Here is a 72,089-nt window from a genome sequence, read left to right as displayed (position 1 = left end):
CCAGTGGTAAAATTGATGGCAGAAAGTGTCAGACATTTTTGTTTGTCCTGCGGAAACCATAGAGAAGAATCAGGATATTGATGAAGTCACTGAATAGTTATACATGTGGCTGCACCAAAAGTTCATCCAGAATTTTGTTTGATTACTGGAAATTGAAAATCTGAAGGAATACACAAAGTAGTATAAGATGAGCATGGTCAATATGACTGTTGAGATGGACAGGTAGTAAAGTTAACATGGCAAGTAACTAGGAAAAATGTCTGGATTGCCTCACTTGGGAATATATTTGTCGATAGCCAACTTATTGCAGATGTTTGTATTAAATACATGTGGCGGGCATTATTACATTTAAACTGCCAAAAGTACACAAGTTGATGTATTTATATTCTTGGTTGGAAAGTGAGATTATCCTACTTGAACATGTGATGTATACAGAGTTAAAATTGCTGCTCATGGATTCAATTTTGAGTTCTTGTCCAGTTACTTTCTGCGTTAGGTGTTGAAAGGCTGTGCATACCAGCAGTCCAAACACTTATAGAAACATGGATGAGCTCCTTTGGATTTACAAAGATGAGCAACTATGAGAGACTAAATCTCTTGGAATACACCCTTCTAAATTTTCAAGATACCATCATGTGCCAGAAACCGCTAAGAACTGCTCCAGAAGTTACAGATGAAAATAAAGGTATGTGACAATAATCAAAGCCCCCCACCCCTTCTAGTCATCTCAACCATATGAGTAAAGAAAAACCATCATTTACTCTTTTCTTTTCGTTGCAACTTTCAATCTCTGCTTTGCTGCAGGAAAATGCCACCAACACCAAGATAGTCCCAGTAAAAATCTTGATTGACTGAGAAGCTTATGGCCTTGTATCTGAGGGTATTGAGGTGGTGGAGTCCGTCGATTCATTGTCATCTCTTGATATTCAGTCTTGTTATCTTCCTGGGCAAAATGATACACCTGAGAAGATAAGTTATCAGAATCTTCATTCACATTCTCCTGCATTGAGTGGCTACACCGATCCATTTGGTATGCAGTGAAGTGTGATATGACAGAGTAAATCAGCACAGATAAATGTGGCTTGTAGTTTTTTCTTTTCTTTTCTAACGCTTGCAATTTATTTATTTATTTTTTCTAGTTCGCTGCTTGCAGCTAAAAGCTCAGTTACTGTCTTTAACCACTTAGATGACCGTCCTGATATCCAGCATCCTAAAGGGAGTTGGCGAGGAGACTTGCATTGCCAATCATTTTGGTTACTGATCCTTTTCAGTTTTACTATGTAATCATTTCTTCGGTTAGAACTGGTGACTGATCAAGTATGCCCTTTAACAGAACTAATATAAAATACATCTACAGGATAGGTACCAGCAGATAGTGTTGGGTTAAAGATACTAATTACAAATTTCAGAACTTTGAGGTGCACCATGTGGAGAACATGTCAGCCATTCAGCAACCATTTTTAGTTATTAGCATCACTCTTCATTGTTGTTATGCACCTCTTATTATATAATTAGCTTTATTAGGGCAGCTGACTTTGTACAATAAGAATTTTGCACCTTGTTGCTGCAACTGTTGAATGACAAATGCTTCATCCAATATAGGCTATGCCCTGACTAGTTCTAAATTGTAACCAATTGACAAATTTTGCTTGATCTTAACATATACGCAAGGTTTCTCCATTTCATTGGTTTCTGTGCTTTATATGACGGTAACGAGGACACTTCCCAGATAAGATTTTAGCCCTTACATTGTGCTCACATGAGATTAGTTGTTGATAAGCAAAGCTAGTGTGTTTTATGCAATATGAAATGGATTTTGAAGGACACCTGATATTTAGAGAGAACACAGACTATTTTTTTATTCCAATTAATTGAGCATATTGCTTTTACTGATATTTATTTCACCATGAATATTCGGCAGCAGGTGTAGACTTACATTCAAATTTCATCTCATCATTACTACTAATCATCTGGTTTTGCGAGGTGGTCTACAGAAATGATATATTTCTTTTCTAATACTTCATGCATTTCTACAGGATGAAAATTTTGCATTAAAATGTGTATGAACTTATAAATTTTATATTTTTTCAAATGAATGCATCAAGATATATTTGAAGCACACCTAACTGAAAATTTCATATCATTCAGCACTTGATAATACAGATATTAACTCCTTGTTCTCTTAGTCTATACATATATATACATATACATACATACATATATATATGTATATGTATATGTATTTATATATAAATATATATATGTATTTATATATATATGTATATATGTATATATATATATATGTATATATATTTATATATGTATATATATATGTATATATATATATGTATATGTATATATATATACATATATATGTATATGTACATGTACATATATACATATGTACATGTACATATACATATATACATATTTATATATATACATATATACATATATATATACATATATACATATATAAATACATATATATATATATATATACATATATATATATATATACAGTTATGTTGCTCAAGTTTTGTAGACACAAGTTTTGTAGATTGTAAATGCAGTTTTAAAGCCTTAGAACTGAAGAGAAAGAATACAGTTCAAGAACTTATCTGATTTTTTTGTTATAATTATTTTGTATTCATTTTGGAAACCTTTAATGACGTCTCACAAAGTGATGAACTGAATTAACATCTTTTTCTTGGGTGATGTTTCAGAAAAAAAAAAAATTCGGATTTTTTTCGAATAATATCCGTTTTCATCAGTTTGATACTTTAATTTTTCTCTAACATCAGAAATAGTCTTAAATGCGGTGCCCATGCCACTTAGACCTATCCTTCCTCCTGCACAGATTGATTTGAATTAGACCTCGCCCTTTTATCTCCCTCGCATTCCAATTTTGAAGTACTATGTATGCACCATTCTCTCATGCCTCTCCACTCTCCCTGTTTTGTCGTTAGTTGTTTCCGATGACTTTTGCCGATCTCTCCTCCCGTCTTTTATTTCCAGACCTCTCGCACCCTAACATACTCTCGTCGGCTATTTTCCTCTCATCCTTTTCTTTATGATGTGCTCAACTCTCACTCTCCTCAAAAAACACAGTTCTATCCAGTTTAGCGATTACCCGGAGATGGACCCCTTTCCTCTCCCGTTAGGGTTTGGTTTTCCTCCCTAGTTAGTCGTCAAATACTCGTCGATCTATCTCCCATCGATCATCTTTTCTCTCATAAATAGTCTCCTCTCTTGTCAGCTGTTTGTGTTCCTCTTCCCATGTGCTACACTGTATCAGGTATTGCTTGTCTTTTCATATTATTTTTACCTTACGATTGTTTCTTTTATTTCCATTTTGTTTATGCTCTTTCTTTTTTGACCTATGTTTTCGTAAAGGTAGTATTCAATTTTGCCCTAGCTTAATATGATTTCGTAGATATTAGAACCTAGGTGTAATAGAAATTAGGTTTTTGCCGAATAATTTTGTAACTGATTATGAGGTTATGACTTAATCTGGAATCCATGTGCTCGATTCATTATATAACGTTAGGAGTCTATCCAAGCATGTTACAATATTTTACAATATCGTTATATTGTTTTGGTTACATGATACAATAATATTTTGGTTATATATTATAGTGCTTTGGTTAGCGCTACAATATTTTGGTTAGTGTTTAAGTGTTTTAATTACATGATATATGAAACACTTGTCAAGATTCACCTTATTGATATGTATTAATTAATCCATACCAACTTATCATATGTTGGTACGATAGGACATATCAACGGTAAAAAAAAAAATACCAAACATAAAACAAAAAAAATAAAAAAAATTAGATTAAGATTTTTAAGTTAGAAATAAATATAAATTTAGTATAATTTTGAGAAAAAATAATTTAAATTAGAAAAGAATAATGATATATCTTTTTTGGGCTTTCAGAAGTAGTTTTATGGTACGTTTCATATTGTTCTTCCATTGATATTAAATTATCTACAAAGTAATGATTTGAATTATTAGATTATTATTTTTAAATAACTTAAACTTTAACATTCAAATGAATTAAGTAATCAATTGATAAATATACTTGGTTTTATCATAAAAAAGAATGATGTGATTCTGCGAATGGTAGATCAAGGTTCTCAATCCTATGTATTTATATATCAATTTGATATATTGATTGGACTCAATCTTAAAATTGATCCTATGACATAGTATATCGATGTATCATATGTCATTGGTGCATCAATATGGTGATGATTGTAGTCTGATTATCATAATCCACATATGTCCAAGATAACTCATGAGACAAGGATGATTACGACATGTATTAGTGTGGAGCACGAATAACATCAATCACCATACTATTGCTCGGAAAAAAATAATTAACTATCACCATACTACTATTGCCTATAAGATTCTTCGTAATATGATGACTATAAATATGATAAGCTTTGTTCTGTGTCTACGTCATGTAGGCTCTGTCACATTTACTCAAAATCATTCATTATCTTCCCCTTTCTCTTTTGTGTATAAACTTGACTAGTACATTATCGAGCTCCATGAATTGAATTTTGGGTGGCAGATTAAAATACTACTCCATGGTCTATGCAACTACCCTCAAGATGTGTAGACGAGATTATCGACTCCCCGATATCGTTGCCATCCTCAATCGAGGCATCGCTATCTATTGTCTTCCCCTTTGCTTTTGCCATTGCAAGTTGGGCAAATAACTATGATGGTTAGGTTTCTATTCCATGGTATATTGCTTTCTATTTCCTTAAGCAATATAACTCAATATTATTTGGCTCCTTTCACCACGATCTAACCAAGGGGGATCTTCTTCCTACTAGAGATATATTTCCTCTTCTTTTATTGTCATGGTGATAAAACACGAAGAACGTAAAGGATTTTTTTATCTCATCAAATAGAGGATCCTATTGGTTTTTCATTGTTTCAACCCACTCTAACATTGGCTTTAAATCTTTATTGTAGTATTGGAGATGGAAGAGATCATTTTTTTGTTCCTCTAGCTCCTTGTCCAACTCGGAACACCATAATCTTGGCCATATGTTATAGTGAATATATACTAGTTACTCCAATCGTCTATTATATAGTATGTTATCGACTTTTGTATAAATTAATACGAACATTGGCCAATTATATTCACAACCACTAAGTATCATCATATGTGAAAGTACATGGATGACAACCATCTCTAAATTTAGTATATCATCTTCAAATTGTAACCACTACTCGATTACATAAAGATATATATAGGACTTTATTTAGTATAACTAATAATTAAAGTAAAATATAATTTATAAGATATATATAGGACTTTATTTAGTATAACTAATAATTAAAGTAAAATATAATTTATAATCAATGTATGAATAACTTTTTCTATCCATATTATAATGACACAATACAGTTATAATGTTAAACAATAAACTAATTATTTCTTGAAATAGTCAACTTTCCATAATAGCATTGGTTATATAGGTAGTGTTCTACAAAAGTCACTATATAATATTTTTAGTATCAACAATAAATCTGATAACGTTCCAAGACAATACTAAAATTGAATGGTTAGATTTAGATAATACATTGTAAGGCAAATAATTTTATTAGTAAAATACTTTTAAATATTAAAAAATTATGAATTAAATTACATTGAATATGAATTTATTTGCATTATGGATGTCTTGGTTCATATAAACTTAAATTCTATAATCAATAATCTATAAGTATTGATCGACCTTAAAATAATCTATGAAGGCTTTCTTGACCTCATTTTGTTATAATCAGCATATATCTAAGATAAGACATTTGGGGACACTTGTCCATGTCGATCTTACGGAGGACAACAAAAATTTGTTCCACTCTTGTTATGATTTTATTTATGATATTCTAAAATCTTGAAGAAAGAATATTCTTTTTTATCTTTTTTTCATCACTTAATCTTGAAATTTTGAAATTAGATCATTCTTGTGAGGTGACTATTGCCTTAAGGCCTTACATCTAAAATCAGACCATTGTTGTAGTGACTTTAAGGTAATAAAATTTATAGTAAATCGAGTGACTCTAAATCGAAGTATCGCATCACTTGTATACTTTTGCATCAAAGAGTGGATCCAATAATGATTATATATAAACTTTATGATTGACTATACATGAGCTATATACTTGTTGTTGTTGTCTGATGGTAGGTCACCAATATTCTTCAGTATTATATCTATGTAATGAGCTACACATTGAGTCCAAAATAATTTTTTTTCATAAATTATAAATTGGCCTTCTTAAAATTGGCTCCATTGTTGATAACTATTTGAAAAATGTACTATAGTCCGATCTTCTCTACTATGGTATCCATTAGATTTTTATTATAGTTTGCATCTTGAATCTTGTCATAAGTATTAATTGACTTATGAAAAATCATTAATCTGTTGCAATGTACAAAAAAAATTGATGATACTTATTCTTATTGGTGTTGTCCAACTGTCATACATTAGTGTTATTAAATCTCAGATTTTGATGATGAAATCAATTAATGAAGTTATGGTCTATTGAGAATTTTAGTGATGCAGGATGAACTTTGATCATGAAAAGATAAATTGGTTGAAGCAGAAGAATCAAACGTTGGGCCGGAATGGATGATGTCAGAAGATTGGATGTTAGGCTGGAGGATCAATTGACATGTTGGTAGAAGGACTTTGTGCCATGAGTTCGGGCATCGAGCCAAAATGATCGGACATTATCCCAGGGAGCTTAGATTTTACAGGAGGTCAACATGTCGATCGGGCAATACGTCGAAGGAGAGGACGATGCGTCGAAGGCTCGGACAAAGCACCGGATGAACCAATGACATGTTGGACAACATAGGATTCTTGTCTTATAATCGATCATGTCTTGATCGAAGTAGTTTAGGTTGTAATTGAGTTAGTTTCAGGTATAACTATGCTAACTCAATCAGGGGCCTATTGGGCTTGAGTCGAGGTTGATTTGGGCTTATTGGGAGGCTCATTCAGTGACCCATAGTCAGGTCAAGCGGTGGGACCGCTAGGTCAGGTGATGGAACCACTCATGAGCTGGAATGTACGAAGTATATATTTTCTGAAAGACCTTATCAGGGCTGTAGGCAGTGGTACCACCCAGTACTGGTGGTGGTACTGCTAGACCCGAAAACCTAGGATGAGACCTTTTTTTAGCTCCACTTTTAAAGCTATTTAGGGTCTATATATAACCCACCAATTCTTACTTGGAATAACAAGAAATAGAGTAGAAAGGGGGAAAGAATCCTTGAGGAAAAAAATATTGTAATCTCTTTTAAAGTTTAGAGTCTCTTCCTCTTAGAGTTAGAAGTTTTCTAAGGGAGGAGTGAGGTCTCATGTAAAAGATAGGTGTGAAGGTTCTCTTCTAATCCTGTGAAAAAGAGAAAGAGTTGTAAAGAGGGTAGTTAATCTTTGCTTGTTGAAAGAAGATCAATAGTGAAAGCCGATAACCTCGAGTAAAGAGGAATCAGGAGTTGACGTAGGTCGAAACAACCGAACTACTATAAATCAGTTTGTATTTCCTTTATGCTTTTCATTACTATTATTGATTTAATTGTCTACTACTCTCACTTGCTCTCTAAGTTTAAATACTTTCTGATACAAGCTTTCTCGAACGAGTTTTCTAAATCGTTGAAATTTTACGAAAGCACTAATTCACCCCCCCCCCCCCCCCCCCCTCTTAGTGTCGTTTATGGTCGTAACAGTTGGTACCAGAGCCAAGTTTCTCTCGGTTGGTTTAATACCCAAGAGAGATTAAATGACTTTTGTCGACATTCAAAAGGGTCACTCCACACTCATCATCCTATATTCAATGGAACAGACTATACATATTGAAAAACATGAATGAGAGTTTTTTTTACTTTCTTTGGATTTCAATTTATGAAATGTCATTGAAGTTGGTTTTCAAATACCCTCTAAACCTATGAATGAATGGAATGATTTTGAGAAAAAATCGTTTTCGTTAAATGCTAAAGTTATTAATGCTTTGTTTTGTACTTCAGACAAAAATGAGTTTAATCATATTTCGACTTGCGAAACTACACATGATATTTGATACTCTTGAAATTACACATGAAGGCATAAGTAGAGTTAAAAAATCTAAGATCAATCTTTTGATGTATAGTTTTGAATTATTTTAAATGAAGCCAAGTGAAACCATTGGTAACATGTACACCCATTTTACGGATGTTATCAATTGTTTGAAAACACTTGGTAAAAGTTTTACTAATCTTGAACTTGTTAATAAAATTTTATGATCTCTTCCTAAAAATTTAGATCCAAAAGTAAATATTATTCAAGAAACAAAGGACTTGTATGACACATGATGAATATGAGAACAACCTTCCAAAGATCATGAAGAATATGATATTTAGAACAAAAAAAGACTACTTGAGTGAAAGCTCAAGCGATGATAACGACTTTGAACTCCTCATAAGAAAATTCAAAAAATCCATAAAACAAGAAACTAAGAACAAAGACGAACTTAAAAAGGACACAATAACTTGCTATGAATGCAAAAGGTCAGGACACTTCAAAAGCAAATGTCCACAACTAAAGAAGAAGATGCTTACAATTCAAAAAAAGAAGAAAACACTCAAGGCGACTTGGGACAAATTAAGTGCATCGGAAGATGAAGAACAACTAATGAAAATGAGACGACAAACTACACTTTGATGGCTTTCGACAATGAGGTATGTGACTCATCTGAAATATCTTTATCTTATAATGAATTACTTGATGCATTCAATAATTTATATGATAATTTTAAATTAGTTGGTAAGAAATATAAATTGCTAAAAAAAGATCATGCATCTCTATTTAATAAATTTGATAAATTAAAAAATAAGTATGATAAATGCTTGTTAACTTTTTGCATTAAGAAGGAAAATGTATTACTACAACAAACATTAGAAAATTTTAAAATTGATAATAAATCATTAAATATGATTCTTACCAAAAAGGTCATATTTATAAAAAAGGAAGGAATCAACTTTATGAGTAACATTTAATAAAAACCAACTACCTTTTGTTAAAGGACTGACATTACATGTTCCCCATAAGGTTAAGTATAATTTTTATGGTAGACATGGTAATTTTGCTTATAAAAGTTCATTCAAAAATTATAACTCGCATAAATTAGTTTGGGTTCCTAAAGGAATCATAAATGACTTAATGCTAAAAGTTAAGATAGGTAAATCTAATCATGAAGGACCCAAAGTTAAATGGGTACATAGAACAAACCTATTTTTCTTGTAAACATGTCTACAATCGAAAGCTAGGAGCAAAAATGATATCTTAATGATGGATGCTCAAGGCACATGATCAGAGATCCAAAACACTTCACAAAGCTCACTAGCCGAAATAATAATAATAAAAGAAAGATAATTTAAATTATAATTATTGGTAATAAATCTTTTATTAAAGATATTTTAATGTGTTATACTATTGATCTTGATGATTGTCATGACGAAACTTGTTTTTCGATTTTAAATGATGATGAATGGATTTGGCATAAAAGATAAGAGCATGCTTGTATGAAATCAATCACATAAATTAAAACGAAAAGAGAAATGTATTTTTTCTTGAAAATTTTGTTATCTTTAAAGCTTATCAAGTTTTCATCGTACAGATTCTTAGTGATGAATCTATATATGTTATTTTTTTTATGAATCTCTTGAAGTATGAAAGTGATTTTAATGATTTGATGATTTGAATGAGTTTTATCCAAATCATGATCTTGATTTCTCAATATTTATAACTTAGAGATTTATTCTATATGAATTAAGATTTTTTATTTACGTATGTTTCTTTTTGCTATTTACTAAAGAGAATATTTTTTTTGATTTCTCGGAATTCTTGACTTAAGATTTTCTTTGAAGATCATTTACTATTTGATCTCCTAATATTTTTTTTCGTTATTTACTAAAGAGTATATTTGTCAAAATGAATCATATATTTTGGTATTCATGACTTGATCTTTCATGATTTTTGATATTAATACCTTTCATGTCATGATTTTCATTTGACTCTCTTGTATTCATGAATTATATACCTCATTACCAATCTGATGATTTAAACATTGATGTAAAGGGAAAAGAATTACACTTTTGTATTATTCCCTTCGTATCTTGCATATCTCAAGAGAAAAATTACCAGCTTGTATATCTCAAGAGAAGCAAAAATTGCTAAACTTGCACATCTCAAGAGAAGCAAAAATTGCTAACTTACATATCTAAAAAATTACTAGCTTACATATTTAAAAAACTTACTAGTTGTACTTTTCTCCTTTTTATTGATGACAAAGGGGGAGAAGTTATTATGATGATTTAAAATTTGAATTATGTTTGGTATGATGTACTTTAATGTTTTGAAATTAAGATGATTTGAAAGTATGCATGAAATACTCATGATTTTATGATGGATGTAATGATGTGATCAATTGGTTCATTCTATACTCATGATGCATACAATGATAAAATACTTATGATTTTCTGAATTCAAAGTCTTTTTTCAGATGTCATATGGATAGGTGGAGTTTAGTTAAAACTCCGTCATCAATTGGTTGTCATCATAAAAAAGGGAAAGATTATTGAATCTCAGATTTTGATGATGAAGTTATGATCTAATGAGCATTTGGGTGATACTGGACTAACTTCGATCATAGAAAGGTAAATCAATTGAAGTAGAAGAATCAGAAGATTAGACGTTGGGCCAAAGGATTGGTTGACGTACCGGTAGAAGGACTTCATGTCATGAGTTGGGCATTAGGCCAAAAATATTGGATATTACGTTAAGGAGATCAGATGTTGCAGGAGGTTAACATGCTAATCGGGCAATACACCGAAGGTTCGGATGAAGCACCAGATGAACCAATCACATATCGGACAATATAGTACTCTTGTCTTATAATCAGTTGTGTCTTGATTGAAGTAGTTTAGGTTGTAATTAAGTTTGTTTCGGGTGTAACTATGCTAACTCATTTAAGGGCCTATTGGACTTGAGTCAAGGTTGATTTATGCTCATTGGGCGGCCCATTCAATGACCCAGAGTTAGGTTAGGTGTGTTAGGAACGAGTCGGTACTAAGAGGGGGGGGGGGGGGGGGGGGGTGGTGAATTAGTGCAGCGGATAAAAACATCGGTTTCGGAAAATTCTTTCGTACATTGAAAATCGATCCTGAAAATATGGTTAACTTGAAAGCGTGTTCGTAAACGTATTGAAAGCAGTAAACAAGTAAGGAGGTTTGTAGTAAGGTAAATTGCACAAAAAAAATACAAATAAGATTTTTATAGTGGTTCGGTCGTCATGACCTACATCTACTCCATCGATTCCTCTTCCGTCAAGGCCATTGACATCCACTATCGGTCTCCTTTCAATATGCGAAGTCCAACCACCTTTTACAGCTCTTTCTCCTTTTACTAGGTTTAGGAGATAACCCTTACACCCCTACTTACTCCTCTCTCAAAGTATTTTAACACTTAGAACTTTGAGAGGAGTTCACACATAATTAAAAGTAGTTTGTAGTTTAACCAAGGATGAGAGGGGTATTTATAGGCTTCAAGTTGATTCAAACTTCAAGCCTAAAAATATCTCATCTTGGGTTTCCCAGGTCTTAGCGGTACCACTGCTTGTGGTGGGCGGTACCATCACCTGCAGCACTGACACTGGGCAATACCACCGCCCAGACTAGCGGTACCACCGTTTGACATAGACTCGAAGATTGTGCCACCTATTGGGTCACTGTTTGGTTATTTCATTGGGCCCAACACAGTCCATACATGGGCCCAACTAGTCCCTAATCATGTTGGCCTAATTTCAATCTCAATTATATGCTAACTACGAAATATAAGAGAATTGCTAAGTTAAAAGTCAGCAAGTCTAGGTTTCTTCCGACGATCTTCTGGCAAACTTTTGACGATCTCTCGGCAATGTTCCAATGGACTCCCGACAAGCTCCTGGACTTCATGACGATCTTCTTGGCGAGTTCCGATGAGCTTCTTTGGTAAGCTCCTGGACTTCTTGGTTAATTCTGACAGAACTTCTGATGAACGTCCGGACTTCCGACAAACTCTCGAACTCCCAACAAAATCGTGTCTTTGACTCCGAGACTTCAGTTTGCTTTATGCCTTGCTATTGTAGTTAATCCTACACACATAAAACCTACTTCGATCTAGGTAATTAACACTAAGCTAATTAGATATTATCTGGCATGTCATTGGTTCATCGACGCCTCATTCGATTGTTCAGTGAATCGTCCTCTTTTACGACCTATTACCCAATCGGTCAATTGACCTCTGTAACTCCAATTTCCTTGGCACAATATCCGCTCTTCTTAGCCTGATGCCCGAACTCATGGCCCGAAGCCTTCTGTTGATACGTCGACTGATCCTTCGGCTCGATGTCCAATCTTTTAATATGTTTTTCTCTAGCCTAACATGATTCTTCCAACTTTAATTGTCTCTCCCTGATCGAAGCATCCTACATCACTCAAAATGCATATCAAATCATAAACACTATTAATTAATCATCAAAATCCGAGATTCAACAATCTCCCCCTTTTTGATGATGACAACCAATTGATGACGGAGTTAACCTTAACTCCCCCTATCAATATGTCATATTGATAGAACTCTTGGATTCAAAAATCCAAGTAACATGTTATCATAAACTTATGCATAACATCATCATACTTCTCCCCCTTTGTCATCAACAAAAAGGAGAAGTTCAACTATCAAGTGTTTAGGACATATTACAGTTCAAATCATTGTATTATAAATATAATCTTCAGTTTTATCATCATGCAAGCTAGCAAAAATTTGAGTTTTGCAAGTTTGTAAATTTTGCTATATGTGCAAGTTTAGTAATTCTTGCTTCTCTTTTGAGTTGGGCACTCTAGCAATTTTTGGATATGCAAGCTAGTAAGATAGCAAGTTTTACATTAAGCAAGCTAACACATTTTGTACCATGCAAGCTAGCAAATTTTACATAATTTTAGAACAAGCATAGCTTGTTCTTTCTCCCCCTTTGTCATTGTCAAAAAAAAAAGGGAAGAAATACGATTTTGTAATTCTTTTCTCTTTACAATAATTTTCAAATCATGACAAAGGATAAATAACAAAGATGAAAAATCAAGTCATGAATATCAAAACAATTTTTCATCATGAATATTTCATCATTGCATGCATCATTATCATAAGTTAAAGTATTGCATTCATAATATCAAATCATCATTCATAATTACATCAATATTTCAATCATTATTTCAATCATAAAAAATGAAAGATCAAGTCTAAAATTTGAGAAATCAAGAGAAACCATGATTCATTTTAAAAAATCTCCTCTTAAATAATTAACGAAAAGAATTCTTAAGAGATCATGATATAGATAAAATACATTTAATCTTGTAGGAGAACAAGATCTCAATTCATGCATATAAAATCTCTCAATTCATTATGAATCATAAAAATTATAATTCTGAAAAATCATGATTCATTTAGATAGTAGATAGCAAAAAGAAATAAGGAGAAAATGATTTTCATTCATAGAAAGATTTCAAGTATGATTTATCGAGAAATCAAGATCATGAATTGAATTATTTTCCTCTTTAGTAAATGACAAAGAGAAACATAAGAGATCAAATAAGAGATCTTGATTCATAAAATATTTCATGTTATAAATCTCGAAAAATCAAGATAAAACTCATTCAAATTCAAATCGTCACATCAAAATTATTTTCAAGAGATTTATAAAAAAATATAGATAGATTTGTTAATCTCTCCTTTTTGAAAATCGATGAAGTAGAGAAAAAGAAAATTTTCAAGGAGAAAGCTGTCTTCTTTTTAGTGTTTCAATTCATATGATTGATTTCATATAAGCATGCCCCTTTTTCATTTATTCCAAATAAAAACATGTATCAACATTTAAAATCGAAAAAGAACTTTTATTACGACAAAGATCGATAATCCATAAATCATAAAAATCATCATGCATAATTTTGAAATATAAACTTATTAAGCATGATCATTATGCATCATTATTTTGGGCATGATATCATTAATCATAGAGCATCTTTAATGAAAGTCGAGAAACAATACGGAAATCAACATGATACATATTAATACTTCTTAAAAACATTTATAGGATTATCATTAAATGTAAATCTAACATTTTGTTTCTTTATCATAAAACATGTAATTTTCATTATCATTTTCAAAATTACTAGCATGATCCCAATTTTTTAACATTTTCATTATATTATTAAACATGTAATTTTTAAGAAAAATAATTAAACTAAATTAAAAATAACTCATAAAAAGCATCATGTAATTTCGAAATAAACTAAGGGGATTTTGATTACCTCGTCGTCGAAAGTCGTTAAGGCGAAATTTGCTACCTTGCCTTTGTTGATTTTCTCCTCGTCTTCGGATGAGCTCGATTCATCCCAAAGTACTTCCCTCTTCTTGCGTTTATAGCAAGTAGTTGCATTCTTTTTGTTCTTTAATTTTTGTTTCATGAACTTTTTAAATTTCATAGTGAGGAGTTCAAGTTCACCATCACTTAAGCTTATGCTCGAGTGGTCTTCAATTGTTCTAAGTCCGAAATCCTTCATGTTCTTTGGAAGGTTGTCCTCAAGTTCATTTTGTGTCATATTGGTCATTTCGTAGGTCATTAAAGACCCGATAAGTTCTTCGAGTAGAAACTTGTTTAAGTCTTTTGCCTCTTATATGGCAGTTACTTTTAAATCCTAATTCTTATTAAGAGAATGTAAAATTTTGTTTATAAGTTCAAAATCTGAAAAACTTTTACCAAGTGCTTTTAAACCATTAACGACATCCGTAAAATGGGTATACATGTCTTCAATGGTTTCGCTTGGTTTCATATGAAACAATTCGAAGTCATGCATTAAATGATTAATCTTCAAAACTTTTACTCTACTAGTGCCTTGGTTTTAAGAATATGTCAAATATCAAAAGTCGTTTTGCAAGTAGAAACCCGATTGAATTCAGTTTTATCCAAAGCGCAAAATAGAGCGTTCATAGCTTTAGCATTTAAGGAAAAAGTTTTCTTCTCCAAATCATTCCATTCTTTCATTAGAGTAGAAGACTTTTGAAAACCACTTTCGATAATATTCCATAAATTCAAGTCTAACGAAAGTAAGAAAACTCTCATTCAAGTTTTCCAATATGTGTAGTCCGTTCTATTGAACATGGGAGGACGAATGAGAGAGTGACCCTCTTGAAAGCCGAAAAGAGCCATTTCTCTTGGGTGTTAAACCAAATGAGAAATACGTAACTCTGATACCAACTATTAGGAACGAGTCGACGCTAAGAGGGAGGGGGGCATGAATTAGTGCAGTGGATACAAACGTTAGTTTCGAAAAATTCTTTCGTACATTGAAAATCGATCCCGAAAATATGCTTAACTTGAAAGCATGTTCGTAAATGTATTGAAAGCAGTAAGCAAGTAAGGAGGTTTGCAGTAAGGTAAATTGCATATAAGAAACGTAAACCATATTTTTATAGTGGTTCGGTCGTTATGACCTACATTCACTCCACCGATTCCTCTTCTGTCGAGGCCACCGGCATCCACTATCGGTTTTCCTTCAATAGGCGAAGACCAACCATCTTATATAACTCTTTCTCATTTTACCGGGTTTAGGAGATAACTCTTACAACCCCACTTACTCTTCTCTCAAACTATTCTAACACTTAGAACTTTGAGAGGAGTTCATACACAATTAAAACATAGTTTTCTTTCCTTTTTTGCTCTCAGTTGTGTGTAGTTTAACTAGGGACGAGAGGGGTATTTATAGGCTTCAAGCTAATTCAAACTTAAAGCCTAAAAAGGTCTCATCCCGGGTTTCCCAGGTCCTGGTGGTACCACCACCTGTGCTGGACAGTACCACCGCCTACAACACTAACACTGGGTGGTACCATCGCTTGGGAGACTGTGTTTGGGTGGTGGTGGTACCACCACCTGACACTGCTACTAGGCGGTACCACCGTCCAGACTAGTAGTACCACCGCCTGACATAGTCTCAGAGACTGTGCCATGACGGTGCCGCTTGTTGGGTCACTGTTTAGTAGTTTCATTGTGTCCAACATAGTCCATACATGGGCCCAACTGGCCCCTAATTGGGTTGGCCCAATTCCAATCTTAATTATGTGCTAACTACGAAATCTAAGACAATTACTAAGTTAAACAAGTCCGTAAGTCTAGGTTTCTTCCGGTGAGCTTCCAGTGAACTTCTGACGATCTCTCGGCAATGTTCCAGCGGACTTCCGGTAAGCTCCTGAACTTCACGACGATCTTATTGGTGAGTTTCGATGAGCTTCTTTGGCAAGCTCCTGGACTTCTTGGTTAATTCTGGCAGAACTTCCGAAGAAGATCCAGACTTCCGACATACTCTCGAACTCCCAACGAAATCACGTCTTTAACTCCGAGACTTTATTTTGCTTTATGCCTTGCTATCGTAGTTAATCTTGCACACATAAAACCTACTTCGATCTAGATAATTAATACTAAGCTAATCAGATGTTGTCCGGTATGTCATTGGTTCATCGAAGCCTCATCCGATTGTTCGGCACATCTGTGATCTATAATCTATAATCTGTGATATATATAAGATCTATAATCTCTTAATATATAAGAATATCACATATGTGTTGAGTCCCTAAAAGGTCTTGTCTATTTATAAGCAAAAGCAAAGGGCTTAGGATAAGTAATTAGAAGAATTCTTCTCATCAAAGTCATCTTCTAAAGAATCCTACTATAATTAAACTTTCCTTCTATTAATCGATAACTGTAATCAGAATCTAATCAGATCAATAATATCTTTTACCTAATTAAATGAGGCCATATAATCTATCACATCGATTATTCATTCCTTAACTAATTCAGTTTCAATTATATCATCACTTTTTCACTATCATCTAAAAAATTTAGATCATTTAAGTCAAATCTATATGGCTCAGTTGCCACCCAATAATTGTTGTCTCAAAGATGAGTAACTTTTCTATCAACCATATATGATGACCACTAAATCATCTAAATCATCTCGTATAGGACACTTCTACTTTTGTCATTAATCTTGTTAAGAACAATTAATACATCATCTACAAGAGGATCATCTCTACAAACATAAATATTATACATACGTAATTATATCAACATCAAAATAATAGTGTTGAAAAACTATAAATGATTCATGATATAAGTTATGATTCTTTTCGATACAATGTAACCGATTGATATGGACATAATTTACATTGATTTATTTGATACAAATCATAAGAAGTCAAATTCAATGTTTGGGAATGCATTATAGTATTTTGGTTCATATACAGAAAATATTATATCTTAATTGAAAAACATAGTAAAGGTGTTATGACACAAATTATTGTGATTATTTTCATTGGATACAATGTCAACATATTTAAAAGTATCATGATACCTTTATAGAAAAGGTGTCATGATATAACTCTTATGATTATTTTTATTGAATACAATATCAATAAATTTGAATTGAATTATTTAATACAAGTCATAAGAAGTCATTTATGGTGTTGGAAATGTCACTACAATGTTTTAGTTCATATATAAAAACATTGTATCGAAATAGAAAAATACTATAAGGGGTCATGATATAATTCTTATGATTCTTTTCATTGGATATAATATCAACAAATTAATATGAACAAATTTTGCATTAAGTTGTTTGATGCAAGTCATAAGAAATCAATTAAGATGTTTTGGAACATCATTATAATATTTTGGTTCATATACATAAAACACTATATCTCAATAGAAAAATAATATAAAAAGATCATGATATAGATTCTTGTGATTCTTTCCATTACATACAATGTCAACAAATGAATAAAAATATAATTTGAATTCAGGTGTTTGATATAAGTCATAAGAAGTCAGTTATCGATATTGATAGTACAATTGTAATTATTGTAAGAAAACTGATAGTACAATTGTAATTATTGGAATAAATTTTTCGGATTGAAAGGAACAAACTCATAATAAAACTTTAATTAAATCGATAAATAACTCACGACTAAATTTAAAATCACAAATGGATATAAAAAGTTCACCACCCCAAAGATAATAAATAATGATGTAGAACTGAAAATAAAAGACTCACCACTCAAAGAAGCATCTAAGAGATACAAAGTTTAAGAGAGAACTCCAAGAGAATTTTTGCCAATATCATTAATTTCTAAACTTCTTTCTAACCTTAAAACATCAAAATAAGAACTAATATATGAAACAACCCTTTATACATAGGGACTATAAAATTAAGTGTTTTATAGTTGGTAACTAACATCTTTAATGTATTCCTTTGTCATGAAAAAAAGCACCTTGAAACAGCTTTAACTTTGTCTAAGAAATATGCTTATGAGCTATCATATTTGAGTGGGCTGGGTTAAAGGCTATGAGATAATATTGTGTGCTATAGATAATACAATAGGATCAACAAGATCCACACGAGCTGATTGTAGCAAATGAGGCACTCCCGTGTCAATCTCTCCTAGTTGAGAAAGACGTCCTCAAGTTCTTATTTGTTCCATCAATATGATTATGATAAGGACTTAAATCAGCCTCATTGAATGTTGGGACACTCCATAATCTTCAGGTAGCTTGACCTCGTAAGCATTCTTATCAATTCTCTTAAACACTTTAAATGGACCATTAGCCTTTGATTTCAATTCCCCAAATTTGTTTGGTGGAAACCTCTCTTTCTTTAAATGAATCTAGACCAAATCACCTGCATTATGTTAAATTTTAGATTTTGATAATGAAATCAATTAATGAGTGTATGGACTAATATGAGTTTGAGATAAGTGATATAAGAGAAACTTCGATCATGGACTTGAACCATCGAAAGGCAAATTGTTGAAGTAGGAGAATCAAATATTAGGATGGAGAGCATCATGTCAGAGATTAGATATCTGATCAGAGGATTAGTCGACGTGTCGGAGGATGGACTTCGTGCTATGAGTTCGGGCATTGGGCTGGAAGGATTGGGTATTTTGCTAAGAAGATCGGATGTTGTGGGAGGTCAACGTTCTAATAAATCAGGCAATGCATTGAGGGAAAGGACGATGTGTCGGAAGTTCGAATGAAGTGCTGATAAACAAATGACATTCCGGACAATGTGTTGAAGGCTTTAATGATTATAATTAGAGTGGTTAAGTCTTGATCAAAGTTATTTTAAGTCTAATTGAGTTAGTTTTATGTCATAACCATGCCAACATAATTAGAAGCTCATTGGGCCTAAACTAGTGTCGAATTGGGCCTATTGGAAGGCTAATTCGATGACTTGAGGTTAGCCTAGGCGATGGTACCACCTAAGCGCCGAAGCGCACAAGTTGTGTTTTTCCAGGAGTTTCGACAGAAGTACTACTAGTGCCGATGGTGGTACTATTAGAGAATATATTTTCAAGCTTTATTCAGCAGTAGTACTATCTAGCACTAGCAGTAGTATCGCTAGTACTCAAAAAACTCGGGGATTTAAATTTTTACCTTTATTTCTGAAGTCGTTTAGGGTTTATAAATATTCTGCTCGTGCTTGCTTGATACAAAAGGTGAAAAAGAAGATAGAAGAACGAAATATTGTGAATTGAAGTGTAAACTCTTTTGAAAAGTGTTTGAGTCTCTTCCTCCTTCAGTGTAGAGGTTATACTAAGGAGGTGTGAGGTCTTATATAAATGAGAGGTGTAAAAGTCCTCTCCTAAGCCAATTAAAAGGAGAAAAAAGGTGTAAATGTTCTCTCCTAAGCCTGTGAAAAGGAGAAGGATTATAACGAGGGTAGTTGATCTTCACTCATTGAAAAGAAGATCGGTAGTAAAAGCCAATGGTCTCGAAAGAAGAGGAATCGGGAGTGGACATAGGTCATGATGACCAAACCACTATAAATCAATTTGTATCCTTCTTGCCTTGACTTGTCATTACTTGCTGATTTACTTATTCACTGCTCTTACTCACATTTTCAATTAAACACATTTTTTATACGGGTTTTATCGATCGAAAATTTTAAATCGAAACTTTATTTTGATGGCACTAATTCACCTCACCCTCCCTCCCTCCCCTCTTGATACTTTTATGATCCTAACAATTGGTATTAGAGTCCAGTTCTCTCAGTTGGATTAATACCCAAGAGAGATTTAATGGCCTTTTCTGATAATCAAGAGGGTCACTATATCACTCATCCTTCTGTGTTTAATGGGATGAACTACACTTATTGGAAAACATGAATGTGGATTTTCATACTTTATATGGATTTTGATCTATAGAACGCTATTGAGTTTGGTTTTCAAAAATCCTCTAAACCAATGAATGAATAGAATGATCTTGAGAAGAAAATATTTTCTTTAAATGCTAAAGCTATTAATGCTTTATTTTATGCTTTAGATAAAAATAAATTTAATCATATTTCTACTTGTGATACTACATATGATATTTGGTACACACTTGAAGTTACTCATGAAGGCACAAATAGAATAAAAGGATATAAAATTAATCTATTAGTATATAGTTATGAATTGTTTAAGATGAAGTCAAGTGAAACCATTGGTGATATATACATACGTTTTACGAGTGCTATCAATGGTTTAAAAGCTATTAGTAAAAGTTATGCAAATCTTGAATTGGTTATTAAGATTTTAAGATCCCTTCCTAAAACCTACGATCCAAAAGTAATTATAATTCAAGAAATAAAAGACTTGACTAACTTTCCTCTTGAAGAACTCATAGGATCTTTAATGACCTATGAAATGACTTGCAAGGCATATGACAAACAAAAGAAAATCCTTCCAAAGAATAGGAAGTATATTATACTGAGAACCAAGAAGACCACTTGAGCGAAAGCTCAAGTGATGATGATGATAATATAGCACTCCTTATAAGAAGATTTAAAAAGTTTATGAAAAAGAACAAGACTAATTCCATAAAATAAGAATCTAAGAATAAAAATAAACTTAAAAAGAATAATTTGTTATGAATGCAAAAAAGCCAAGGCACTTCAAAAATAAGTGTCCACAATTGAAGAAGAAATTGACAACACAAAAGAAGAAAAAAACATTCAAGGTAATGTGGAATGAATCAAGTGCATTAGAAGACAATGAGCAAACCAATGAAGACGAAGTGGCAAACTACAGATGGCTTTCGACGATGAGGTATGTGACTCACCTAAAATTTTCTTATCTTATGATAAATTACTTAATGGATTTCATGATTTATATGATGAACTTAAAATAATTAGTAAGAAATATAAATTGCTAAAGAAGAATCATATATCTCTCTCTAATAAATTTGATAGATTGAAAAATAAGTATGACAATTGTATGTTAACATATTGCACTAAATGTGAAGAGTTAAACTCATTCAAAAAGAAAAATAAGTTATTACAACAAACATTAAAAAAATTAAAAATTAAAAATAAATCATTAAATATGATTCTTGCTAACAAAGGTTATATACATATAAATGAAGGAATCAACTTTGTTAGTAGTAACGCTCAACAAAAACCAACAAAATTCATAAGAGGACCCATACTACATGTTTCATCTAAAGTTAAATGTAATTTTTATGAGAGATTTGGTCACTATGCTTATACATGCTCTTTTAAAAAATATAGGTATCATAAATTAGTTTGAGATCCTAAGGGAACCATAAATGATTTGATATCAAAAGTCAAGAAAGAAAAATCTAACCATGAAAGACCCAAAGTTAAATGGGCACTTAAAGCAAACCCCTCTTTCTTGTAAGTATATCTGCAAACAAGAGCTAAGAGCAAGAAATGATATCTTATTAGTGGATGCTCAAAGCACATGACCGGAGATCCAACACATTTCTCAATGCTCACTAGTCAAGATAGAGGATATGTCACCTTCATAGACAACAAGAATGAAAATATTATCGATAAAGAAAATATTGGTAACATATCAAATCTTTTGATTGAAGATGTTCTGTTAGTAGATGGCTTAAAATATAACTTATTAAGCATTAGTCAACTTTATGATAAAAGGATAAAATGTTAAATTTTAATCTAATACTTTCATACCAAATAAGAATAATTCTATAAATACTTTAAGAAACACTAACGTTTATCTTAATGATTTTCATGATGAAGCTTGCTTTTAGATTTTAAACGATGATGCACGGCCTTAGTATAGGAGATTAAGACATACAATTATGAAATTAATCTCACAAATTGGAACTAAAGAACTTTAGTTATTTTTTAATTTTATAGGAATATATCTACGTTGTTTTTAATGAATTTTTTGAAGGCAAAAAAAATGATTTTGATGATAATTTTGAATTTGATAATTTGAATTTGAATTTGAATTCTTCTCTCCAAAGCAACTTAAATACATCCACTTCCAAAAAAACTTTACTCAGGGAATGAAAGTATTTAGATACACATCTTAAGGAGCTAATTATTGGAGATATATCAAAAAGGTATTCAAACTCACTCTTCGTTGAAAAATATTTATTCAAATGTATGAATCAAGAACTTTTACTATTTGTTCTCATATGATTCTTCTTTTTACTAAAAAGAATATTTATTCAAATGAATCATGATCTTTTATTTAACTTATTGAGATTCATGACATAAGAGTTATTTTGTGTTCGATCTCCTTTGATTCTTTCTTTTTGCTAATAACTAAGGAGATTTATCCAAACAAATCATGATCTTTCACTTAAGATTTATTTTATATTCGATCTCCTATGATTCTTTTTTTTAGCTAATGACTAAGAAGGAGATTTATAACTTGAGATTTATTTTATATGAATCAAAATCTTTTATTATTTGTCTCCTATAATTCTTTTTACTATTTATTAAAGAGGAGATTTATCCAAATGAATCATGATCTTTCAATTGACTTCTTAATGTTTACAACTTGAGATTTATTATGTATGATTCTTTTGTATTTATAACTTGTAAACTTCAATTTGTTGATAATAAATAAGAAGAGGACGCTCATATTTGTGCTGATGACAAAATATGAGAAATAGCTATTATATTGAATAAGGAGACTTATGATGTGTTTATAAATTTTCATTAGTAATGACTCATACCTAAATTTTACTAGTTATTTTTTAAAGCTTGATTAAATATTTGGGCTTGCAATAATATATCAATTTGAATTTATCTCAACTTTAATTCAAGAGACCATTGAAAAAGTTCTATTTTGAATTCAAGATAATCACATTTTTATAATGACATAAAAAAAAGAGTTTTATTAATATCTCATCATCAATTGACCTCTCATAACTTAAACTTATCTTTAATATTAATATCTTTCATGTTATGATTGGTACATTGATATAAAGGGAGAGAAGTAGCACCATGATACCATGATATTCTTCTTTTTTTCTATGATGGCAAAAGGGGAGAGAAAAGTAGTAGCTTGCACATTTCGAAGAGAAATAGTAACTTGCATATTTCTCATTTTTATTGATGATAAAGGGGGAGAAGTTGACTGTACTCTTAGATATCATAAAAAATTATGATATTTTAACTATGTATATGAAGTGTGCAATGATTATTTTGATATTTTAACTATGATGTTTTGCATATGATCTTTATAATGATTATTATTGAAATTCACTATGATTTCTTATTAAAATTCTTTCGATTTAAATTCAAAGAGTGACATTGAAAGGTCATCATTTTTTTGAATTCAAGGTGTGAGATCTTGTGCAAAAGAGAGGTGCAAAAATCCTCTCTTAAGCATATTAAAAGGAGAAGAGAGATGTAAAGGTTCTCTCTAAGCCTATGAAAGGACAAGGTTTGTAACAAGGGTAGTTAATCTTTACTTATTGAAAAGAAGATCGATATTGAAAGTCAATAGCCTCAAGAGAAGAGGAATCGGGAGTGGACGTAGGTTAGGACGATCGAACCACTATAAATCGATTTGCATCCTTCTTGCCTTGTTTTGTCATTACTTGCTGATTTACTTATTCACTATTATATTTTCAATTAAACACATTTCTGATATGGGTTTTATCGCTCAACATTTTTAAATCAGAACTTTCTTTTGATAGCACTAATTCACACATCTCCCCTAGTGTCTTCACGATCCTAACACATTAAACTCCATGTGTTTTCTATGTTTATTGGCAACTTACATATGCCTCTCATTCTCAATGGTTATTTTAACACTCTTATGCAACTTCTTTATCTGCATAGCTCTCTCATCAGCATCTCTACTAAATTGCTATGTTGTAGAATGAGGAACTAAGTCCAAAGGACTAGTAGAATTCACATCGTAAACAATCTCAAAATGACTCTTACCAATGCTATAATGCATGGAACGGTTGTAGGCAAACTCAATTTATGGAAGAATGAGATCTCATTGCTTAAGGTTCTTGCCAACATAGCTTATAAGCAAGTTTTCCAAGTTCTATTTGTTACCTCCATTTGCCTATCAATTTGTGGATGATGAGAGCTACTGAAATTCAAAGAAGTGCCCAACTTCCTCCATGAAGTTCTTAAAAAATGACTAAGAAATTTTGAATCTCGATCAGACACCATAGTTCTTGGAATGCTATGCAATCTCACAATCTCCTTGAAGGTACAAATTAGCAATATGGGATGCATCATTTGATTTGTTGTAGAAAATAAATTAAAACATCTTTAAGAATCTATTAACAACAACCATGATAGAATCCTTATTCCTTTGAGTTCTTGATAGTCCCAAAATGAAGTCAAGACTCACATTCTCCCATAGAGCACTAGGCACTAGTAATAGAGTGTACAAACTAGAATTTTGGCTTCTTATTTTTGCCAAATGACACACTCGACATTGCTTCATAAGTCTTGTCATATCTCTGAACAACTTAGGCCAATAGAACTTTAATTGAATAAAAGCTAGAGTTTTATCCCTACCAAAATGCCCTCCCAAAACACCACCATAAGCTTCTGTCAAAATTACTTATCTCAAAGAACAAGATGAACATACAAGGCATTATCTCAAAAAAAAAACCATCAAAGATAGAAAATTATTGAAAAGAACCTAATTTACAATTCTGCCATATTGAGCTAAAATCCATATCATTCTCTTAGAGATCTTTGAATGTTTCAAATCCAACCACTTTGACTTCCACGATTGATAACAAAGAATGGTTTCTACTTAATGCATTAGCAACTACATTTTGAACACTAGATTTATGCTTGATTGTAAAGTTATAAGATTACAAGTATTCTACCCAACCTGCATGCCTCTTGTTTAACTTATGTTGGAGATTAACGAACTTTAATGCCTCATGATCAGAATATAGGATAAATGGCTAGGCAAAAAGATATTGACTCTAAAGAGATAAGGTTCTATAAATGACATAGAATTCCTTATCATAAGTAGAATATCTCCTTCTTGTATCATTTAGCTTCTCACTAAAAAAGGTAATGGGTTTTTTTTCTTGACTCAAAATAATACCAATACCCACATTAGAGGCATCACACTCAACCTCAAATACCTTATCAAAATTAGGTATAACTAAGATAGGAGCTTTGGTCACCTTTCTTTTTAATAGTTCAAAAACATCATCAACCTCACTAGTCTAATTTAATTTATCACCTTTTAAGCATCGGTGATTGGAGTAACAATAGAGCTGAAACCCTTGATGAATCTTTTTTTAAAGGAAGTTAAACCATGGAAACTCCTCATATCATGCAATGAAGCAGGTGTTGGCCAATTAAGAATAGCCTCTACCTTACTTTAATTAATCACGATTCTATCTTTTGAAACAACATGTTAGAACCCTAGCGGATTCTAAGCTTGGGGTTGATCTCTTTAGGGGATCGACCTCCTTAGAACTCTATAGGGGTTCCTTCCTCCAAGTTGCTGCTCAAAGGCTGCTAAGAAGATTCATCTATTGCTTGTCAAAAGAGAATAAATACATGACTATTTATAGGGCTTCTAAATCCTAACTCCTAATAGGACTCCTACTGTTTATTTGTTCTCTATCCTGTAGTTCTCTGTCTATTTTGTCTTTGTCCTGTAGTTCTCTATCTATTTGTTCTACTTTAAAAGTGCCTAACATATATTTTGAGATCACAAGGGGAGGTCGACCATACATAGCCTCATAGGGAGTATATTTTGTGGATGAATGATAAGTTGTATTATACCACCACTTGTCTCAGCAAAGCCACTTTGTCCACTCTTTTGGCCGGTCACTGGTGAAGCATCTGAGGTATGTCTCCAAGCACCTATTCATCACTTCAGTCTGGCCATCGGTTTGTGGGTGATATATCATACTCATTTTCAATTTAGTGTCCTGCATCTGAAATAACACTATCCAAAATCTGCTAGTGAAGACCCTTTCACGATCACTTACAATAGATCTCGGCATCCCATGTAAGTTTACAATATTCTCTTTCCCCTTTTTGTAAGTTATTTCATAATCATATCTAATAAGCTTTGTTGCCCATTTTTGCTACTCGGGGAAAGATATCTTCTGTTCCAAGAAATATTTTAGGCTTTTATGGTCGGTCTTAATTTGAAAGTGTCGCCCGATCAAGTACGATCTCCATTTGGCCACCGCATACATAATCACGAGCATCTCCTTGTCATAAATAGTCATCTTGAGATGGGAAGGAGATAACGCCTTACTGGTCGTAAATAGCCATCTTGCATTAGTACAGCACCAATTTCAACTCCGGAGGCATCGACTTCAATAATAAAGGAGTTACCGAAGTCGGGTAGTGCTAGTATGGGCGTTGTCATCATTGCGACTTTAAGTTCGTCGAAAGCGGTGGTGGCTTTGTCCGACCATTGGAAAGTATCTTTTTTTAATAAGGAAGTAAGGGGTGCACTGATCTTTCTATAGTTTTTCACGAACTTATGGTAGTAGCCTGTTAAACCGAGAAAGCCACGTTGCGATTTTATGTTCCTTGGGGTCAGCCAGTTCTGCATTGCTTCAATTTTGGAGGGGTCCACCATCACACCATCCTATGATATGATATGCCCAAGATATTCTACCTTTTGTTGAAGAAAGTTATACTTTGATTTTTTTAACAAATAGAACATGTTCTCATAAAATCGTCAAAACAATTCGTAAGTGCTGAAAATGACTTTCAAGAGAAGGGTTGTAAATAAGGATATCATCGAAAAAAGCCAGCATAAACTTATGAAGATAATTCTAAAAAATATCATTCATAAGGCTCTGGAAGGTGGAGGGAGCATTGGTGAGACCAAAGGGCATTACTAAAAATTCGTAGTGGACATTGTGTGTTCGAAAGGCGGTTTTCGGTATGTCTTCTTTGCATACTCGTATTTGATGATACTCGGATCGAAGATCCAGCTTTCTGAAGACTCGTGCTCTCTTTAATTCATCAAACAATTTATCTACTAATGGAATAGGGTATTTGTCCTTAACAGTTATATCGTTGAGAGCCCGGTAATCAACGCACATTCGTCATGTTCCGTCCTTTTGTACTAGGAGTACTTGTGAAGAGTAGGGGCTGCCACTTGGCCGAATAACTCCTATTTTAAGCATCTCTTTTACAATCCTTTCTATTTCATCCTTCTGAAGATGTAGATACTAATATGGCCAAGTATTTGCTGAAGTTTTGCCCGGAAGAATCGGTATATAATAATTATGCCGACGGGTAGGAGGTAAGTTACGCGGTTCGTCAAATATATCTGAAAATTCAAGAAGAAAAGGAAGTAGGCTTGGATCTTCAAATTTTGTTAGCTTTCCCTTAGCTTACTACTTAAGTTGTACCAAAAAGTCGTTGCATGTTTTGTGCAAAACATTCTCCATTAATTGTGTGTAAATCGTCATTACGTCGCCCCCACGTTTCCCGTGCAGTATCACCTGTTTCCCCTTACTATAAAATTTCACAATTAGTTTCACAAAATTTTAGGAAATATCACCTAATGTCATCAGCCATTCGATGCCAAGCACAGTCTCATAATTATCAAGAGGGAGGAGGATGAAATCTGCAATTATCTCTTGATCCTACAGCAATAGTTTCACCCGCGGGCACCTATGATCACACTTCAAAATTAATCCATCAGCGACCTTAACTCAAACCTTTTGTAATTCCCAATAGGTAAGGCCATCTGAAAAGCAACCTTACTTTTCATAAAATTATTAGTGCTTCCGGTGTCAATAAGATCGGTGATAGGTTGTTGCTTCAGAAGTCTTCCCACTTTTATCATTTGCGGGTTCGCATAACCGACAAGGCATGCATCGTAATATCGACTGATGGCTATTTTTCATCCACGACCTCTTCCTCATGCTCCTAGACCTCCTCTTCCATGTCCTCAAGAGGTTAAATCAGTAGGAGGCGGCCCTTTTTGTAGCGATGATCACGGTTCCACGACTCGTCGCAATGCCAACAAAGACCCTTTGCTGATAGGTCACGTAGTTCTTCTCTTATCAATTTTTTGGCAGTGAAGGATGGCTGGGAGCAAAAGAAAGTTTATATACCACAGGCCTAGGAGAGGTTCTCATCCTCCGAGCATCTTGGTTGATTCATTCTTCTTGTATTCGGATGAAAGAAATCGTAGTTGTCACGATACAGGGCTGCCGCACCTTAACCTCCCCTTTTATCTCTAGCTTGAGTTCTTCGATGAATATTCCTAACAATTGATAGTCAATCCAATCACGAGCAAGGTAGGATAGCTTCTCAAACCTAGTTTGGTACTCTTGAATCATAGAGGTTTATCGAATATTTGCGAGTTGGCCATCGATATTTTCATACTCCGTAGGTTTGAAACGATTCAGCAGTGCATTCTTAAATTGATTCCACATCGGAGCCCCATGATTGTATTCCTGCCAATGTACCATTGAATAGAATCTCCTTCAAGGTGGATGACAGCAATTTCCACCATAGCATCATCCGACATTCGATAGTAGCAAAAATAATGTTCAGCACGCGAAATCCACCCCGCCGGGTCTCCTTCTTCCCATCACTGGAATTTCACCCTTATGCATGGCTAAAGCATGTCCGAGGGTTGTCCCTCCTTCTCTGGAGGCTTCTCTAAACTCTTTTCTTATTGAAATTTGGTTGGACTCGACGGTTGTCTAATTCTAAATTCTGCAAACAAAGTGCGTAATTTGTACTCCAAGCGTGATTCAAGCTGCAATTCAATCCGAGATCTCATGCTTCAAATTTAGTATCAATTGGATCTTGAGAAGCTATAGCATATGCCTATAGATCAAAGATGTTCTTGTCTTTTTTCTGTTGATGGGTTAATGCCATGGGGTGGTGGGAGGTTCGAAAAAATTGAGGATCACGGAAAAGTATTGTAGCAGATTTTTACATCTAAAGTGTAGCAGCTTGGACATAAAAGGTCAGTAGTTTATATTGAGAATTTTTTGACAAAACTAAAAAAAAATCTGCTATTAGAAAGTTTCAAAGCTGTCGTAAAAATTTTGTAAAGATTTGGACAGAAAAAACGTAGTAGCAAGATCAAATAAACTATGCTATGCTACTGGAATTCTACAGTGCATTTAGTAGATTGGACGTAAAAGATCAGTGATTTATATTGAGAATTTTTTGACAAAACCAAAGGAAAATTTGCTGTTAGGAAGTATCAAAGTTGTTATAAAAATTTCATAGAGATTTGGATAGAAAAAATGTAGTAGCAAGATCAAACAAATTGTGCTATGCGGTTAGAATTCTATAGTGCATCTAGTAGTTTGGACGTAAAAGATCAATAGTTTATATTTAGAATTTTTTGACGAAACTAAAGGAAAATCTGCTATTAGAAAGTGTCAAAGTTTTCATAAAAATTTTGTAGAGATTTGGATAGAAAAAATATAGTAGCAAGATCAAACAAATTGTATTATGCGGTTGGAATTCTATAGTGCATCTTTCGTCATAGAGATAAAAACTTTGCGACGAAAAGTTTATGTAGCAATATAGGAACGATTTTTTTAGATTTTTGAATAAAGATAACTAAATTACAGCATCAGTAAGGTAGGAAACTAGAACCTGTTACAATTCACGGGGAGATCAAAGGATGATCCGTGGTGGTGGAGATGATGATGAAATTCGACGATGATCTTTTAAGCAATTATGGGAACTACTTTGGGCAGCTTTGGAGGGCTGATGGATGGTTGTGGAAGGGCAGCAAGAAGCCAAGAATGCTATTCTGATATCAAGTGTTAGAACTCTAGCGGATTCTAAGCTTAGGGTTAATCTTTTTAGGGGATCGGCCTCCTTAGAACTCTATAGGGGTTCCTTCCTCCAAGTTACTGTTCAAAGGCTGCTAAGAAGATTCATCTATTGCTTGTCAAAAAAGGATAAATACATGACTATTTATAAGGTTTTTAAATCTTAACTCCTAATAGGATTCCTACTCAAGACTCCTACTTCTAACCAACTTCTAATAAGACTCCTACTCTAAAAAGTAACCTCCCAACTAACCATAACCCTAGCCGACCTCTTCAACTCTTTAATAAGGGTCGGCTAGGTAGGTTTTACATGAATATCCCTTAGGTCGGCTAAGTAACCTCCCAACTAACCATAAAATTCGATTAGGAATCTCCTAGCTAGAGTCCTAACACAACACTACGAGTAAAAAAATCACACTTCTTTATATTAGCATAAAACTTTTGCTGCCTTAAAATAAGAAAGATCTCTTTAAGATAATTCATATGTTCCTCACCACTCTTGTTGTATACCAATATGTCATCAAAGTAAACCACAACAAAAAAACTAATGCATAGCTTATGTATGTGATTCATAAACTTCATGAAAATGCTAGGAGCATTAAATAGCTTAAAATAACTAACCATTCACACAAGCCATCCTTAGTTTTAAATATTGTTTTCTACACATCTCCAAGTCTTATTCTAATTTGATGATAGCTACTTCCCAAATAAATTTTAGAGAAAATAGAAGCATCACATAATTGATCAAGTAAATCATCTAACATTGGAATGAAAAAATGATAATTAATTATGATTTTATTAATGGCATGGTTGTCTACACTTATTAGGTAGAATAGCTCCCAAAATAAGATCAATGTAATGCTAGATATCTCTCAAATGTGGAAGGCCATATAGAATCTCTTTCGATATAGCATTTTGAAACTCCTATAGGATTGGTTCCATGATTGCTGGTGGCTCCTTATGTTGTTCATTCTCTAAGAATTATCCTTTTAGGCATCAACAAAGCCGGAACCATACAAGAACTCATGCTCTCCTGAATCAACCCTTTTTCGACCAACTCATTCACTTGCTTTTGAAGTTCTTCAAGCTCCTTGAAACTCATTCTATAAGCTACCTTATTAGGTAGAATAGCTCCCAGAATAAGATCAATGTAACATTGGATATCTGTCAAAGGTGGAATGTCATATAGAATCTCTTCCGATATAGTATTTTGAAACTCCTCTAGAATTGGTTCCATAATTGTTGGTGGCTCCTTGTTTTCTTCATTCTCCTCTACTATTACTAGAGTCAAAACATCACAACCACTTTCTAATTCACCCTTGTATTCTTCATAGGATATAAAAGCACTAACTTCCTTCTTTAGTGGACTAGTTTCAGGAGGTTATAATGGAGCTAAAATAATTTTCTTTTCATTCACTTTAAAATAATAAGTATGTTTATAGCCATTATATAACACCCTCCTATCATAATGCCAAGTTCTACCCAACAGCAAATGATAAGCATCCATAGGAGCAACATCACACTATATTTCATCTTTATAATGCTTGCTAATAGAAAACAAAACTAAACATCTTTAGTTACCTTGATGTCATTCCCCTTTTGTAACTAACATAATTGGTAAGGATGTATACGAGGGATTGTGTCCAACTTTAGCTTCTTCACTATCTCCAAAGACACTATATTCTCAAAGCTGCCATTATCGATGATCACTAAAGTACACATTGTCATGAGAAGTGCATTTAGTATAAAATATATTCTTTCTCATCCAACTTTTATCCTCAACCACATATGACAAATTTAAGCTACATTGTAATTGTTGAATCTCAAATTTTGATGATAAAATCAATTGATGAGTTTACAATCTAATATACGTTTTGAATGACGTAGGACTAACTTCGATCAGAAAAGGTAAATTAATTAAAGTAGGAAAAATCGGACGTTGGGCCAAAGTGGAACATGTTAGAAGATTGGACATCAAGCCAGAGGATCGATCAATGTATTAGCAGAAGGCTTCATGCCATAAGTTTGAGCATCGGGCCAGAAGGATTAGACATTGCGCCAAGGAGATAGGATATTGTGGAGGTCAATATGTCGATTGGATGATATGCCACAAGAGAGGATGATACATCGAAAGGATCAAACGAAGCGCCGAATGAACCAATGACATGCTGGACAACATAAGATTCATACTTATAATCGATTATGTCTAGATCAAGTTAGTTTAGAGTCTAATTGACTTGATTTTATGGTGTAGTCATGTCAACTCAATTAAGGGCCCATTGGGCCTAAGTTGGGACTATTTTGGGCCAAGTAGAAAGCTCATTCGGTTACCCAAGATTAGGTGAAACCACAGTTGAAAAAGTCAAGAGCACACTTTTCTAGGTTGTCAGGTGGTGGTACCGCCCACTATTAATGCTGCAGGTGGTGGTATCACCCAACATAGGTGGTGGTACCACTAGGACCTGAAAACCCGGGATGAGAACTTTTTTTGTTTCATTTTTGAAGTCATTTGAGGTCTATAAATTCCCTAGCTATTTCTGCATGGAGATGCAAGAATTGAGCAGAAAGGAGAAAGAATTCTAAGTTGAAAAAATGTTGTAATCTCTCTAAGATTAGTGAGTCTCTTCCTCCTAGAGTTAGAAGGATTCTAAGGGAGGAGTGAGGTTTAAAAGAAGGAGAGGTGTAAAGGTTCTCTCCTGAGCTTATAAAAAGGAGAAAGAGTTGTAAGGGTAGTTGAATTTCGCCCATTGAAAGATCGGTAGTGGAAGTCGATAGCCTCGAGTGAAGAGGAATCGGGAGTGGATGTAGGTCACAATGATCAAACCACTATAAACTCGATGTGTAATTTTTATTCTTCATTATCATTACTATTACATTCTGAGTTAATTTCTTAGTTCGCTTGCTCTAAGTTAAGTACTCTTTTCCGATATCGGTTTTCATCCAACATAATTTTTAAAAATCGATGTTTTTATTGTAAGCACTAATTTACCCCCCCACCCTCTCTTTTAGTGTCGATTTCGGTCCTAATAGTTGGTATTAGAGTCATGTTTTTCTTATTTGGTTTAACACCCAAGAGAATAACTTTTACCGGCAATCAAGAGGGACTTTTTATCGTTTGTCCTCCTATGTTCAATGAGACATATTACACATATTGAAAAACTCGAATGCGGATTTTCTTATTTTCTATGGACTTCGATTTAAGGAATATCATTGAAAATTGTTTTGAAAAGTCTTACAAACCAATGAATGAATAGAATGATTTGGAGAAGAAGACTTTTTTTTTTAATGCTAAAGCTATGAATGCTTTATTTTTTACTTTAGATAAAGATAAGTTTAATTATATTTCGATTTATGAAACTGCACATAATATTTGACACACTCGAAATCACACATGAAGGCACAAGTAGAGTTAAAGATTCTAAGATAAATCTTTTGATGCATGATTTTGAATTGTTTCGAATGAAGTAAAGTGAAACTCTTGTTGACATGTACACATGTTTTACGGATGTCGTTAGTAGTTTAAAAGCTTTTGGAAAATATTTTTCGAATCTTGAACTTGTTAATAAAGTTTTACGATCACTTTCTAAAAATTAGAATTCGAAAGTAATTGCAATACAAGAAGCAAATGACCTAAGTAACTTTTTGCTTGAAGAACTTATTGGGTCTTTGATAACCTATGAAATGACGTGTATAGCACATGATAAACTTGTGAACAACCTTCTAAAGAATAGGAAAGATTTAATATTTAGAATAAATGAAGATCACTCGAGCAAAAGCTCAAGTGATGATGACTTTGAACTCTTAACAATAAAGCTTAAAAAGTTCTTAAAACAAGAATCAAAGAATAAAAATGAACTTGAAAAGAAAAAGCTGCCAAAGAACAAGAAAGCACTTAAAGTGACTTGGGATAAAACGAGTGCATCTGAATACAAGGAGTAAACCGATGAAGATGAAGTGACAAACTTCTCTTTAATGGCTCTTAACGACAAGGTAAATGACTTAATTGAATCTCATTTATCTTACAATGAATTGATTAATGCATTTCATGATTTATTTGATGAATATAAGCTAGTTGGTAAAAAATATAAGTTGCTAAAAAATGATCATGCTTCTCTTGCTAGTGAATTTAAAAAATTAAAAAATGAGTATGATAATTGCATGTTAACTCCTTGCACTAAGTGTGAAGAGTTAGACTCCCTTAAAAAAGAAAATTTATTTTAATAATAAATGTTAGATATATTTAAAATTGGTAGCAAATCTTTAAACATAATTCTTGCTAATAAGAGTCATGTTCGTAGAAAAGAAGAAATCGACTTTGTGAGTAGCAATCAACAAAAGCTAGCTACTTTTGTTAAAAAAACCTACATTACATATTTTTCTTAAAAATAAATATAATTTTTATAATAAACATGGTCATTTTGCATATAAATGTCTATTCAAATATGGCTCACATAAGTTGGTTTGGGTTCGTAAAGGAACCATGAATGACTTAATACCAAAAGTTAAGAATGATATATCAAACCATGAGGGACCCAAAGCTAAATGAGTACCTAGAATAAACCCACTATTTTTATAGACATCTTTAAAATCGAAAGTTATGAGCAAAAATAATATTTTAATAGTGAATGCTTAAGGCTTATGATTAGAGATCCAAAATACTTCATAAAGCTCACTAGACAAAACAATAAAGGAAAAATCATTAAAATTAGAACTATTGGTAATAAGATGATTTTAATTAAAGATGCTTGATGTAATGATATAATGAAAATGTTAAAAGTTTTGGTATCATGATGATTTTATATTATGCATGATGATTTAAAGTAATGATGATTTTTATGATTTATGGTTTATTGATCTTGATGATTTCTATGATGAAATTTTCTCTTTCAATTTTAAACGATGATGCATGTTTTGATTTGGCATAAAAAACTTGGGCATTCTTATATGAAATCAAATCACTTAAATTGAAACAAAAAGAGGAGAATGTATTTTTTCTTGAAAATATCTCTAAAACTTTTCGATTTTTCAACCAGTGATTCCTAGTGATGAATTTATTTTATGTTATCTCTTGAATTAAAAAAGTGATTTTGATGATTTGATGATTTGAGTTTGAATGAGTTTTATCTTATGATCTTGACTTCTCGGAATCATAACTTGAGATTTTCTTTATATGAATCACGATCCTTACTTTTTATTCTCAAATGATTCTTGTATTTTATTAAAGAGAATATTTATTCAAATGAATTATGATTTTTCTCTTGATTTCTCGAAATTCATGACTTAAAATTTCTTTTGAAGATATTTTATTATTTGATCTCCTAAGATTTCTTTTTGATTATTTAAGAGGAGATTTGTCAAAATGAATCTATGTCTTTTGGTATTCACATGATGTTTGATATTATCTTTCATGATATGATTTTTATTATGTATAATTCCTTTGTATTCATGAATTATATCTCTCATCACCAAGTTAATTTTTCTTGATATATTTCATGTGATGATTTGATAATTGATGTAAAAGGAAATGAATTACACAATTGTATTATTCCTCTCTTCTTCTTTCTTTTTGAGAATAACAAAGGGGGAGAAAGATTTGCTAGCTTGAAGAAGCAAAAACTTATAAACTTGTAAAAATTTCTAGCTTGCAAAGAAAGACAAAACTTGCTAGTTTGCTCATATCAAAAGAGAAGCAAGAAGTGCTATTTTGTACATCTCAAGAGAAGCAAAACATGCACATCTCAAGAGAAGCAATACTCATGATGCATGTTCTAACTTGCATATCTCAAAAAACTTGCTAGCTTGAATATTCTAAAATGATACAAAACTTGCTATATTTGCATAATTAAAAATTTACTAGTTGCACTTTTCTCTTTTTTTGTTGATGACAAAGGGGGAGAAGGTATAATGATGATTTGAATCATGCATGATATGATGCACTTTGATATTTTAAAATTATGATTATGTATGCAATACTTATAATTTTATTATGATGATGTATATAATGTAGTATATATGATATGAATCATGATTAAAATTGCTTTGACTTGAATTCAAGGTTCATCTCAATTATAGCATATTGATAGGGGGAGTTTGGTTTAAACTCCGTCATCAATTGATTGTCATCATCAAAAAGGAGATTATTGAATCTTGAATTTTAATGATGAAATCAATTGATGAGTTTACAATTTAATCTGCATTTTGAGTGACGCAAGACTGACTTCGATCAAAAAAGACAAATAAATTAAAGTAGGAGGAATCAAACATTGGACCAGAGTGGAACATATCAGAAGATTGGACGTTGAGTCGGAGGATCAGTCGACGTATTGGTAGAAGGCTTTGTGCCATGAGTTTGGGCATCAGGCTAGAATGATCGGACATTGCACCAAGGAGATAGGATGTTACGGAGGTCAACATGCCGATTAGGGCTATTGGGGCGTATAAAAACCTCACCCTTTTCTGCATGAAAGGGCACGAAACCTATTGGCATAATCTTGAGTTCTTGAGTCTTAAAGTATTGTAAAAGTTAGAGTTCTCCTTCTTCATCTCTTAGCCTTATAATTATCCAAGAAAGAGGAGTGAGACTTGTAAGGGTTCATCTCCTAAACCCAAGAAAAGGAGAAAGTGCTATAAAGAGGTGTTCGGTCTTCCCCTATTGAAGGCAGTGGACGCCGGTGACCTTGTTGGAGGAGGAATCCAAAAGTGGATGTAGGTCATATTGACTGAACCACTCTAAAACTCGGTTTACATTTACTTTTAGCAATTTACTTTTATAGCAAACTACCTCTCCTCCTTACTGTGCTTTTACTATGCCTACATACGCTTTCAAGTAAACACCTTCCGAGATCGGCTTTAATCATACGAAGACTTTACGAAACCGATGCTTTTTATTTGTGCAATTTACATTACTATAAATCTCCTTAATCTTCTCTTGCACTTTTACGAAAGCTTTTAAGTTCAAATTCTTTCCGAAATAGGTTGAATCGAAACCATTTTCGTCAGAATCGATTTTGATCGAAATAAGTCTTTTGAAATCACGAAAGCTTTTCGCTGTACCAATTCACCCCCTTTCTTAGTGCCACTCTTGATCCTAACAATTTTATCTTCTTCTGTTCTAGTAGTTCATAAAAATCAAATATTTTTTCTACCGTATTAAGTCAATCAATAAAGTCATCAACATTGATTTTATCTTCTTTGGAATATCTAACTTTGGGTTGTATTTGTTCTACCACTCGTCTTGGTCTATATACCTTACATAATGTCTTTCTGACTCCCTTGGGTGAGGAGGTGTTTCATCATCAGAAACATACTTTTGAGCATCATCTTCATGCTAGTTGTTTTTACTTTGAAGTTCTTTAATAATTTCATTTTTTTTCTTATAGACTATGTAGCAATCTTCGTAGCTGTAGTCTCAAGGACTCAACATCATTTTCATAGCCACTATCTTCACCAACTACGTCTTTTGTATTATGTCTTATCATGATCTCTAACCTTTGGCTCTGATACCACATTGATACCGGAGTAATGTAGAATAGATTTTGAAAGAAAACTGATAATACAGTTATAATTGCTGGAATAAGTTCTTCGGATTAAAAAGGAACGAACTCACGATACAACTTTAATAAAATCAATAAATAGCTCACTACTGAGTTTAAAATCATAAAGGGATATAGAAAGTTCGCCACTCTAAGGATAATAAATAATAATGCGAAACTGAAAATAAAAAGACTCACCACTCAAGGAAGCATCCAAGAGATATAGAGTTTAAGAGAGGACTCCATGAGAGTTTCTACCAATATCATTAGTTTCTGAACTTCTTTCTAATCCTAAAACACCAAAATAAAAATGAAACAACCCTTTATGCACATGGAACTATAAAATTAAGTACTTTATAGTTGGCAACTAACACCCTTCAATACATTGCTTGGTCATAAAGAAAAGCACTTTGAAATAATTTTAACTTTGTCTAAAGAATATACTCATAGGCTATATTTGAGTAAGTTGGGTTAAATACTATGAGACAACATTATGGCCCGTAGAAAATATTATAGAATCAATAAGATCCACACGAGTTGATTATAGTAAATTAGGCACTCCCATGTTAGAGTATCGTAACATATTTTCATTCATATAAAAAATAATATATTTGAATAGAAAATATTATAAATAGATCATGATATAGATTCTTGTGATTCTTTCCATTGCATACAATGTCAACAAATGAATAAAGATATAATTTGAATTCAGTTGTTTGACACAAGTCATAAGAAGTCAGTTACACTACTTTGAAATATCATTACATGTTTTCATTCATATAAAAAAAATAGTATATCTGAATAGAAAAAAATACTATAAAGGATTTATATGCTCATTCTTCTAATTCCTTCGGATGTATGCAATGTCAACAAATAGATATGAATATAATTTGAATTTAGATATTTCATACAAGTCACAAAAAGTTAGCTAAACTATTTAGGAATGCTATTACAAAATTTTTATTCATATATGGAAAATATTGTATCTGAACATTATAAATGGATTATAAGCTCAATCTTCTAATTCTTTTCAATATATACAATATCAATCTCATTGAATTTTAGTTCAAGATAAGTGCATCGCATATATCAACATACACTTTTATACTTACATATTTCTTTCATAAGGGGTTGAATGTTAGGTTGTATACATATATGAGCCAAGTCCTCAAACATAGTGAAGACTCTCTTGAATGAGAGGGGAGAGGAGAATGAAAACCAAGCCAAGAAAAAACACCGTAAAACTAACACAAACACGATGTTCACGAATCTGGATAAACACTTTCATGTCCTAAGAGAAGAGAGGGGATAGAAGAGGGAAGATGTGGGAGAAGAAGAGGGAAGAGGTGAGAGGAGGAACGATAGTATAGGTTAAACATTGTAATCGGTTAAGTTGGACCAAAACCACGGTATGGAAAAAAAAAGAAGAAAGGATCATTTAAGATATTAAAGAAAAATAAAAAAATCAAATAAAAACACTAAGAAGGGATGAAAAAAGATAATCCAAATATAGACCTTTTAAGGGAAGTCATCCTCTTTTCTTGTATCAGGGTCTTAGTTCAGTTCATCAATTAGACTATTTAATAACCGAGTGATGAATTGAATTAACATCTTTTTCTTGTCTCATCAATTAAGAAATTAAAAAAATAATATAATAATAATAACAAAACCTAAAGATTTAGAAACTAATTTTTAAAATATATATATATTGAATGAGATTCTGAAATCTTAAATTTTGATAAGTGATTTTGGCAAACCAAAATTTAACTGACATGTCGATCACTAATCTGTTGACTCTTCGGACACCTCAGTCGCGATCGAGACCAACAGTCACGTATAACTATTGACACGAGACTGGAGCTTGCTGATATGGCACATTAATATTGGCGGAGCCCGTAGGGTAAGAGACGAGGTGGTATAATAGATGTACCTAAAACTTCTCCCTCCTATATTGTTTTCCATATGTTCCAAGTTATTGTCCTTCGAGGGGAGATTGCCAGCTCGTGTTGTCTCACTGGCCAACTCAGATCACATGAAGGGGTCTTTTAGTTGGAGGAATAATTTATTCTGCCGTCACGAATTGTGCACATTCATTGCTTTTGTAAATCTCAAATATTCCATATGCGTCGAGAGCATTTATGATTTCTCAAATATATAAATGCATACAAAGAACTTGTGAGGATCAAAGCGTAAAATATTGATTTGATGGTGATTTATTAAAAACAATTACTAAAAACTAATAATTCTAAATTTTATTCAATAAATTTTTAGTTTAATATATTATTTTGATAATAATTTATTATATTTTATTTATTAAAAATTAAGGATTTAAAATCTCATTTGAAATATTCATCAAACTTTATTTGTTTGGTAAATTTATACAAAAAATAATAGTTTTGATAAAGAAATAAGTTGGTGGTTGATCGAGCCTTTTAGTTAAATAGGCATGTATTTCGATGTCCATGTATACTCGACTTATACTCAAAACTAATGTCTAACGTGATCCACTCGATACCTAAGTTAGATTATATAATCGATCTTTTAATTATTAATTATCATAAAAAATATTCATATAACTAAAATATTTAACATTTTATAATTACAAAAAATATTATTATATTTCATAAAATAGTATATTAAAATTTAAAGTCTTATTTGATAAATTGTTAAATCTAAATATATTGATCTAGCAATAATATAAATATCTTTTGATTTTTTTGAATATATTAATTATTTTATATGATAAAGAATTTAATTTTTTAATGAAAGAATATGAGATCAAAACCCATCTTCATTTTTTGCTGTTATTAAAAAAAAAACACTTTTTGGATCGATCCAAAAACATTTTCATTTACATCCAAAACAAACATGGAACTGTACACACATCCCTGTGTGTAAAAATAGCTAATCGAGAATGGATTCGTAATTTCATATCTATCAGGGGTATATGTTGAAATATCTCTATTCCATTCCACTCTCACCATCTCGCGATGTTGTGTTTCGGCTTTATATATACTGTGAGATCTATTCGCGTCTCAGATCTCGGTTTCCTCCCCGTCCTCGCCGCGCTTCTCTTTCTCTCTCCCTTTTCCTCACCCCTCCGTGGAATCGTCTACAGGGTTCCACTCCAGATCTAGCGGGGGCGCCTTCGGATCCCTTCTCGTCCTCCTCCGGCCGCCGGAACCCTAGCTCAGGCCCGATTAAGCTGCCATGGCCGCTGCCAACGCCCCAATCGTGATGCGGGAGGTCCTGACGGTGAGTTTGTTCGCTTTCCCGACCCCATTTACCAAGCTTGTTCTCGGTCCCTCTTCTCTTGAGTTCCGATCCGACTTTGAAGCGGTAAAGGTCGGGTTTCTGGCTGAATTTTGGGGGGAGATCTTCGATTTATCTACGATCTGCTGAGGTGGATCTTGATCCGTCAGATGTCATGAGAGATTGGCATTTTGCTTGATAATGAGGAAAGATGTCATCTTTGTGTCTTCTGACGGGCGTTGATGTGATCTGCAGCTTCCGAGCATCGGGATCAATTCTCAGTTCATCACGTTTACGCACGTTACGATGGAATCGGATAAGTATATATGCGTCAGGGAGACCTCTCCGCAGAATAGCGTGGTTATTGTCGATATGAACATGCCCATGCAGCCGTTGAGGAGACCAATCACTGCTGACTCTGCTTTGATGAATCCCAACAGCAGGATTCTTGCTCTCAAGGGTATCAACTAAATATAAACTTCGAAAACTTTTTTGTTCAACTAGCATATTTCTGCTTAAAATGACTTCTTCTTTGAACTGGTGTTGTGCCATGTTTGATCTCTTCTAACACATTTGAAAACTTTTTAAATGGAGGCCATGAAGTAGTTTTATGAATTCGGTTTGTTCTTCAAGTGCTCAATTTAGATCTTGGATTTTCTTCTGCAAATGATTTGTATTATTTTTTTCAATAAACAATTGACTGCACAATAAAAGAAATTAGGCTGGTCTTGGAGTTGTTGGTATGCTCAACTCTCTCTTTGCTTTTCAGCTGCTAGCAGAAGTTTTTGATAGATTTGCAAATAACTTATGTGAATACATGCTTGGTAGGTATGCCATTTATCATGTACAAGCTTGTGAGACATTCCTAATATGCCATATCTGATCAGAATATACAGCATGACTAAACCCTCAACATTTTAGCTACAGTGTAAAAAATAAACTGCTTATACATGCATGGCATGAGTTCATGGCCAATGTTTTAAATACCAGTTGTAACTTCTCAAAGATTCAACATCTTTAATGCTGATTAGTATGTGAACTAGATGATTTTGTTTGGTTTGATTTGACACTGGGTGTAGAATATACAGCATGACTAAACCCTCAAAATGTTAGCTACAGTGTAAAAAATAAACTGCTTATACATGCATGGCATTAGTTCATGGCCAATGTTTTAAATACCAGTTGTAACTTATCAAAGATTCAACATCTTAATGCTGATTAGTATGTGAACTAGATGATTTTGTTTGGTTTGATTTGACACTGGGTGTACTTCCCATTAAGTTAACTGTTACAAAGTTGTACTGTGCTGTAAACTTACTGTCGGTTTTTGGCACGGGGATTTTTTGAACTTCTTAGAATTTTTTTTTACATGTAGGTCCTTGGAGAGTATTTCTACTACCCTACTCTTCTTCTGTTAACAACTACTTAAGGTTGTTAATGGAATTGAAAATGGCTTTTCTTCTCCTCCTCTGTTTAACTGCTGTCTCCACCTCTGTTGTAGCCTCCTCGGCCTCCCTATCCACACTAGCATCTACCTCCGTGCCCCTCCTTGTACTCCTTTAGGTTACATCTCTTCCACCACCTCCTCTTTCTCATGTTGCCTTCTCCTCCTCCTCGCCCATTATAAATCACCACTTACTCCTCCATCTCTTACGGGTCCTTCTCTGCAGTCTCATCTTCCTCCACTTCCTCCTCTATCTCCTTCTCCACCTCGATATCCTCCTCTCCCTTATGGCCTCTAATTTAGCTTTGGTTGAGCTGATAACAAATAATGGGACCTTTAGAAAATCATAGGATTCACAATTCATTTCCTTGTGAATAGGATTAATGGTTAGCTACTAGATTCCGGTGAGACGTTTTGTTCTCCTTGTTCTAAATCCTCTAAAAATAATACATATGGAAAAAAGCAATTTCCTCTCTCAAGCGGACTGTTATATTCATGATTTCTTCGATTGCAGTCATATTCATAATCTCTTGGTTTTCACTTCAAGTTTTTGATGACATTGTATCTATTTTAATCTGAGGAAAAGTCAACTTAATGATGGAGACAAAAGTAGTAAGGTAATGATTTGAAAGTATTTTGACCCAAGTCGTTCGCACATGTTTTTTCCCCCAGTTTTAAAATCAACCCAGAACTATATATATGATTCATATTGGTTCTTGTTTTCATGAGAATATATACCATTATGTAATTTCTTTAATATTGATGATGCTGATATTAGGTGTGTTGTATATCTTCATATATACATCTGTTGAAATTCAACTTCTTCTGTTTTCTTTGTTGTATTATGCTGGTAGTTTGATATTACTTGTCCTAAGGGAAAAATTCCATGTAGCCGACCCCAAGGTTCAAATACCAATAGGATCAGTATGTACTGAGAAGGTTTCATATTGTGGGTTTATAGCCTGTACCTGTCCCTGGCCTTACAGTTACAGGTATTGGTGCCAGTACATGGGATACCTCTGTCCTTGCTAACATAGACCAGAAAGAAAGAGGGAGATAATAGGCAGGAGGAGAGGGTGAGGAGGAAGAGGAGGAGATGGTGATGAAGCAGTGAAGGCAGAGGTTGCATTGTGCAGCCGAACGAAGGAAAGAGAGAAGCAAAGGTTGTCAACAGAAGCATCCCCAAAATGTTTTTTTTTCTATTTTTTTGACCATCTAAACAATTGTTGTTGATGGCCAACAATCTTTGACAGCTGTCAACATTTTGTCAACATCTGTTTTTAGTTGTCCAGATTCACAAAAAAACTGATTTCGAACCAGGCCAGGTTTTTTTGTGTTGGACCCAGGTCAAACTGTTAGATACAGGTTGGTATTAGCGGTTTGATGACTTTGTGAACCTTGTGTATTGACCTATATTTAATGGTGTGTCCAAAGACCACTATCAGACCACTTATTTTGGTCTTGGTGGATATTTAATTTTTCATTGATGCCATGTTGTATTGGTTATATACCATCCTGTAGACTGGTATTGTACTAGATCAACAAAGTTTCCAGACAGGTACAGGATCAAGATTGTAAACCTTGATCCACCCTCAAATTAGTTGTGACATTTCGGCATCCTGTTGTTTGTTTATTCAGACTTGTTAAAGTATGCCATTTGCTGGCTATGGGAATTCTAATCCATTAAACTTGCAGCTCAAATACCTGGAACCACTCAGGATCACTTGCAGGTATTCAATATTGAGGCAAAGACTAAAATTAAATCTCATCAGATGCCTGAGCAGGTAAACATGTTGGTGATTTTTTAATGTGGCTACTGAACTTGTTCCTTTGGTTTTGAGTTACAGTGAGCTGAATTTTTTGTTATGTTGTGCAATCTTGCAGGTGGTCTTTTGGAAGTGGATCACCCCAAAGATGTTGGGTCTGGTTACGCAAACTTCAGTCTATCATTGGTCAATAGAAGGTGATCACCATAACTTGTTCTTGTTATTTGCCAAGAACCTATGAAATTTTTCATAGTCAATTGACCATGCAGAAATGTGTGCTATTGTCACTATTGTAATGCAGGTGAATCAGAGCCTGTTAAAATGTTTGATAGGGCTGCTAATTTGACAAACAATCAAATCATTAACTACAAGTGTGATCCCACTGAGAAATGGCTGGTTCTTATTGGAATTGCACCAGGTGTTCCAGAGGTATACTTTATCTTGTATGCTAGCAAGCTTATGTGGTTTAATAAGTTTTCCACATTGTCAGTACTTATGGGCATGTAGTGATAGTTGTATCTAATAATGGTCCTAGAAACTGAGAAGTTGTTAAATCTCTGATGTGAATCTATTTGTTCACATCGTCCTGTCTTGCTTTTGTCAGTTGCTTTGGTTGCAACTGATTATATTTTTGGTTTAAGTGTAGAAATATGGATGTGCAAAGAAGGCTGTCAGGCTATCTAATTCTTATTTCTTGCAAACATGCAAATTGTGAGCATATAGAAAGAGGAAGACACTGGTGATTACCAAAGACTTGATTGTGTATTTAACATCTAACTTTGTTCTATATCATGATTTCAGTTCAAACAATAGGAACTAACACATGAGAAAACTATAAATTGATCTGGGTTTAATATCTTTTACTGTTTAGATATGGGGTCTGATTCCAGTGAAATGCAAAAGCTACTGTATCATTGTAAATTGGAAGGTGTATCGAAATGCGATAGCACTAGAATTATGACCGATAAATAAACACATGCTGCGTGCTATCCAAAGTTGTAAGAATTGAAACAAGACATGCCTTGCAGTGGTTTTGGTTTCTGCAGTCATCAAGAAATCATATATGTGAAAGAAATAAAGAAGAGGGCAATATAATAAAGATAGCCAGAAAGATAACATGCCCAACTTGTCTTACAAATAGGCTCAAGGCATTGTGCTTTATGAACATTCTTGGAAGCAGGGAGATTCTGATTCGTCAAGTGATATGAAAGAAAACAAAGCATAAAAGTCAGCATTGATCCAATTTAGTTTAGCGACAATCTGGATGGCAATGAAACAAGAGGGCTTGCTTCAGATGTGACAAGACTCACATTTCTTTTACAACAAATAGAATCTAAGCTTACAAGCTAATTCCAATTAGGACTCTTGAGACTTGACTAGAAATATACCAGCACATAGGTACCTTTCTAGAAGATCAGATGGCCATATTCAGAATCTGACGAACCATATTCATTGCTTAATGGTTGTTCTAAACTTAAAGTAGTATGAATACAATCAAAATCTTGCAGTTAATAAAAATCTGAACTAAACTAAATGAGAAGCGTAGATTTGACTTTGCATCACTTGTAGTACCAGCTCATTTTAGTCAATATGTCTAGAAAAAAGAAGGCTGCAAATAGCCAAGCGGTGGTGTTGATGATTTAATTAGGCTCAGTTAGGGCCAAATTTTGATCTGAAAGAGCCTTCTGGTTTTCAGATACCTGAAACTGAAATGGACTTGAGGGGAATCAAATTGAAACTGAAGTGGACCAATTAGATTGCATATGATCCTGTTTCAGTTTCAGTAAAGCTTAGCTTCCACCAAAAAGGAGGCCTGTGTTGGATCTTGGTCAATGGTGATACGATTGTGTGGCACCACTGGGATGGCAGTTTAGTAGCATATGCATCCAACAAAACTTGATCTGCAACATATTTGATGCATCTTATTGAAATAGTTCTTTTCTATTAGCTGATGTCTTGTTGGGGATCAGAACATGGGTATCAGGTGGCTTGTTCCAATTTTAGTTGGTACTTGAAATGTTTCTGGGTGAGTTGATGTTCGAACAGTGTATAGGAAAGACATGTTTCATATGATATGTAGACAATCAGGATATGTGATTTTGATGTCTCAACATGAATTGCCATGTCACTCTTTGCTATTTTTTGGTAATTTCTTGAACAAGCACTTGCACTTCTTTAGTATCATTTAGAAGTCTTGCTGTGATGTTGACCAACTCTTTCTGTTTATGCACTTTGCTTTATCTTCACTTTCATTTGTTTATTATCTATTTGATGTTCTGTTTCCAGTTACTTGATGATGATACAATTATGCTTTTGATTTAGTTAAATACATTATAATTTTTGTTTCGTATGTAATTAAATTCTGATTGTAGAGACCACAACTGGTTAAAGGCAATATGCAGCTTTTTTCTGTGGAGCAGCAGCGCAGTCAGGCACTTGAGGCACATGCAGCATCCTTCGCATCATTTAAGGTTAGATTTTTTGGTGGTTCTTTATTTATGGGAACTAAATCTTGCAGGTGCTCCTTGAGTATTTTGTTTTCTAATTCCTGGTTCTAAGATCATATCGTTTGCAGGTGGTTGGGAATGAGAAACCATCCATTCTTATTTGTTTTGCCTCAAAGACAAGTAATGCTGGACAAATTAGTTCAAAGTTGCATATTATTGAACTAGGAGCCCAACCAGGTACCTTGTTTATTTGTTTTCACTTTGGTCATGTGCAGAAGTGTTCAGTGGGAGAACCAATTTTCACAGAGTAGGAGAAATAATTGCTGGCATTATATTTACTAGAAAGAGAAACTTGATTCTCCTTACATTTATGGAATGTCTGGAATAAGGTGGAAAATGAGTATTAACATGACAGCGGGGTTGAGACTTGAGATAATTAGACTATACTTTTATTTTCTGAATCTTATATTGGAAATTCTCCAACATTTAGAAGGATTATTTCTACTGAGAACAGTTATGAAAATAACTGAATGAAAAGAAGAATATTTTTAGTCCCAACTATTTGGATTGACAAAACACAAGCTGATGGAATACGAAAATTAGCACTATTTAAGGATATAATTATTTCTTGTCACATTTCTTCTTTTTAGTCTGTTTACATTCTGAGAGAAAAAAATCTATTATCAGGAAAACCAGGTTTCACAAAGAAACAAGCAGATCTGTTCTTCCCACCAGATTTTGCAGATGACTTTCCTGTGGCAATGCAGGTGACCTCTGAAGCTCTTTCAGTGAGATCTCAATAAACATTTGTTTGACACAAAAGTACAGATCTAAGTGGTTGTTCATTGTTGCAGATCTCCCAAAAGTACAGTTTGATATACGTCATCACAAAGCTTGGCCTGTTGTTTGTGTATGATCTGGACACAGCAACAGCAGTTTACAGAAATCGAATTAGTCCAGATCCTATATTTCTTACAACAGAGGCTTCAAATGTGGGTGGCTTTTATGCAGTCAATAGGAGGGGCCAGGTTCTTCTGGCTACTGTCAATGAAGCAACCATTGTGCCATTTGTTAGTGGCCAAGTATGTTACCACATCAGGATTCTTTAAAAAATTTGACAGTTAATAAAGATTTAAGATTAAACTTTGTTTCACCAATTTCACAGTTGAACAATCTTGAGCTTGCTGTTAACCTTGCCAAACGAGGGAACCTTCCTGGAGCAGAGAATTTGGTAAGTTATATTTTTTGTCAGTTCCTGGAATAAGTATTAGCTTTTGCTGGTCGTGCATTGCTTTTTATAGAAAATACATAGTTAAGTCTTGTTGAGACTAACTATTTCAAGTCTCATACAAACTTCTCTTTTCTGGAAAAGGAATATGTTCTTGATTTTGGATGCTTAGAAAATTTGGAAGTCTTAATAAGTAGTACTGATGTATATTCAGACAATTTTATTTGCAGCTATGCATGTATTCTTCGATATATATACTCATTTTGTCAGTATTTTTAATTATTTTTTTGGGTGGTAACATACCAGACAGGTTGGCCTATGACCCAGTATACTGCTACCATATGGGTCCAGTAGATTATCAAAACCCGTATTGAACTGAGACTTCAATCCTTGGTAACCATTTTATGGATTATTTTGGATCATTGATACATATTGTATCAACTACACAAATGCATTATGAGGCATATTACAAAATGTACATGGCTAAGGGATTGAACTACTAAACATGACTTGATTTATCTTTTTTGGCCTGGGGATAATTTGTGCATCTTTCCTGCCATCTAAGTGACAGTAGTGAATTATTTTTTGAAAACTGGTGTTAAAAGGCTTTGGGTATCTTGTTTTTGAAGGTTTCCTTGAAATCTATTAAACTTTTTTCATCACCAAGCTAAACTGAAAAATTGAACTACAGCGATGACAAACCTACTAATCATATGGAAACCCAAAGAATCTTATTTCATCTCTGACATTGCTTCCTTTTCAAGAAACTAAAACAGGGACAACTATGCTTCTACACTTAAATTTAAAACAAAAAGTAGCATAGTTTGAAACTTTGAACAATACTGGAATGTATAGCCTGGACTGTTAGGTTGGTATGAAATAAATAGAGAGCATTTTTAAACTGCATAGTGCCATTCAACAAATAGGTTATAAAAAAAAATGAATTATCAAGATAACTCATTTTTGTACATTTTGATAATGAAAATTTGAATTAATTTTGGTCCTTTGGAGATAAAGAGTAAGTCCTACCTCATCTTGTATAACGAGAATTTTAAAATTTAATATTCTTGTGTTTCTTGCTTGAAACAATTAAGCTCTTATCAGAATTCATGAAATTTTTATTTGATCTAGCTAACAATTTAATTTGATTTACTTTCTTTTCTGTATGTGTGTGCAAGCTTAACCAATAAAGTTAGATGACAACATTGAAGTGAGTCTTTTGGCCTTAAATATGTTAGTTTCAGCTATAGCTATCTGTAATTGGAGATGCCATTTCATGGCCTGAAAACACATGAATACTTCATTTCTATTATAGTTTTCAATATTTGGTTGGAAATTTCAGCTGAACACCTAGGCCAATGATCCATCCTTGCATTTGAATAAACTCATGGATGGAATGTGCCTCTTTGTGGTACTTCCTTAGTTTCTTATCTAAATTCATAAGCATTCCATAAAAGTTGAGTTGCAGTTTACCCCCTACTGGCTGGTGTTGCTGCCTGTATGTTAACTATTCATCCTGGCATAAGTATGAGATGAATATTTTGCCAATTTTGTGCTTCTATGGAACTTCCTTGTGAAACAAAGTTATAGTACATTACTAGCATATATATATAATAACTTATGCATCTTGAGTTCTTAGGTTTGTCATGGATCGGTACAGTGGCAATGTTTTCTTATGTTTTATACTGCTCTGATACCTGAAATAGTTAGAATGTGCATAACCTTCTAATTTTTATTCGCTGCATTATTTTTACCATGTTGAGAAGATTTCCTTGACAAGTATGTCTTCTGTATCTCCAGGTTGTGCAAAGATTCCAAGAACTATTTTCCCAGACAAAGTATAAGGAAGCTGCTGAGCTTGCTGCAGAATCTCCGCAAGGCATTCTTCGAACTCCAGAGACTGTTGCAAAGTTTCAGGTAGTGAATTTCATTAGTCCTATCTTTTTTCTGCTTCCGGCATACCTAGAGGTCGTATGCTGCTATATTGTTATAGAAATACATGGCTTACATTTGAAGCAAGTCTATACTTTGAATTTCTTCGGTCTCTTCTTTGCAAAATAAGTAATGTTTCCATTGTTCTTTGCATTTTTCATATGGGTATTATCTCCGTATCTTGCTCGGTACTTGCTATAATATCTCTATATGTTCTGCAGAGTGTTCCAGTTCAAGCTGGGCAAACACCACCACTGTTGCAGTATTTTGGAACATTATTAACAAAAGGAAAGCTTAATGCTTTTGAGTCTTTGGAGCTATCTCGCCTTGTTGTGAACCAGAACAAAAAGAATCTACTGGAAAATTGGTTGGCTGAAGACAAGCTTGAGTGCAGTGAAGAACTTGGGGATCTTGTGAAGGTAAGTTATGTAACTTTTCATAGAACTTAAGAGGCATCTTGGGAATAGTTAAAACTGATGATGTACTTTAATTACCAATATTATAATATACTCTCTAGTCATTACCATATCAGAGACTAGAACTGTCTTATGTTGAACATCTACCACTGTGATTGCTGTAGACCGTGGACAATGATCTTGCACTGAAAATCTATATAAAAGCAAGGGCTACTCCTAAAGTTGTTGCTGCTTTTGCGGAAAGAAGGGAGTTTGATAAGATTCTTATTTACTCAAATCAGGTACCATTTTTTTTCTTATAGTTGTCCTATGATGTATCCAATTCAACAATCATATATATATATATATTTTCTTGGGGCATCTTTATTTTTCTGGGGATGGAAACACACCCTTGTCTTTGTTTCACCTAAAGGAATCCCACCAATCCTGCACATTTTAACAAATATATTTACCTGTATAATGACTTTGCCCTGAAGCATGATTTTTACCTAAAAATTCTGGAGCCAGTTGTGATAAGCCTATTCTTGATTGCAGGTTGGCTACACGCCAGATTATCTCTTCCTTCTGCAGACCATTCTGAGGTCAGATCCTCAGGTAAGAGTTTGTTCTTTGTGATATTCGACCATGTACCCAAATTGCGCATGATGTTGCAACATAAGATAAAAATGTCGCTGAAATGTTTAATTCATCATTTTATTATAAAGTTGCTCTATGGATTTCACTGTGCTCGTCCTTTTATCACTATTTGGAAATCCATCTATTTCATTCTATATCTTTGATAATTGTCTGTCACAGGCAGCAGTTAATTTTGCTCTAATGATGTCACAAATGGAGGGAGGCTGCCCAGTGGATTACAATACAATTACTGATCTTTTTCTTCAGGTTCAGATACTTTCCTCTCTAAACATGGTGTTGAGCGGAGATGATAGGGGACACCCAAGTTTCTTAAATTTTTAGTTATCAGAAATGCTGTAGTAGGATCCTGATTGTCAAGTTTTGTTGATTGAAGTCACTCTGAAATCTCTTTTTTGTTGTACTTTTGGTAGAGAAATATGATTCGAGAGGCAACAAGGTTCCTGTTAGATGTCCTGAAGCCCAATCTTCCTGAGCATGCTTTTCTCCAAACCAAGGTATTGTATTTTCACAGTTAAATTAGTATTCTCTTCAATTGATGATCATTCTTCCTAACCTTTATATTCTATTGCAGGTTTTAGAGATCAATTTGGTGACATATCCAAATGTTGCAGATGCGATATTGGCTAATGGAATGTTCAGTCACTATGATCGCCCTAGGATTGCTCAGTTATGTGAAAAGGCTGGTTTATATGTGCGAGCTCTTCAGGTAGGATATGCTGCAGAGAATAATTTCAGGCAAGTTTTTGTGTTGCATATTATTAAACAATTGTACATTATTCTGCAGCATTACACAGAGTTGCCTGATATAAAACGTGTCATCGTGAACACTCAAGCCATTGAGCCACAGGTGTCCTTGGTTACATCATTTATCTGATAAGCTATATTGGTAATAAGCAACATATTAAGTAAAAATTTAGCTCAATACAGGCACTTGTCGAGTTCTTTGGGACACTTTCCAAGGAATGGGCACTGGAGTGTATGAAGGATCTTTTGCTTGTTAATTTGAGAGGCAACCTTCAGATAATTGTGCAGGTGTCTTGTTTTCTTTAATCTTATTGCATAACATAAGTTTGCTTATCCTAGGTAAATAACATCTTTGTCTTTTGTAGACTGCCAAAGAATATTCTGAGCAGTTAGGTGTGGATGCCTGCATAAAACTATTTGAGCAATTTAAGTCTTATGAAGGCCTTTACTTCTTTTTGGGATCTTATTTAAGCTCCAGGTACATGTCCAGACTAAAATGTTCAGGATGACTAATTTGCAAACTTGATACAGAAGCTAATCTTGTCTTCTTTTTACCATAATGATACAGTGAGGATTCTGATATACACTTCAAGTATATCGAGGCTGCAGCAAAAACTGGACAGTTAAAAGAAGTTGAACGTGTAACAAGGGAATCTAACTTCTATGATCCCGAAAAAACAAAGAATTTCCTGATGGAAGCCAAACTTCCAGATGCAAGACCCCTGATCAATGTTTGTGACCGTTTTGGTTTTGTTCCAGACTTGACTCACTATTTATATACGAACAACATGCTTCGATATATTGAAGGCTATGTACAAAAGGTAAGATTCTTTTTTTAATTGGATGCTAGTTTTATCTGCACATCTGCTGCAGTTATTAATTAACATCTTTTGCATTGAGCATCTGGGTTAAACTTGTCTGTTGCAACATGAGATAGACTAAATTATTTTTCTAGAGATTTTGATGTGGCTAACTTGGTTGTTTGTTTTGTTATATTTACAGGTAAATCCAGGAAATGCTCCGTTGGTTGTCGGGCAGTTGCTAGATGATGAATGTCCTGAAGATTTTATTAAAGGTCTGATTCTTTCCGTCCGTTCTCTCCTGCCAGTTGAACCTCTTGTGGCTGAGTGTGAGAAAAGGTATGGCACATTACACTTTATTATATTCTTGGAAACAATATTCTTGGTCTAATAAATTTCCACCTCTAATGTCTTACGTAAAACAGGAATCGTCTGCGGTTGCTCACACAATTTCTGGAACATCTTGTCAGCGAAGGGAGCCAGGATGTGCATGTCCATAATGCACTGGGAAAGATTATCATAGACAGCAATAATAATCCAGAGCATTTTCTAACTACTAATCCATACTATGATTCACGTGTTGTTGGTAAATATTGTGAAAAGCGGGACCCTACTCTTGCAGTTGTTGCATACAGACGAGGTCAATGTGATGATGAACTAATAAATGTCACTAACAAAAATTCACTGTTCAAATTGCAAGCCAGGTATGCCATTTTGTTTAATTAACCTTGTTAGGAGTTTTCTTTAATCAAATCATTTAGATGATTTGGTATCTTCTTTGGTGATAGATATGTTGTCGAGAGGATGGATGCCGATTTATGGGAGAAAGTCCTCCAACCAGAAAATGAATACAGAAGACAACTCATTGATCAAGTTGTTTCGACTGCTTTGCCTGAGAGCAAGAGCCCTGAGCAAGTCTCTGCTGCTGTTAAAGCTTTCATGACCGCTGATCTTCCACATGAACTTATTGAACTACTTGAGAAGATTGTGCTACAGAATTCTGCCTTCAGTGGGAATTTCAATCTGCAAAACCTGCTGATATTAACAGCTATTAAAGCAGATCCACCTAGGGTCATGGATTACATTAATAGATTAGACAATTTTGATGGCCCAGCAGTTGGTGAGGTAGCAGTTGAAGCACAATTATATGAAGAAGCCTTTGCCATCTTCAAGAAATTCAACTTAAATGTGCAGGCTGTCAATGTCCTTCTGGACAACATCCAAAGCATAGAGCGGGCTGTAGAATTTGCTTTCCGTGTTGAGGAAGATGCTGTATGGAGCCAGGTTGCAAAAGCTCAGTTACGGGAAGGGTTAGTAAGTGATGCAATTGAGTCATTCATTCGTGCAGATGATGAAACACAGTTCCATGATGTTATTCGGGCTGCTGAAGATGCTAATGTTTACCATGACTTGGTGAAGTACTTGTTGATGGTGAGGCAAAAGGTTAAAGAGCCGAAAGTGGATGGTGAACTGATATTTGCATATGCTAAGATTGATAGGCTAGGTGAAATTGAGGAGTTCATTCTAATGCCAAATGTTGCTAATCTTCAAAACGTCGGCGACCGCTTATTTGATGATGCTCTTTATGAAGCTGCTAAGATCATATTTGCTTTCATTTCTAACTGGGCAAAATTGGCTTGTACCCTCGTTAAACTAAAGCAGTTTCAGGGTGCCGTTGATGCAGCTCGTAAGGCAAATAGCTCAAAGACATGGAAGGAAGTTTGTTTTGCTTGTGTGGATGCTGAGGAGTTCCGCTTGGCACAAATATGTGGTCTGAATATAATTATCCAGGTAAGTCACTGAAAGTATGAAGTAACAATTTCTATATTTGTGTTTTTTTCCATGGTGATATAGAATGTTTTGCATCCTAGGTCAAACTGGGAAATGTTATATGATGTTTTTTGTTTCTCTTTTTAGGTGGATGACCTGGAAGAGGTCAGTGACTATTATCAGAACAGAGGCTGCTTTAATGAGTTAATTTCTCTCATGGAAAGTGGCCTTGGTTTAGAACGTGCGCATATGGGCATCTTTACAGAGCTGGGAGTCTTATATGCTAGATATAGGCCAGAGAAACTTATGGAGCACATTAAACTTTTCTCAACTCGATTGAACATTCCCAAGCTTATCCGTGTTTGTGATGAGCAACATCACTGGAAAGAGCTTACATATTTGTATATTCAGTATGATGAATTTGATAATGCAGCAACAACTATAATGAACCATTCTCCAGATGCCTGGGATCATATGCAGTTCAAAGATGTTATTGTTAAAGTTGCAAATGTTGAGCTATATTACAAGGCTGTGCATTTCTACCTGCAAGAACATCCCGACCTCATTAATGATGTTCTCCATGTGCTTGCACTTCGTGTGGACCACACACGTGTCGTGGATATTATGCGAAAGGTGCAAATTTGTCCTTATTATACTTTTTATGGAATTTATTTGTCTTAGGTGAAAAGCCAAATGAGGTTTTGTATGTTGCTGGGTGTGTAATTGTGCTCCTAATATAGTTTGGCATATTTTAAATATCTAACACTTTCATGCTTCAGGCTGGTTACTTGCATATAGTGAAGCCATATATGGTTGCAGTTCAAAGTAACAATGTAGCTGCTGTTAATGAAGCACTGAATGAAATCTATGTTGAGGAGGAAGACTATGATAGATTACGTGAATCAGTTGACTTGCATGATAACTTTGATCAGATAGGACTTGCACAGAGGGTAAAGTTGCTATTGCGTGCTATCTTTATTAAATGATTATGAAAATTCTTGTTATGAGTGTTTTGTTTTACTAGATTGAAAAGCATGAGCTTCTTGAGATGAGGAGGATTGCAGCATACATTTACAAGAAAGCTGGGAGATGGAAGCAGTCAATTGCATTGTCCAAGAAGGACAACCTTTACAAGGATGCCATGGAGACATGTTCACAATCTGGTGACCGTGAACTTTCTGAAGAATTGCTTGTTTATTTTATTGAACAGGTAAGCGCTTAATCTGTTACGCTAATTAGCAATCAATTTCTTCATATAGTATTCTATGCTATATCCAAATTACATCTTTGTTGAGGTAGAAAGTTGCTAAATTATATGTTTATGTTTGAAAAAATGGCCATGAACTAGTAGTGATATCTTCTTTTTTATTTTTGTTCGTCTTTTAAATTATTGTGGAGATGAAGCTTGGTCTCCATTAATTTTCATATAGATCCATCTTTGGTACTTCTAGATATTGTGCACTATTGTCAAGGAGTGCATTTTGAAGTGATGTATCAAATCAATATGTTGTATATATGTATGTAACATTGGACAAAATTGAAATTTGACATTCAAGACATTTTTCTATATATGCCAAAATGGGTGCTATAGTATCACTAAGCTGATGTGACCTAGAGATTACATAAATCAGAGTTTGATAAAACTTCTATTTAATTTCTGATTACCATTTGCTAAGTGGCATCAATAGTTTTCCATTGATAAACACATAAACAACACTGATTGGTATTTTACCAATTAAGTGCATTTGTATCTATGAATAAAAGACTATTATTTAACTTGGATAAAAAGGCATATTTGTGGAACAAAACTCAAAAAGATCCATGTTTTTGTTGCTTCTAGCATACTTCTGCATATGTTACTAGTCAACCTATTCATCTTGATTTTCCTGAAGACATGTAATGAACTCTGGGAAATGTGTTGCAGGGAAAGAAGGAATGCTTTGCCTCGTGTCTCTTCATTTGTTATGACTTGATCCGTCCTGATGTTGCCCTTGAACTGGCCTGGATGAACAACATGATTGATTTTGCCTTTCCATACCTTTTACAGGTGATTTGTCATCATCTTGTCATTTTAATGTATAGAAGTAGCTGATGTGTAGAACTGTGGTACCTTTAAGAATATACTTCTCTAAACTAATATGTTTCATCATGACAAATATTGGATAAATGCAGTTTATTCGCGAGTACACTAGTAAAGTTGATGATCTTGTGAAGGATAAGATTGAGGCACAAAATGAAGTTAAATCTAAAGAAAAGGAAGAGAAGGATTTGGTTGCACAGCAGGTACACAATGTTCCTTTGGAGTTCTTCCTGGTTCATGGTGTGTGAATCTTGTGTTGCATAATAATGGAAACATTGGACTCTTTTTCGTTTTTCTATTTTTTTGCAGAATATGTATGCACAGTTGCTGCCTCTTGCTCTACCAGCACCACCTATGCCCGGTATGGGAGCACCGAGCATGGGTGGATCTTATCCAGTTCCACCACCAATGCCCGGTATGGGAATGCCTCCAATGCCACCATTTGGCATGCCTCCTATGGGGAGCTACTGAGAAGTTTCGGGATCGGCATAGCTTGTAAGGTGGAAATGTGGGTTGTTTTGATGTATTCTGGTGGTGCAGTTGATCAAGTCTCGTGGTGCAGTTGATCAAGGCTGTTGGTCTTGTTTTATACCTCTTTGATATTTGTTTCTGGTAGCTTTGAGTTTGGTTGCTAGAGGCCGAACTGAGGATTTTGTATCTCTATAAACTTTTAAGATCGAAGACTAATGTCTAGACTTGAGACATGAAAGATCAGCGCCACATGTATAGGTTCTCTTGATGCTTAGAAAACCATTGTTGTTTTCATTTTTTTGTATTAATCAGATTTATTGGATGACCTGATGCTATATATCTGTATGCCGCATTGCTTGTTAATTACTTTGCGTTTAAAACTCTGTTGTTTTATTGTCTGAAAAATAAAGAATGATGCATTGCGGGTTAATGACAAACAAAGGCCAAAAAAAAGGGAACTTATGAAATTGCCGGATTGTAAATAACGTGCAATAGATGAATCCAAAACCGTCTTTTCAGATTTAAGACTGACTGAGAATTTATTTATCTGTGAGAAATAAGTTGTTTTCATGCTTTCTAAAGGTGGTCCATCATGGTGGATACGATAGTTGATAGGGAAAGTAATAACGTTAGTGTGACATTGCCAATTCACGATTGCCACATGGGCAATGACATGGTTGCAAAAATATATGCTCTTTTCCATTGATAGATCGACCCATGCTAAACTCGATCTCCACGAAGGTCGCATAAGCCTATCGAAGGACACATTAATCTATGATTCCAAGACTCATCTTTTCTTTGTCGCTTTCTTGGGTCATCTAACGTTAGTAACTTACATCCTGTCAAATCATAGTTTCAGGAAGGCCCGCATGCTCAGTAGTAAAAGACATTAATTCCAAATGGTGTGGCTTAGTTTCCCTTCCCTTTCTTTTCATACGCTTAGCGTAGGGCGCCATTCTTGCTTGTCCCAAATAGGCCTCGACCCTAACAAAAGGCAGCCCTACTATCGTCCTTTCCTAACGCGTCCCACAGAGAGGTATGCTCGCCAGCCATTGATATTAATGAATTCCGTGATGGTGCAAGGGGCACTCCAACCCGTCACTAGCCTCACGCCATCGGTGACTCAATTATAAAAGCCACCCTCCAACGCTCAAAGGAGGTAGAGGGACTATTTTTCACTTCTCTACTAATTTAATCATCGGAGGGGTCAAGTCCAGAACATCTCCCTGGACATTGATCGCTTGTGTAGGCATGAGACTAAAGTGCACCTTGGGACGACACGAGATCCGCCTCGACGAACAAGCAGCGCCTTGGGATCATGCCAACCGGGTCTGCCCCCCACTCATATCGCCTTCACGTGACCCCCCACGAGGTCCTTGGACGAGCTTGCGCCTTCAAGATCGAACCTATCTATGTCGATTTCTTGGTCAATGACATCATGGTAATAAATTTTAGTACTAGAAAGAGGGCTTGAATGTCGCAAAAACGTCCACTTACAAACCCCCTCAATGAGCGCTCCAATGAGGAGGCACCGCCGCTTGTGTGCACAATGCCTTCGGGCAAGGAGGACAACTACCTTCCCTTCCATAAGTGGATATCTCTACCTTAGCATAGACTATAGGACGCTATTGATGTCTATTCAACAACCCAGTCTCTTCCCTCCAGGGTCGAGCGCCAATCACCTACTCATCTTGGCTGACGCCTTCCTGAATCTCACTCATCAAGTATAGATGCTCCCCGGGATGATGCAGGCTGTCTCCATCCTCTTGCCCCAATTGGCTCAACAAGCGGCCCCGATGTTGTGACCAACAATCTAACCCTTGCTCGCTCCAGCACCCTTGGGGTTGTCCTTGGTGGATCCCCTATCGACTCCCCCAAAATTTCCTCGACAAACTAAAGCACCTCCTGGAGTGCCAATGTCCCCGACGATAGAGTTCAGTGCCCCACCATGCTGCAGGATAGCTATACCCGAGATGAAAACCCAATTCGTTGAGGATTCACTTAGAGCTTAGCTACGGAGGATGAACCAACAACTGGATAAGGTGCATCAAGAGTTCCAACACTCAAAGGGGGAGGCTGATGACCTCAGTTCAGGTGCCTCCCTGTTCATCCAAGATATTCAAGAGCAACCCCTCTCAACTAACTTCTGTCTCCGAACGTTGGAAGACTTTGATAAGAGATCTGACCCAATGGAGCACACTATAGCCTTTAGGGCCCAGATGTCACTATATGACATATCGAACACCCTAATGTGTCGAGGGTTTCCAATGACGCTAAGGGGGTCAGCCCGAGAGTGGTATAGCCACCTATAGCTATTCTCAATCTCCTCCTTCTCTTAGCTAATGAAAGAATTTGAGCTTCACATTTTTGCTAATGTGCACTCGAAGCCCTCTATGGCCATGCTACTCTGGCTAAGGTAAAGGGATGATGAGCCTCTCTTATGCTTTGTCACTCAATTTGCCAACGAGATCCAAGGGGTCTAAGACGCCCACCCCTTATTGGTGATCCAAGCTTTCATGATGGACTTATAGCCCTCCCACTTCTTATGGTCACTGGTGGAGAGAACACTTGTAATCATACCCGAGATGCTCTAGAGGGCCAATTAGTATGTGGTTGTTGAAGCCATGATTTCGGGTCGACGCGAGGAGCCCCACAAGAGACTATGCTAGGAGTTGTCTTGAACCTTAACCTCGGGCTCACCCCGAAGAAGACATCCTCGGCCTGAGGTACCATGATCGAGGCCAAAGTCAATCCCCCTCAATATGACAAGGATAGAGATCTTCCTCCAAAGAAAGGAGAAAGGGTTCCTAAATGCTAGTTACAGATGCCCTACAAGTTAATCACATGAGTGTTGGCATGTGTGATATACTACACAATCTCTTTTGGTTATTATTATTATTATAATATTTTCTCACTTTATATTATGTAATGAATATATATTGTGATATCCTTGGATCTATGCAATAAGAATTGGATCATGATAAGATCATAATAATAAGACTAATTCGTCTTTAAACACATATCCTAAATATTCCTGGTTATAGGTTACTCAAAAGGGACATTGAGATAACCGGATAGACCGGTGTGATATATGTTAGGATCGAGAGCACTAAGAGGGGGGGGGGGGGGGGGTGAATTAGTGCAGCGGATAACTTTGTACGATTAAAATCGAAAGCTGCGTTTGAACGATAAAGACAGCTCTATATGAAAGTTGATACTAAGCAAGATTACAGTCAATCTATGCAGGCAGTTTGCAGCTATGAAGAAAACCAGAATATCGGCGCAAACTGAAATCCGACGTTCGTACGAAGAAACATGTTTATGTCTAAGTGCCGATTCGTAAATCACTTGTTTAGATCAAAAGCAGTTTAAGCAGAAGTATAAAGACAGTGTGCTGCTATTGTACAGCTCAAAAAGTAATATGCAAAAAGCAGATTTACGTCTAAACGCAGATTTACGTCTGAACTTTGAAACTTGTTTGTAAACTCGCAGAAGGCAGTATGCAGTTGAAATCAAGACGTAAACGTAAACTGAAATCTGATGATTGTACGAGGAAAGCCGATTTACGTCTAAATGCAGTTTTACGTCTAAATGCATATTTTCGTCTAAACCTTGAAACTCGTTCGTAAAATTGCAGAAGACAGTTTGCAGTTATAAATAGAATCAAAACGTAAATGTAAACTGCAAAGAAACTCGTTCGTAAAAGCGCAGAAGACAGTTTGCAGTTACAAGTGGAATCAAGACATAAACGTAAACTGTAAAGAAACTCGTTCGTAAAAGCGCAGAAGAGCAGTAGCTATGTAGGAGGTTTGTAGTAATGATAAAGTGCTCAAAATAAAAGCAAACCAGAGATTTAGAGTGGTTCGGTCAGTCTTGACCTACTCCACTTTTGGCTTCCTCCACCGACGAGGTCACCGACGTCAACTAGGGGCCTTCCTTCAATAGGCGAAGGCCAACTGCCCTTTTACAGTTTCACTCCTTTTGACGGGATCAGGAGACAACTCTTACAGAACCTTTCTCTCCTCTCTTTACAACTCAAGACTTGAAGAACAGAAAGAGGAGAACTTTTGGACTTTACACAAATTTGAGTTCTTAGAATCACAGAAAAGATCAAGAATTCGGTGTAGGTCTGTATCTTTTCAGTGATGAATGGGTGGGGTATTTATAGGCCCCAACCCAGTTCAAATTTGGAGCTCAAAACGATCAAATCCCGGAATTCCAGGATCAGGCGGTTGCACCTCCTGACTGGAGAGGTTGCACCGCTTGGCAGAGCTCGAAGACGGAGCCTCTGGGCGGTGCTACCTCTGTCAGGGGCGGTTGCACCTCTCTGCCAGAGCTCGAAGACCGAGCTCAGGCGGTTGCACCGCCTGACTGGAGAGGTTGCACCGCTTGGCAAAGCTCGAAACTTGAGCTCTGGCGGTGCTACCTCCTGACATAGGAGGTTGCACCGCCCAGTCTCGCTCGGAGACTGAGCCCTGGGTGGTTGCACCGCTCAGTCTCGCTGGGAGACATAGCCTGGGCGGTGCTACCTCCCTGCCTGGGCGGTTGCACCTCCCACAGCAACCTGGGTCCGAATGGGTTGAACCATTCGACCCAATTTGAGTTCTTCAGGGGCCCAATTGCCGCAGGATTAAGCTAATGGGATCACCTCCCATTTCTAACTTAATCAAAGTGCTAACTACGATTATTTCCTAAGACATATTCTGCAGCTTGCTTCGGTGCGTCACTCGCTTCTTCCGGCGAGTTTCCGGCGAACTTCCGTCGATCATCCGATGAACCCTCGGTGATGCTCCTACGGACTTCCGGCAAACTCCTGGACTGCGACGATCCACTTGGCAAGTTCCGACGAGCTCCTTTGGTAAGCTTCTGGACTTCTCGGATTTGTTCCCGTAGAACCTCCGACGAGTGTCCGAACTTCCGTCGAGCTCTCGAACTCCCAACGTGATTATTGTCATGACTCCGGCGCAACTCCTACTGCATGTCTTACTTTCATCGTAGTTAATCCTGCACACTTATCTCAACACATACATTAGACAACAAATGACAATTGACTTCATCATCAAAATCCGAGATTCAACAATCTCCCCCTTTTTGATGATGACAATCAATTGATAATGGAGTTAACCTTAACTTCCCCTGTCTATATGCCATACTTCTTGAATTTAAAAACTTTATAAATTCAAGAGACATATTCCCATCATGATTCCTATCATAATGTATCTCTTTGAAGATGATGTCAAGGATTGACATACATTTTCAAATATAACAAGTTTGAATGATGGTTATTGTAACAATTCATCATATTGTAAGATATCGACATGTAAAGCTGTGAAGCAAGATTTTGATATCATTACATGATGTACACATTTCGAATATTTTAGCAAGTGTAGCATTGCATCACATGGTAAGATATTAGTTCGTAAGATGCAAATTTTTGTTTGATATCTTGATACAGGGCATATGGCAATCATATATTTCTTGGTGATGCAAGTATGACCTAATCATATCATTAGTGATAGCAACCATATCAACATCAGTAATAGCAACCATATCAATTCATATTTTTCTCCCCCTTTGTCATCAACAAAAAGCATGGTAGCAATATCAAAAAGCATGGTAGATGTGATCAAGCACATAAAGGAAGGCATGACACATATAATGCTTTGAATATCTCTTCTTCTTGTTATGTTATAGTTCGTTGCTTGAAGGAGGAAACTCATTTTTCAAAAAGTTTTAGCATTCAAACCGAAAATAAGATGAACTTCTTACATGCATTCGGATATGAGTAAGCTACTGATTTTCAAAAACATTTGTCACATAATTTCCAACATGTTATTTGATCAAGTGATACCAAGTCATGTAATCAATAACGTCCGAAAAATAATTTTAGCTAGTTTAAGTATTCGGACACATCAACATTCCTAATTCTCTTCTTATGAAATCAAATTGTTCTTCACTTAGAGGTTTTGTAAAGATATCAGCTAGTTGATGTTTCGTATCAATGAATTCTATGATTACATCATGATTCATAACATGATCTCGTATAAAGTGATGTCTGATATCAATATGTTTTGTTCTTGAGTGTTGTATAGGGTTTTTTGTTAGGCATATTGCACTTGTGTTATCACATTTAATGGGAATATTTTTAAGATGAACTTTATAATCTTCTAAGGTATTTTTCATCCAAACAACTTGTGCACAGCATGCACTTGCTGCAATATATTCAGCTTCGGTTGTTGATAGTGCAACCGAGTTTTGTTTCTTAGATGACCAGGAAACAAGGGCATGTCCTAAGAATTGACATGTTCCTGATGTGCTTTTTCTATCTAATCTACAGCCAGCGAAGTCTGCATCAACATAAGCAATTAACTCAAGCTTCTCTGATTTTGGGTACCATAATCCTAGATTTGTGGTACCATTAAGATATCTGAGTATTCTTTTAACTGCTTTGAGATGAGATATCTTAGGGTTTGATTGAAATCTAGCACAAAGTCCTACACTGAACATTATGTCTGGTCTAGTTGCAGTGAGGTAAAGTAAACTTCCTATCATACCCCTATAGGTTTTTTGATCGAAGCTTTCTCCACTTTCATCAATTTCTAACTTAGTGGAGGTGCTCATAGGAGTGTTAATAGCTTTTGAGTTATTCATATTAAACTTCTTTAGTAAACTCATAGCATATTTAGTTTGACTAATAAAGATTTCATTGCTTAGTTGTTTGATTTGTAGACCTAAAAAGAATGTTAACTCTCTCATTAGACTCATTTCGAATTCAAGACTCATAGTTTTAGCAAAGGATTCACAAAGAGATTCATTCGTAGAACCAAAGATAATATCATCAACATAAATTTGAACAATGAGAAAATTATTTTCAAAGTTCTTGATGAATAATGTAGTATCAACCTTGCCTTTTATGAAATTATTTTCAATAAGAAAAGAACTAAGTCTCTCATACCAAGCCCTTGGAGCTTGTTTTAAACCATAGAGAGCTTTAGTTAATCTAAACACATGATTAGGGAGACTATTATTTTCAAATCCAGGAGGTTGTTCAACATAGACTTCTTCGGAGATAAAGCCATTAAGAAAAGCGCTTTTAACATCCATTTGAAATAATTTAAAATTATTACTACTAGCGTAGGCAAGGAGCATTCTTATGGCTTCTAATCGAGCCACAGGAGCGAAGGTTTCTTCATAATCGATACTTTCTTCTTGGTTGAAACCTTTGGCCACTAATCTAGCCTTATTTCTAACCACGATACCATTTTCATCTTACTTGTTTCTAAAGACCCATTTAGTACCAATAACTAAATGGTCATTTGGCCTAGGAACAAGCGTCCACACCTCATTTCTCTCAAATTGATTCAATTCATCTTGCATTGCGATAATCCATGAATCATCTTTCATGGCTTCATCAACACATTTGGGTTCAATTTGGGAGAGAAAGGCGGCGTTGGCACAAAAATTTTTAAAGGAAGATCGTGTTTGAACCCCTTTTGATGTGTCTCCTAAGATTAGCTCCTTAGGATGAGCATCTACATACTTCCAATCCTTGAGTAAGGAAATCTGGGAAGTGGATGCATCCAAGTTGCTAGTTGGAGACGGGGTTTCATTTAAATTCAAAGAATCAAAATTAACATCATCGTCAAGATCATTTTTCCTAATTTCGGAAATCTCATTGAAAACAACATAGATGGATTCTTCAATAATTAAAGTTCTTTTATTGAAAATACGAAAAGCTTTAGAAACCGAAGAGTAACCAAGAAAGATTCCTTCATCAGATTTAGCATCGAATTTTCCTAAGTTATCCTTTTCATTTAAGATAAAACATTTACACCCAAAGACTTTAAAATATGAGACATTGGGTTTTTTGTTATTCCATAACTCATAAGGAGTTTTGGTGAGTAAGGGTCTTACTAGAACTCTATTCAAAATATAGCATGCAGTGTTTACGGCTTCGGCCCAAAAATATTTGGGTAGGCTATGTTCATTCAACATGGTTCTTGTCATTTCTTGTAGATTTCAATTTTTTCTTTCTACTACCCCATTTTGTTGAGGATTTCTTGGAGTAGAGAAGTTATGGTTGTATCCATTGAGTTCACAGAATTCTTGGAAGTCATGGTTTTGAAATTCTCCACCATGATCACTTCTAATTGACGAAATCATAGAACCCTTCTGATTTTGAACAAGTTTACAAAACTTGGTAAAATATTTAAAGCATTCATTTTTTTGTTTTAAGAAGTAGGTCAATGTATATCTGCTATAGTCATCAACAATGACAAAGGCGTACTTCCTACCTCTAAGACTCGATGTAGAGATTGGTCCGAATAAGTCCATATGGATCAATTGTAAGGGCCTAGAGGTGCTTATTTGATTCTTAGCTTTGAAACTACCCTTAATTTGTTTACCTAATTGGCAAGCATCATATACATTATCTTTGATGAACTTGATATGAGGAATTCCTCTTACAAGTTCTCTAAATGATATTTGAGTGATTAGTTTCATGCTAGCATGACCTAATCTTCTATGCTATAGCCAAGCATCCTCATTCATAACCGCAAAACACATTTCATCACATAAATCATTGATGTCAATAGTGTATACATTATTTTGTTTTAATGCAATCATAGACATGTTCTTATGTGGTTTTTCAATGATGCAAACATTAGATTCAAATTTGACAGTGTATCCTTTATCACATAATTGACTAATGCTCAAGAGGTTATGTTTTAAACCATCAACTAACAAAACATCTTCAATAAAGAAGTTGGATTTGTTACCTATGGTTCCTTTGCCAATGATTTTACCCTTGTTGTTGTCTCCGAAGGTGACATAGCCTTCGTCTATACTAGTGAGCTTAGAGAATTGAGATGGATCTCCGGTCATATGCCTTGAGCATCCACTATCAAGGTACCATCTCTTGCTCCTAGCTTGCGATGGTGTGGGTTTCTACAAGAAAGGATGATTTTTAGGTACCCATTTGCTTTTGGGTGCCTCAAAGATAGATCTACATTGTTTATCATGTTGCATAGAGTTTATCATGGTTCCTTTAGGAACCCAAATCAATTTGTTTGGACTAATTTTCTTGAATGGACAATAATGCGTCTTATGTCCAATTTTGTAACAAAAGTTACATTTTGCTTGGTGTTGAACATGTAAGATGGGGCCTTTTATAAAGGTGGTTGGATTTAGGTGAGGACTTCTCACAAATCCAATTCCACTTCTTTTTGGAACGTGACCCTTGTTTGCAAGGATCATGTTCAATGACTTGCTACCAACCTCGAATTTCTTCAAGGTGTCCTTAAGTAGCAGGTTTTCTCTTTGGAGAGTTTCTAGATCATGACATTTGATACATGAATTTAAACTATCATGATATTCAATTTTTAACTTATCAAAATCACAAGTAAGACTTTCATGCTCCTTTTTCAGCAATTTGTATTTTCTATTGATAATTTTGCATTCATCAAATAAGTCATGGAAGGCATTTAATAATTCATCGAAAGATAAATCAGCATCTAATAAATTCGTTACCTCCTCTCCGATGGCCATTAAGGCGTAATGAGCAACTTGCTCGGTGTTGGACTCCTCTTCTTCAAACGCGCTCGAATCATCCCATGTTGCTTTGAGCGCCTTCTTTTTTGTTGTTCTCTTTTTGGCTTGGGGACAATCACTCTTGTAGTGTCCCGGCTTTTTGCACTCATAGCAAATAACTTGGTCTTTCTTGGGTTCAAGTTTACTTTTAGTGTCATTCTTAAACTTGTTTCTTTTAATGAATTTTTTAAATTTTCTTGTTAGAAGTGCCAAGTCATCATCACAGTCCTCATCACTTGAGTTTTCTTTCAAGTGATCTTCCAAAGTTCTAAGTGCCATATCCTTCCTATTCTTTGGAAGGATGTCTTCTTGCTCTTCATGAGCTTTGCAAGTTATCTCGTAGGTCATTAATGACCCAATTAGTTCTTCAAGAGGGAAGTTGTTTAGATCTTTTGCCTCTTGAATAGCAGTGACTTTAGGATCCCAACTCTTAGGAAGGGATCTTAGAATCTTATTTACGAGCTCAAAATCCGAAATCCGAAAAAGTTCAAAAGAGTGTAACAAAAGATTGATTTTTGACTCTTTTACTCTACTTGTGCCTTCATGAGTCACTTCGAGTGTGTGCCAAATATCAAATGCAGTTTCACAAATCGAAACACGATTAAACTCGTTTTTATCAAGTGCGCAAAATAAGGCATTCATAGCCTTTGCATTAAGAGCAAAAGCCTTCTTCTCCGAATCGTTCCAATCGATCATTGGAAGAGAAGACTTTGAAAAACCATTCTCGACAAGATTCCAGAGTTCAACGTCCATAGAAATAAGAAAGATCCTCATTCGGGTCTTCCAATAGGTGTAGTCCGTCCCATTAAACATGGGTGGTCGTGTAATGGAATGACCCTCTTGGTTTCCGGCGTAAGTCATCTCTCTTGGGTTTTAATCCGTTTGAGAGTTAACCGGGCTCTGATACCAATTGTTAGGATCAAGAGCACTAAGAGGGGGGGGGTGAATTAGTGCAGCGGATAACTTTGTACGATTAAAATCGAAAGCTGCGTTTGAACGATAAAGACAGCTCTATATGAAAGTTGATACTAAGCAAGATTGCAGTCAATCTATGTAGGTAGTTTGCAGCTATGAAGAAAACCAGAATATCGGCGCAAACTGAAATCCGACGTTCGTACGAAGAAACAGGTTTACGTCTAAGTGCCGATTCGTAAATCACTTGTTTAGATCAAAAGCAGTTTAAACATAAGTATAAAGACAGTGTGCTGCTATTGTATAGCTCAAAAAGTAATCTGCAAAAAGCAGATTTACGTCTGAACTTTGAAACTCGTTTGTAAACTCGCAGAAGGCAGTATGCAGTTGAAATCAAGACGTAAACGTAAATTGAAATATGATGATTGTACGAGGAAAGTCGATTTACGTCTAAATGCAGTTTTACGTCTAAATGCAGATTTTCGTCTAAACCTTGAAACTCGTTCGTAAAATTGCAGAAGACAGTTTGCAGTTATAAATAAAATCAAAACGTAAATGTAAACTGCAAAGAAACTCGTTCGTAAAAGCGCAGAAGACAGTTTGCAGTTACAAGTGGAATCGAGACATAAACGTAAACTGTAAAGAAACTCGTTCGTAAAAGCGCAGAAGAGCAGTAGCTATGTAGGAGGTTTGCAGTAATGATAAAGTGCTCAAAATAAAAGCAAACCAGAGATTTAGAGTGGTTCGGTCAGTCTTGACCTACTCCACTTTTGGCTTCCTCCACCGACGAGGTCACCGACGTCAACTAGGGGCCTTCCTTCAATAGGCGAAAGCCAACTACCCTTTTACAGTTTCACTCCTTTTGACGGGATCAAGAGACAACCCTTACAGAACCTTTCTCTCCTCTCTTTACAACTCAAGACTTGAAGAACAGAAAGAGGAGAACTTTTGGACTTTACACAAATTTGAGCTCTTAGAATCACAGAAAAGATCAAGAATTCAGTGTAGGTCTGTATCTTTTTAGTGCTGAATGGGTGGGGTATTTATAGGCCCCAACCCAGTTCAAATTTGGAGCTCAAAACGATCAAATCCTGAAATTCCGGGATCAGGCGGTTGCACCTCCTGACTGGAGAGGTTGCATCGCCTGGCAGAGCTCGAAGACTGAGCCTCTGGGCGGTGCTACCTCTGTCAGGGGCGGTTGCACCTCTCTGCCAGAGCTCGAAGACCGAGCTCAGGCGGTTGCACCGCCTGACTGGAGAGGTTGCACCTCTTGGCAGAGCTCGAAACTTGAGCTCTGGCGGTGCTACCTCCTGACAGAGGAGGTTGCACCGCCCAGTCTCACTCGGAGACTGAGCCCTCGGCGGTTGCACCGCCCAGTCTCGCTGGGAGACATAGCCTGGGCGGTGCTACCTCCCTGCCTGGGCGGTTGCACCTCCCACAGCAACCTGGGTCCGAATGGGTTGAACCATTCGACCCAATTTGAGTTCTTCAGGGGCCCAATTGCCCCAGGATTAAGCTAATGGGATCACCTCCCATTTCTAACTTAATCAAAGTGCTAACTACGATTATTTCCTAAGACATATTCTGCAGCTTGCTTCGGTGCGTCACTCGCTTCTTCCGGCGAGTTTCCGGCGAACTTCCGTCGATCATCCGATGAACCCTCGGTGATTCTCCTGCGGACTTTCGGCAAACTCCTGGACTGCGACGATCCACTTGGCAAGTTCCGACGAGCTCCTTTGGCAAGCTTCTGGACTTCTCGGATTTGTTCCCGCAGAACCTCCGACGATTGTCCGAACTTCTGTCGAGCTCTCGAACTCCCAACGTGATCATTGTCATGACTCCAACGCAACTCCTGCTGCATGTCTTACTTTCATCGTAGTTAATCCTGCACACTTATCTCAACACATACATTATACAACAAATGACAATTGACTTCATCATCAAAATCCGAGATTCAACAATATATACCTGTACATATAATAGAGTCAGCTGATCTAATTGGAGAATGAGTTCACTAAATGATCCGCTTATGGAATGTTGGATGGTTAATAATACTTTATTGTCAAACATCGATTCTACAATCCTTGTTATATATTTGGTCCTTAGACTTGAGACACCAAAGGATACCTTATTTGAGTACTTCATTTTTTGATTCTTGACTTATAGGTCTAGAAGTTCTATATCTAGTACAGATGGTCATTGGGAATGGTAGCCAACTTTACGAAGGTAATTGAGTGTCAATAGAGGATTATCCACTCTTAGTATCATGAGAGGAATATCCTGTGTGTTCTCACTCAAGCAAATCCCTAACCAGGGTTTATCAAATCATGATGAATCCGATAAGCGTGAGATACGAATTAAAAGATGAGTTCTCGGGGAGAATCCAATTATAGTGAGACTCGAATGGATTTTATATAGGCTTAACAACACCAAACCCAATATACAGTCTTTTGGATATTAGATGGATAAGGGATTGTAGATACACAATAACAACACCATGCCCTCTATACCGTTTGGGGACTATGACATAGTGGCCTAGTATGTTATTTATTTTATAATATATTATATACAGATATATAGTCTGCATGTTATTTATTTTATGCTACATCTTTACTTTTTAGAAATATGAAGCTTACAAATCATTTACGTGGCATACTAGATGTCAACCATCTCACTGGTCCAAATTATATGAATTGGTTCCGCAACTTAAGAACTTATTCTCACGGTGGAGAAAATCACGTGTCCTTGACACAATTGTGATTGTGCCTACGAAAGGGGTAAGTGAGGATGAGATTGCTCGCTACATGAAGTTTATAGATGATTCCACTCTTGCTTAGTATTATATGTTGGGCTCTATGATAGAGATAGCATGAAAAGATAGATGCCGGATCTATCTCTTTCATTTTCATAAATTTTTTGAGGAATAAGGAAGGACTCAATGATATGAGATATCCAAGAGTCTCTTTCGCGTAAGGATAACTGAGGGGACATCGATTCAGAATCATGTCCTTAAGATGATTAAGTGGATAGAGAAGCTCACGGGTTTATGAATGATCCTATAGGATAACCTATGCATAGATCTTATACTTTAGTCCTTTCTAAATTTCTTTTCACAGTTCATAATGAATTTTAACATGAATAAGCTTGAGTGACTCTACTTGAGCTTCTCAATATATTGAGGGAGGCTGAGAGCACCATCAAGAAAGAGAAGTAGTTCTCTATGTTGGTGAGATCATAAAGAAAAGGAAGGTAGATAAGTGCTTGAAGAAAGGCAAGAGTAAGGATAGGTTGGAAAAGGCAACAGTTGCCTAAAAGGAACCAACAAAGGACAAAGGATAGTGCTTTCACTGTAGTAAATATAAACATTGGAAGAGGAACTACAAGGAGTACCTTATAGAAAAGGTGAAGTAGAAGCTTATAGAAGCTCCATATATATTCAAGATTGATCTCCATTTGTTAGAAAGTTATTATAATGTATGGGTATTAGATAATGGTAGTGCATCTTATATTTGCAATTCATTGCAGATTCTAGTAAGGGCTAGGAGATTGGTAAGAGGCGAGGTGAATCTTAGAATGAGGAATGGCACAAAGGTTGCTACTGTTGTCGTTGGTGAGGTCACCCTACAGTTACCTAGTGGAGCTTTTTTTACATTATATATATGTTATTTCATTCCTTCGATCATCAAAAATATTATTTTTATTTTTTATTTGATAAATATTAAATAAAAATTAGTTTTTGAGAATAATGGTTGTTCATTGATTTTATATGATGAGATCATTAATAGAGGGATATTAAATAATAGTTTATTTATGTTAGATGTCACTCAACCTATATGTGTTAGGATTAAATCGATACTAAAAAGGGGGGGGAGGTGAATTAGTACTTTGGTAAAAACGTCAGTTTAAAAATTTTCTTCGATAAAGCTTATAATAGAAATACGTTTAAACTTAAAAACATTCATAACAGTGCAAGCAAAAGTAATAGACAGTTAAATAAGAAAACAATGAAGGTAAATAGTAAGAGAATAGGGCACATTGGATTTAAAGTGGTTCAGTCTTCGTGACCTTTGTCCATGCCCAATTCCTCCTCTATCGAGGCCATCAACTTCCACTATTGATCTTCTTTTAATGAGCAAAGATTAACTATCCTCTTATAACTCTTTTATCATTTTCATAGGTTTAAGAGATAACTTTTATAATTCTTTCACCCTTCTCTTAAACTGAATTCAAAACATAGAGCTAGAGAAGAGAAACTCTCAAGGAATTACAACAATATTTTCACATAAAGTTTTGTTCAAGTTCTTTTATAAACTAAGCAGGGATGAGTGGGGTATTTATAGGCCCCAAATGGATTTAAATTTAGAGCCAAAACGGTCTTATCCTGAGTTTTTAGGGTACTAGCGGTACTACCGCTAGTCTAAGCAGTATGACTACCTAACATAGTTTAGAACACTATGGCTGGGCGATACCACTGCTTGGCACTAGGTGGTATCATTGCCAGTCTAGGTAATACCACCGCCCAAACACTACTTGGGAGGTCGAACATTAGGTGATTCCATCGCCAGCCTTGGCAATACCACCACATGACCAAGCTCCAGGTCACCGAATGGGCTAACCAGCAGGTTCAATTGGGCCTATCAAGGTTGAATTAACCCCTATTTGAGTTAGTAGGATTACTCTCAAAACTAACTCAAATTAAGATCTAACTATAATAATTAAGACTTAATAATTACAATACAAGCAATCTCAATTGTTTAGTATGTCATTTGTTCATCCGAACTCTCGACGAACTTCTAGCGAACTTCCGACGTATCATCCAAACATTCGGCGTATTGCCCGATCTTCGACTCTGGCCCAACGTCCGATTCATTTACT

The 72,089-nt window shown here is 35.0% G+C and overlaps 2 protein-coding genes across 9 annotated transcripts in view; both read left to right on the top strand.

Annotated features, from left to right (window-relative positions):
• LOC135599117 (uncharacterized) overlaps positions 1-1,138 on the top strand; it is a 10,966-nt gene extending 9,828 nt beyond the window's left edge. For 2 of the 7 annotated variants that reach the window (XM_065093864.1, XM_065093863.1), the window contains exon 8: positions 1-624. This exon is cut by the window's left edge and continues 18 nt beyond it. In XM_065093864.1, the coding sequence (XP_064949936.1) occupies positions 1-10 (10 nt within the window). In that variant the 3' untranslated portion in view covers positions 11-624. Of the gene's footprint in view, positions 686-804 lie in introns of those variants that run through there. The other 5 variants (XM_065093862.1, XR_010481838.1, XR_010481836.1 and 2 more) reach the window with 5 other exon arrangements.
• A 39,620-nt stretch (positions 1,139-40,758) lies between these two features.
• On the top strand, positions 40,759-57,051 carry LOC135599116 (clathrin heavy chain 1-like). 2 transcript variants are annotated; one of them, XM_065093861.1, is made up of 30 exons: positions 40,759-40,983; positions 41,236-41,440; positions 44,120-44,208; positions 44,309-44,387; positions 44,492-44,619; positions 46,563-46,661; positions 46,766-46,874; positions 47,325-47,404; positions 47,492-47,719; positions 47,803-47,868; positions 49,666-49,782; positions 50,019-50,216; positions 50,378-50,494; positions 50,748-50,807; positions 51,009-51,095; positions 51,260-51,343; positions 51,421-51,555; positions 51,634-51,696; positions 51,777-51,881; positions 51,959-52,071; positions 52,162-52,414; positions 52,596-52,732; positions 52,819-53,097; positions 53,182-54,184; positions 54,311-54,796; positions 54,943-55,113; positions 55,188-55,373; positions 56,088-56,210; positions 56,336-56,446; positions 56,553-57,051. In XM_065093861.1, the coding sequence occupies exons 1-30, from the start codon at positions 40,939-40,941 to the stop codon at positions 56,712-56,714; spliced, it is 5,118 nt and encodes a 1,705-aa protein (XP_064949933.1). In that variant the 5' UTR covers positions 40,759-40,938; the 3' UTR covers positions 56,715-57,051. The 2 variants fall into 2 exon arrangements, with proteins under 2 accessions (XP_064949933.1, XP_064949932.1); XM_065093860.1 differs by having other exon boundaries at positions 40,793-40,983; positions 51,421-51,696; positions 56,553-56,957.
• The last annotated feature ends 15,038 nt before the right edge of the window (positions 57,052-72,089 follow it).

Source organism: Musa acuminata, chromosome BXJ2-1, assembly GCF_036884655.1.
Source record: "Musa acuminata AAA Group cultivar baxijiao chromosome BXJ2-1, Cavendish_Baxijiao_AAA, whole genome shotgun sequence".
Taxonomy (NCBI): domain Eukaryota; kingdom Viridiplantae; phylum Streptophyta; class Magnoliopsida; order Zingiberales; family Musaceae; genus Musa; species Musa acuminata.
Note: the sequence above shows the minus strand (reverse complement) of the source record. Positions and strands in the feature narration are given on the sequence as shown.

Coding starts and splice junctions, on each gene's coding strand:
- LOC135599116 (XM_065093860.1), top strand. CDS start 40,939: ATGGCCGCTGCCAACGCCCCAATCGTGATGCGGGAGGTCCTGACG. Junction 52,072..52,161: donor GGATCTTATTTAAGCTCCAG/GTACATGTCCAG, acceptor ATAATGATACAG/TGAGGATTCTGATATACACT. Junction 52,415..52,595: donor TTGAAGGCTATGTACAAAAG/GTAAGATTCTTT, acceptor TTATATTTACAG/GTAAATCCAGGAAATGCTCC.